Source organism: Syzygium oleosum, unplaced genomic scaffold (assembly GCF_021117445.2).
Source record: "Syzygium oleosum isolate NSW1041296 unplaced genomic scaffold, Sole_v2.1 Sole_v2.13, whole genome shotgun sequence".
In the NCBI taxonomy this organism is placed as follows: Eukaryota; Viridiplantae; Streptophyta; class Magnoliopsida; order Myrtales; family Myrtaceae; genus Syzygium; species Syzygium oleosum.
This window is the reverse complement of record NW_026607497.1, coordinates 7956865-8028953: the sequence shown is the minus strand read 5'-3', so window position 1 is coordinate 8028953 and position 72089 is coordinate 7956865. Positions and strand designations below refer to the sequence as shown.

Here is a 72089-nt window from a genome sequence, read left to right as displayed (position 1 = left end):
TAAGCAATACGAACACTTATCTTTAGAGAAATATTTTTTTAAAATTGCTGAATTTCCACGAAATATATGGAAAATAATTTCTTATGGCGATGTTGTCGCCAGTATCATAACTCAATTATTTAATTTTCTCAATGGGGCGAAACTTTGAGCTCCTTGTTGTGAATATCAGAATATATTTATTGGACCTTGCAGTGCTTCACTTTTTGCAACTTTTTCTTTTTCTGAAAAGAGAAAAGAGCTGGCAATTTTTATGATTATTGATTTTTTTTATTAGGGCAAGTTTTGTTAATGGGGTGTACTAGATGTGTGGAGTGCTTCCGACAAAGAATCTTATATTTCTGCTTACGAATGTGACTCCCACCTTCCATAATGTAGATAAAGACATATGTTTATGTGTGATTGATTGTCTTTAGCTGGAAAATGAATGTCAGTCCTTCAATTAAGACTAATAATAAGACAATCTTACGATCAAATTGAATCAGATTAGGTAGATTTCATAAATCTCTTATCCTTAACATTCAGATTATTTGACCTATGGAATCAATTGATAGCTCCTTGATATCTCTTCTAGCTAAGGAGCAGCTATAATAAGATATTCCACTGTCCAAAAGAACATCGCTTTGTTCACTAGAAACACCGCCATTTCACCTTGTCAATGTGTCCATCGTGACATGTCAGCACGTTGGCCAAATCAAATCTCAATTTAGCTTGCATGGATAGTTACAACCCGAAATACGAGCCTACAATTTACGATAAGAATTTACAAGTTTTAATGCAATCATTTGGCAAGCTCGAAAGTGACAAGAATTTAACATACATAAGTTCTATACATAGTGTTTCCCATTGACATGACTGACACGATTACAAACCCGAATATGGCAAGTGAACACAAATGGCTAGGAGAATTTAAAGATGAATATTTTTATTTCTCAAATAAAAACTCATGCATATATTTTTTTGGGTTTTCTAGAAATTGTTGATATATTTATTCTACACATATAAGTTGTTATATTTTTTTTTTGGGCCATTGGCCAATGGAGGAGAAGTAATTGCATGCAATAATTAAGAATGGTCTCCTGGACCGCCCTCATTCTCGACTCCGTTTCTTTGACTAAGTAATGGGTCCCTTCCTTTTTTTGATTTTTCTACGTCTTTTTACTTCATTTCTTTTTCTCATAAACATCTTTTTACTTAATTATTCGAATTAAAAGGAAACCACGTCCTTTTACTGGTCAAGTCAAATCACCACGACTTTATGCAAACTGATAAGATTAAATTTAAAGAAGCAACCACGCGGGCCATTATTACGTACCTTGGTGAAATTGAAATGAAATGTCCTTTGGCTTGTGAATGTGCATTGGATTATGCAAAAGATCATTCTTGAGGTAAAAAAAAAATCGAAATGGATCGATAATTTCGATTCTTATATTTAGAGGTCGGGATGATAATTCAATTCCAACCCTCCATTCGTTTTATCGAACATTTAGCTTCTTTCGTCATGTCTAAAAAGGTTTCTTGATTATTCTTCCCCAAAATTATTTAAGAAGAAAAAAGGGAAAAAGAAAAGTTATTTAGACTCGAAGCACATAGATGTTCTCGAGAAGCCATCGAAAGATCTCGAGTTCTTTTGTGAGGGAGCATATCATCATTTGACCTACCAACGTGGGATGTGTCAGCTTATGAAGCGATTCTTGTTTTTTCATTTTTCTTTCTCTTCGGATGTTTTGTGTCTTCGATTGAGAAATTGTTTTGAAGTGTTTGATGAAGAATATAAGTATGAAAAAAAAAGAGCTAGTTAAATCGCATTCTTGAACATAAATAAAGACAAACTAGATATGTTTTCCATATAATTGCTTCTAATCCTCTCGGGAAGCCCCATGCATGCATGAGGTTGAGTGAAAAAGAGGGAAGTAGATCTTATTTGGTTCCCCCTTTCTATTTTTTTTTGGATATTAGGGTTAAAATATTTCACATTCTTAACTAGCGTTAATCTGAAAATTGAGTTGGTTCAAGTGAAGTTGAGAGTAAACTACTCTTAATTGTATTGAAACTCTTGATTCGTCATCTCTTGTTCATCATTCACGGGATCAACCGCCAATTAGCATCTTATTTATCACTTCTTTTTTCCTTGTCATTTTTTTATGATAAAAGGGGGTCTCAATGATCTCGTCCTAGGCACTAATCGATGCAATTTTATGTCAAATTAGCTTGGAATAAACAGTATCCGCGCCTATATTTGTAGCCTACCCATCAAAAGCTTTCATAAATGAAGAAAAACACAGCAACATATCATTTCGGCAAATTTAATCTAATTAGGAGTTTTTTAAGCACGAATGAAGGAATACTTCTTAGTGAAATAGGATGTTTGATTCCAATGTGAATTGAGAATGGCCTCGTGATGTAAGGATTTCAGGATAGCGGTACATTATTTATCTCAAATCGTCTTTCATTTTGGAGTCTGTCACTCCTATTATAAGACCACAAGAAGACCACCAATCAACAAAATCCAAACAACTAGCTCAAATAAGGCAAAGAATTTGATTATATGCATATGAACGCTACATCTAAAAATCACTCATCGGTCGAGCAGAAGTGGAAGTCGATGAATGAAAGGGATGGTCAACATAAGAGAAAAGTAAAATCATTGCCTTAACGAAGACCGGGTCAAAGATGGATTCGTGACACAAGAAGCACCAATATCATGTCCCTTTCTTAAAATAACAAAGTTAGAAAGCCAAAGCCATCTCTCTCCGTCTCTCTCGAAAAGCCTCTTGAAAAAGCCAATTTTATCAATGTTCTTTTGGCCTGGGTGCGATCAGAAAGGACAATCGAGAGCATTGTCCAAAAGCGAATGATTCCTTTGGTGATGCTGCGACCTTATCTTTTACAACGTGCGGTGAGATTGCCCCCCACCACCAAGGAAAGATGAGTCGCACGATCGAAACATGTTGCTTTATCTTCATTTTATCTTATTTTATTTGGTTTTTGGTTTTTTCAGGTCCAATTTTGTTAATTTCGGGAAGGAAAATCATTTCCATTGAAGAGATTCGGCAATACATTTTCATGACAAGACCGCATTATAGAGTTTTGTGGCATTAGAAGTGTGTTGAAAAAGGGAATGAGGAAACCACTAATGAAATCAACTTTTAAGCTTTGCTGAGTTTTGGCCGTCGAAGGAAATTTGAATTTGGCTTCTCTGTTCTGCGCTTCTTCGGTCTCTTTACCAAATTCATGTGATAGTGTATTATTGGCTAGCTTTTGTCACGACGATCAGACCAACAAGGCCATATAAAAACAAAAAAAAAACGCACCATTTTATCGTTGTGACAAACTTAACAAGACCCTCGAACGTAAAAAAAAAAAAATTAACTTGTTACCATTTTGATGCTTTTCAAGAAAATACTGTGATCATGGTGTTAGAGTTAAAGAGACACCATTAAGTTGACTTTGAGACGGAAATGAAATGTGTTTAGGGTTGAGAATGTAACGGTACTACCCATTAGGGGTGTATAAAAGAACTGGAAACTGCCCGGATCTTGTAGAATCGGACCGAGCCGGCGGTTCCTGATTCCAATTGTAAGCATTGGTTCGGTTCCTGATTCTGGGTGTGGAACCGCCCACTAGGGGTGAGCAAGATGGACCGTCCAAACCGGGACCGAACCGGACCAGACCGACGGGTTTGGTTCAGTTCTCGAAAATATTGGTCCAGTTCCCTGTTTCTAAAAGTGGAACTAGTTTCCGGATGGTTCGGTTCCCAGTTCTAAAGTGGGAACCGGATCGGACCGGACCGATAAATTATATATTTTTCTAATTTTTTAATATATATTTATTTACTTTTTAAAATTTTTGAAAAAAATAGAAAGCCTAATCTAATTTTCCCAATTTGCTCTTACCTTTACCAATAAGTGATTTGTTCCATTGGAACCGGATTGAACCAATGGTCCGGTCCGGTCCATAGTCCCAAGTCTAGCCGATCCGATCCCCTGTCCTAGAAACTAGGAATCAGTCCTTCCTGTCCGGTTCCCGGTTCTTGGGTTGGATCGGATCGGACCGGGAACCGCTTACCCCTACCGCCCACCCGCCTACTCGAGCCGGACCATAATATATATAATTTTAGCTCTCTCAAAGTTAGACTCCCAAGGCTTTTACAATTTTACTTGCCGGTCCTCAGAAAAGAAAGAAACCTTAATCACTAGTCAGTCCTCCTCCTCATCTTGCCTCATCTTGCTCTCACGCCTTTAACATTCTCGCAGTCGCCTTATCTCACTCTCGATTTGTCGGCCGCCTTGCCTCTCAGCGAGTCAGCTGAGCTGTTAGTCTCACCTTTGGCCCTCTATCACGGCATCACAGCCGCGCCTCGCCCTCGGTCCTCCCTCATAGTCAGCCTCGCCTCCCTCTCGCAATTGAAGTTGTTAACCAGGTAACACCAATTGCTTTGCTCGGTTTTATTCTATTAACATAGTTACCTAAAATGACCTCTTCTCTAACAATAATGAAATCAAGCATGTTTTAAGCTACTCGTCTAATTTCGAATATCCTACATTGATAGAGTTTGAGTCTGGTTGTGAATATGAGTTTGCAATGTCTACAATATGTTCCTTAATTGATCGCATATAACGTGTTTAATAGAATTCCTTTGAGAATACGAATAAATATAGTTTGAGATTTTGTACGATTCGATGATGTGTTGCTTGATTCCAACAAGTGATCCACTAAAATGTCAATGGAACTAGAGAAATCATGTGATGAGATGACTTCGATAATGGAATCAGAATCACCAGAACATGGAGGAGGTGAAGAAGACTTTGAATATAATGAGCAAAAGTAGGGTTTTTTTCCATCTCTTAGCAAACAGAGAGGAAACCAGTTTCATGCGAAATTGTAGTGATTGTAGACCGGTTTCATGGACCAACCCAGGAACCGATCTAGAGTGATGGTCCAGTATCCGGGTGGGTCCATGAAACCAGCTGGCGATTCTCGATTCCCATTTGTGAAACCGATCCTTAGTGGGGGAGTTCTCGGTTCTAGGGTGGGCAGGGTGGTAACCGCTCACCCTAGAACCGATCACCCCTACTAACTATTAGCGCGGTGAGAATCACGTAGATTGACACGTGGCAAGAAAAACAACGAGAATTGACGAAATACTCAAGAATGCTATTTTTGTCACAGCTGTAGAAAATTGTGTTTTTTTTTTAATTGAACTATCGTGTTAAATTTGCGGAAATGATAGACAATGGTGTTCCATTTCAAATGTGAAAAATCGAGTTAAATTTGTTGACTGCTAAAAAGTTGTGTTTTTGTTTAAACATTCGAAAGTTGGTTATAAATTAAATTCGTCGTGGTGGTAAAAGGTTGTACTTTTTTTCGGTACGTGGCCAATGAATAGTCATGCAATGAGTATACAACATTTCGGATGGATTCATCTGTCTAACGATGTGGTGAATTATTTATAAAGAGCGTCTTTCTTTATTTGGTCATGGTTTGAAGATTAGCATCACCATTTGAACATGATAAGCACGAATAGATAAACAATTAGGGTCCGGTAGTCAGCCAGGCAATGACAGCAATTCCGCCAAATTAGGGCAGCAGATCAAGCTCTCTGCTTAAATTAGTACCGGTTGCAATAATTAACTCCTAGGTATATAATCTATTTTTATGTGTTCTAGCTATCTAATCTACCAAATTATAAGCATATTTCATGGACCCAAAATTTAATTATGTAGGAGAACTTTCTCGTTAAACATGTTTAACGTTTTAACGAATTCCAAGAGGTCGGCTGGGTGATAAAACCGATATCTTATTCCTTAATTAAAAAGCGTGAGATCTTCGATTCAAATCTTATTTGAGACTATCATTTCAGATCAGTTTTACGTAAAATTGACACGGAAAAATTAGTCTGGAACATCATTTGAGTGTGACACGAAACAAATTATTATGTTTGATTGCTTTTTATGTCTTGGTCAATGAATAAATCAATAAAGGTAGGAAAAAAAGAAAGAACCGGGAGGGCATCGTAATCAAGAGTTGTTGCTTGGTCAAAGGAAGCTGGTCTTAATTCCAGTGATAATGAAACCAGGCATAATATTATAATTTGGCTTTCCGACGATACATTTCTTTCAAAAGCTTATTAGCTACTGGCTGCTCATAGGGCCATCAAGTTAGATAATTATCGAATTAAAGTTTGATTATTGTGCAATCTAGAAGGGCCAAGTTTGTAGTTTGATCCAATGTGCAGCACATAGATTTACTCTCTTAAATACTTATAATTTCAAAAGACAAAAAGGCTCCTTTCGTGATATCAGCATAGATTATATAGATCTAGTCAGATTTAAAAGATATATCGGTCTTTGATTATATACCCTGATAAAGTCGAACTTGAGAGAGTGTTAGCTCCCGTGCTTGTCACGTGACATTTCCATATGTCCCTGTGACAATCGCATGGCAAACACATGACATAGTTTTTTCACGTGGCTAGCATTGGATCAATCAATATTGATTTTACTGATTTGTCACCATCACATGCGTTTTGTCATAATGTCTGTACAAAGTATCGTAACACAATGGAAATGGAAGAAAAAGTTAGGATGAATGAATGAGAATCACTGACATTTTTATTGAGTGGCCATTCCATCCTATTCGTAGGAATATTCGAAGATTATTACAATAGACGATCGTGTCTCACTCCAGATGCATTGAATTAGCTCGGCATTTTTCATGCGTGCCACAGTAGGTTAGGTAGATGGTCACAACAATGAATGAATCCCTTGGACATCACATCAAAAATGCTACTTTAAGAGGCTATTGCGAATTGACACATTCGCAATTTGTATCACGTGTGCATGTTCTAACTAGGGGTAATCGATTTTAGAGGTGTCAATTCCCATCCTAGACCTAAAATCAGATAGGGCAGAATCAATTCCCGTTTGTGGAACTGGGAACTGACCCACCTGTCCCTAGAACCGGCCTGGACCAAACCGATCTATTCGAGCCAATTCCAAGTTCAACTTGGGAACCGACTATGTTTTCCTTTTTTTTTTCCCCTTCTATTCCCTACAAGAAAATAACTATTTGTACAAGGAAAGTCTAAAGGTGATTCTATAGGAGAGTATGCCAAATAAAATATAAAAAAATAAAATACTTAGGGTCGGTCCTATTTGTGGTACTAGACCGGTTCCCACGGAACCACCCAGAATAGGCCGGTTCCGTCCGATTCCCGATTTAACCCAGGAGCGGCGCTCACCGCTAGTTATAATCCATTTTTAGAAAAAAAAATGAAATAAACATTAGGTCTATGCTTGATAAATGATCATTTGTAGTAAAACCAATTTAGACGCCGCGTACACAATACGCCGAGTCATGTTACATACTTAAGCGCATTTAAACTAAGTTCAACTGGATTTGTAACATAGACAAATCAACGTAAATGCATAGAAACAACAGGTCTATTGTGCGGGTGTTGTTAACCTATTTATAGTACCTAAAGACACATCTAATCTTAAGTGGCTAATACATTTTTTTTTTTGGTCGAAAACAAGATCATTTCATTTCATCAAGATAAGCTTCAGCACATACAAGGTTCCAAAGGGTTGCGGGAGGGTTAAAGACCCAATTATAGGGCAAAGATTTGCACCTTTGAGTCTTAACAATCCAGTCTGCCACCTGATTTTCTTCCCTATTACAGTGGGCTAAAAGAACATTAGGTAAATGGACTAGCAGAAGTTTGCATTCGGTAATAAGTGGAGTGGCTTCCCATGGAGAAATATCTAAGCCTAAAAGGCAATTAACCAAAATCAAGTTGTCAGATTCTAGCAGGTATCTCATTTTGTCTTTTTCCCTTCGTGCATGAAGTAGCTTCAGAGTTTCAAGGCAAGCAAGGATTTCCACATTGAGAGCTGAATTTGCTCTCGCCATTTTAGCGAATCCATCCACAATCTTCCCCGAGAAATCACGGCAAATACCAGCTATGGATCCTTCCGTTGAACCTGGAGTGTAGGATCCGTCAATATTCCACTTGAGAGTCCCTTTCTCCGGTGGTCGCCACGATTTAAGTGAGTGGCTATCCTTTGAGTTGGTGTTCTTCTCCGGTTTAGTCCATCGGCAAATATTCTGGTGCATGGCCATGGCAGAACTCACCAGGTGTTGCGGATTTGGGGATTGACTTCGAAATAAAATGAAGTTGTTCCTCCATTTCCATATATACCAGAGAACCACCGCTAGCAAATCAAAGGAGAAGTGGCTAATACATTACTTGCATGAATTCGGACATGTAGTGATGTATTTAGGGATGTTCGCATGCTTCCAATAACATATCATGTCTAACTTTAGAGTCGTAACATACATAGTAAACGCACGTTCTATTTCTGAACATAAATCGACCCGATGCTACACCATCACATAGCCCCCGCCCCCCCAAACAAAAAAAAAAACAAGAATTGTCGACCCTACATACGCAACATCGTTGTGTTCAACCGTCGCGCAACGTTAGTGAATATCACGTTCGTGCAATCAAATTGCCGTGCAATGCGCAAGCAGATCGAAACGACTGATGCTTGGGTTAACTGCAGTACATCAACGAAGCATCCGAATCCATACTGTTCTTAGTCGTACTCAGAAAACTGGGGACAAAAAACTGATGTCTCTGCAGCCGACGGATTCCTCAGTTTTTCCAGGGTTTCATTCATGTGGATCTTACTTCCCTATCCATCGGATTTGGTCGGTTGGCGTTTTCTCATCATGGGGCTGCTGACCACGTCCTTATGTTCATGTCACGCCTCCGCTGACAAAGATTAAGCACATCAATCACCTCATTAAGCTGTGCCTGATTTATGTTATTCGCCTAGCTCTTCCTAGTTACAAATTTGATCGATCTGATTTGTCATTTATGGACCCAAAAGATTGAAATAGGTACTTTTGTGGACCAACCGTAAGTTATTATTCGACGGAGTAGGAAAAAGCTTAATCCAAGGCACCCCCATTTGAGTATTTTTATGACTTGAGATATGATTTTCAATCTTATTTTGCTTGAAAAAAATTATGCGGCAACGGTGCGATGCGTGTCGTGGGATGCTTGATCATGTGTTGTCGAGCTCCCCGGAACTTCCTTTATTTTATATTTTTTTGTGAATTTTTTTTGTTTCCATTTGATTAGTTTATAAAGTCCTTTGTTTCCATTTGGTCATTTTATTGTTCATAAGGTCTTTGTCCGGGGCTCTTTTGTTTTTATAAGAAAACCAACGATTTGAAAAATATTTTTTTCAAAAAAAGATTATCTGTATAACTTGTATAAATGGATGAACAAAAAAAAAAATTTGAGGCATACACTATTGTTGATAATGAAAGCATATTTTTTCGATTAATTATAAACGATGCGAACGATCAATTTTGGGAAAATATTTTTTTTCAAATCGTTGATTTTTCGTGAGATAAATGGTCCTTTAAGTAATTTCACTGGCAAAAGGAGGAAAAAAGAAAAAAATCAGAAAAAATACTGAAAAATATTAAATTATTAGTAAAAATTATCCACGTTAGCGTTGGTTGGAGTGAGAAAAAAAATTGAACGATGCAAAAACTCTACAGAGAGATAGAAATCAGATGAAATAATGCATTTAAACGCTCAATTACCACGAGGCAAAAAGGGAAGATACATAAAAGAGAAAAAGTTAGGAAACACAAGGAAATAAGATTCCTATTCATATTTCTTCGACGCGGAGACGTGACGCCGGAATATTCGAGAAAAATTACTTATGTATCAATCACACAGCGGATGTGGTGTCATCTAAGTATCTAACTCGAAGTACGACATTATCCCGTAACTCAGTTTTAGCAACAATTGACACAACATCTCTTGCTAATTACAGCTCTTCTACCGACCCAAAAGGAATCAAAGCTCAGCGCTCATCTCCTTTGGGCCTCAAACTGGCAATCTCCCGGGGCATTCCAAGAATTATTGTGGAGATGGACTCGCAAGCGGCAATTGCACTACTTCGTAATCGGGATCTTCCAGAAGGATTGACTACAGTAGGATTGATCACGAGATGGGGAAAGGGTGGCGTTTGTGCACCACGCGATCCCTGTCGGGAGTAGGGGACAAATCCCGCGGCATTATCCACGTGCTCCTTCCATCGTGTGGCTCGCGTTTTAAGTCAACGTCGGCGGCTGGGCGCTCCCATTGCTTCCATTTCTTATCAATTTCATTGGGCCACCATCGCGCTTTTGCTATTGCCACTCTCGATATTTTATTGCGTTGAAAGGAGGCTCTCGTGTCCCTCTCTTTTCAAGGTGCACGCAAATCTCTCGATGCACTTGGTTAGATTCATGAATATGCGCCTTTTTCATCTTTTGCATCCACATTGGGACCTCCAATAAGCGTAGTTCCCAGCACTAAGAAGACCCACTAATCTTAAATTATGATTCGCGGCGGCGTGAGGCACTGGCCACCGTTCGAGTAATAGCTAAGCATAGATTGCTACGCTTAGGACGCCAAGCATGTTGAATTGAATATATGTCCGAAGCAGGAATTCAAAATGCGTAGGTTAGTTTCGCAACATGCTCGATCTGTGAACTTCTCGAGCAAAATCGCACAAAATAGGTGGAGATTAAGAAAAACAAAAGGAAGCATTCTTGTTTATGAGAATAACAAGATTGAGGGAAAGCGCAAGAAGAAGACCCACTATTCTTAAATGATGATTCGAGGCGGTGTGGGGCACTGGCTAGCGCTTGAGCAATAGCTAAGCCTAGATTGCTACGCTTAGGATGCTAAGCATGTTGAATTGAATATATGTCCGAAGCGGGAATTCAGAATGCGTATGTTAGTTTCGTGACATGCTCGATCCGTGAACCTCTCGAGCAAAATCGCACAAATAGGTGGAGATTAAGAAAAACAAAAGGAAGCATTCTTGTTTACGAGAATAACAAGATTGAGGGAAAGCGCAAGAAGAAAAGGAAAAGAAAAGAAAACGAGAAAATGCCACAAATAATCTCAGAACTTTGACTCAATGTGTAATGTAGTCTCCACATTTCAATTTTTTTCAAAGTGATCTCTGAACTGTAATCTAATGTGTAATGTGATCACTAATCTTATAATTTTTTTAATGAGATTTTGGGATTTTGGGTATATATTCAACTTAGTCCATAAATTATATGAAGATATTCAATATTGCGACATTGCACATTGAATTATAGTTCGAGGATTATATTGAATAAATTAATAGTTTAAGAACCATACTGTCTGTTGAGAAAAATTTAGAGATTTTATGTGTAATTATGTCAAAGAACAAAGAAAATAAAAGATGGAATTTTTCTTTGTTTTATAGCTGCATTAGTATCCCTTCATCCAATTTCTTGCATGACAGAAAGGAAAGGCCATACCGAAAAGAAAAAAAGAAAACAATATGTCTTTGTATAAGTCAATGGACCGAGCATTAATTTGACGGATTTGATTGCATTCATTTCCTCCCCCAAAAGTGATGACGTGGGCCATGCCCTCCTTTGGTGTCTCGTGAATCATAAGACAAAAAGCTAACCTCGTGTTGCCTCCGTCGGGCTCCAATAATTTACGTTTTTCTCACCAATTTTTTTTTTAATTTCTCATAATCATTCTGTTCTTAAAAAATAAAAAGAAAATTCCCACAAACCTACAAAAATATGTAATTTCAGGGTCGTATGTAAATTTCAGTTACCAGACCATATTTTTTTTATGCGATCGGCTCGATACAAAAGTTGGTACGACACGAAAAAACAAACACGGGAGCATGGATGTGGCCACTTGCACTCACCCGGAATGGTCACGGTTAAATAATAATTGTAAGAGACGAGACCGGAATTTCCACTGTCTTAATAATTTAAATTGAATTTTGTCCCCTGGAAAATTATAAAATAAAAATGGAAGCATATATTTCCAACCCCAGAGAAGAATGTTGTGGAAAGCCGACGCGTGGACGGTCCTAATGGAGCGGAATCATAGGTGCACTATAGATTGCTGAAGGAAGCTTCCAACAGCGCATGTCTCCCCTATGATCCAATCTCTACAGGACAAGAAACGTTGTTGTCCTAGTCGATTTCGACCTAAGTAGTACGATCTTTTATTACTCGCGCGAACCAACAGCCAAAAGACAAGGAATATGTTATCAAATGCAGCTTGGCAGGGGAATTTTGTAATCGATTTTGTAAACTATGGTTGGATCTCAACATTGAAATGTGGCCTCGGATTGCACAGCCTAACTTGAATTATTAATAATTCGTGGGGAAGGGAATGCTCGATATGTCAGTCCCCATTTATCGATAAATAGCGATGTATGTGGTAAAGTTAATGAATTACAAGTCGAGACATACTTAACCCACGCATTGAGCTAACGAATTCCCGTTATGAGCCAGTTATGGCGCGCGTGGAATCCATTCTGGAGCAGAACTTCTGCTCCAGAATACATTCTAGAATAGAAATGTGTTTGTTAAAAAATTTCCGAAATGCATTCTGGAGCAGTTTTTGCATTCTAGAATAAAAATGTGTTTGTTAAAAATACTTGATTCCAGAATGCATTTTTTATTCCAGAATGAATTTTGGGCAAGAAAAAGAGAAGCTACTTTTTGTAGCTTCTCTCTTCCAGAATGCATTCTCCCTCTTTTCTCTCTTTTTCGTGGCCTTTACAACACATTTTGAGATCTCACTAATTTTTTTCAAAAATGCATAAAAATTGAAAAATTTCAGAAAAATTCATAAAAATTTCCAGAAAATAAAAAAAAGTCAGATTTCGGGAAAATAGGAAATTTGGTGAATTTTTTTCAAAAAATATAAAAAAAATCAAAAATTTCGAAACTTCACAGAATGGCTTAGAAGCCACCCTTGAGTGAAATTTAAATTTTTTTAGGTGTCCAAAAAAATCAAAAAATCAAAAAATTCAAAACTTCACAGAATGACTTAGAATACTTTTGGCCACCCACTTTCAGTGAAATTTAAATTTTTTGAGGTGCCAAAAAAAAATCAAAAATTTCAAAACTTCACATAATGGCTTAAGAATACATGTGGCCACCCATTTTGAGTGAAATTTAATTTTTTTGAGGTGCCCAAAAAAATCAAAAATTTCAAAACTTCACAAAATGGCTTAGAATACCTTTGGCCACCCACTTTGAGTGAAATTTAAATTTTTTGAGGTGCCCAAAAAAATCAAAAAATAAAAAATTTTAAAACTTCACAGAATGGCTTAGAATGCCTGTGGCCACCCACTTTGAGTGAAATTTAAATTTTTTTAGGTGCAAAAAAAATCAACAAATCAAAACAGATTTCTGTTCCAGAAATCAATTTCTGGAGCAGAATTAGTCATATTTTATCAAACAGATTTATCCTCCATAAATCAATTTATGGCAAGAATTCCAGAAATCAATTTCTGGCAAAAATTTGATTTCTGGAGCAAAATGGTTACTATTCGCGCCCTTAGGAGGCTTTTTGAGAGAGAGATGACGTCATAAAGTGCCCGCTTTCCTAACTTTTTCTTTATCTCGCATGCATTTTCAAGAAAGAATAGGACATGATGTTGGTGCTTCTCGCGTCACAAATCCATCATTGACCGGTCTTCCCGTTGACCATCCGTTTCATCAACCTCCCTTTTCCACTTGACTGACGAATAATTGATAGATATGTTACTAACGTGCATTTTCAATCGAATCGATTCTTGCATTATTCGAAGGGCTTGGATCTTGTTGATTGTTGTTCTCTGTGGTAATTTATCATAGGAGCAACAAGCTCCTACACAAAGGCATATTGAAACGAGTACGGTACTGTTATTCCGCAATCTCTTACATCACATGGCCACTTTCGACTTATTTTCAGAATCGACATCTTATTTCATGGGGAAGTATTCCTCCGTTCGAAAGCTTAAAAAATTCCTCCTAATGAGATTATTGCGGAAATGATATTTGGTCATGTTTTCTCCTGTTTATGAAAGCTTTTGATTGGTAGATTGATAAATATAAACAAGGAGCTCAAAGTTTCGCCCCATTGACAAAGTTAAATTATTGAGTTGTCATATTGGCGATAGCATCGCCATAGGAAATTCTTTCCATATATTTCGTGGAAATTCAGCGATTTAAAAAAATTATGCCTCTAAAGATAATTGTCCGTATCACTTAGATAGATTAGTTGATGGGAAATGTTCTCATCGACAACAAAATAATATGCACTTTAGTATTTTTCCTTCATTCATTTTGAAAGCGATACAAATAATTATTTAAAAAAAAACAATTTTTCGAATAGTTAATCTTCTACTAAACATATGCACCCGTGACTACATTCCCGCACGAAAATCCTCATGAACAATGAAATGACCCATAATCAAAGGAAAACAAAATTTAAGAAAATTAATAGGAAAAGAAAGTTAGCAGTAGCTCAACAACACAGGATGAAGTATCCTACAGCACGCATCGCACTGTTGCCGGAAAAATTATTCGGCTTATAATATTTTAAAATATAATTAAAAATGAAAAAAGAATAGAAAAACACATAATATTTTAAAATAAAAACGATATGATATGAGATGAAAAGACAACAAAATATATTCTTTATTTCTCTTAAATAAAATTGAAAGCATAAGATAGGAATAATAAATTATATAAATTAAGAATAAATTTAAATAAAAATATGAAAATAATAAATTTTAAAAAAATATGACTAAAAAATATAAAAGTGGCCCCAAAAACTGAAAAGCAAATCGCAAGTCAATATTCCAAGAGTGGTCCCTTAAACTAAGCTTTCTTCCACTCGGTTAAATAATAAATTAATGTCCGACCAAAAAATAATAATAAATTAATGTTGGTCGCCACATTATTAATTTTTTGGGTCCATATAGGACAAATTAAATCGAAGTTGTAACTTGGGGATGATTGATTGCCAAGATGATTGATGGGGCTTAATTTTTGTCAAACATAAATATAATAACATGGTCAGCAACTCTATGATGGGAAAATGCCAACCGACCAAACCCGGTTATTTCCCCTTTGATAAGGATGTAGGATCCACAATAAAACCCTAGAGAATTTCTTAAGTATGTTCAAGAACAGTTCGGATTTGGATGCTTCGAAGATCTCCAATCGAACCCGAGAATGGATACAACTTGGCGCAACACGACATCAGTCATTTCAATCCGTTTGCACATCACATGACAGTTCAGTCAAATGAAGGCGATGTCATGATGTTCGAATGCACCGGTGTTGGATGTGTAGAGTTCAACTATTGATCTATGTTCAACATCGAAGGCGCATATACCATCCATGTCACGACTGTAAAATCGAAACAATAATATGTTACATGTATATGAATGTGCCTAAGTATATCTATATCGGAAGGTACTCTTGATAGGCTAGCTTTTGCACGATTAGTGATGCATGAATAAGATTGAATTGATTGATCGAAATCAAGTTAAGCTTAATTTAAGCACGCTTAATTATGTAGCATGGCTCGGCGTACCGTGTACGTGCCCCTTGATAGGTATTGCCAAAAATTATCACGTGTCATCGAAGGCTTATTTCGTCTTCTATTGAACCGAGTGATGACATGCATGCTTGATATGGACCGCCCTATAGCCTTCGAAACCAGCATTTCTGATGTGATATGTCCATGGGATACCCTCTTTTCCACAAGTCGGATGACATGGTCCCCCCACAATAAAAAGGGTGAATTTTTCAATTCTCAAAGTTCATTACGATACTTTATGTGAAAAGTACAGACAAATGCATTTAGATCACGACGAAATCACGATGAGAAATCCGTTGCTCGGGGACTGTAGAAGGCCCCCTAATTGATTCCGACCCATCATCGTTGGGCCAAGTGGGCCTTGTGGACCGATGGTAATTCGAGATATATTTGTTCTATTTTTTTCACGAAAAATAATAATTAATTTTTTTTTAAATGATCGCCGATATTACTTGAAATAATTAGCCAATGAATAAAATTTATTATCGACAAAAATTTATGTCTAAACATTTTAGCGAACGATGAAAAAGTTTTGCGTTCACTCACTTTTGTAAGAGACATAAGTGATCATCTTTTGGAAAAAAGTTTTCTAAATTGATCATTTTTAGCGAAACAAATAGAACCTTTTATCTTCTATCTACTTTCTTCAAATCTAGTCAAAAGAGATGAAGTTTCAAGATATATATATATATATATATATATATATATATATATATATATATATATATACTTTATCGATATATTTCACGATACTTTATATATTTAAATCAATATATTACACGATACTTTATCTCTATTTGCTTTTTTTAATCAACTATAGAATTAATGAGAGATAAAAGGTTACTTTTGTTCGAGGTTCTGGATTCGAATTTCCGATCGGTTCCGTAATTTAAGTGGGGAATCCTGGCGGTGGGTTGCTGGGCTAGTCTCCCCCGAGGTATAGACGCTCCGATTACCTGTGCGGGCTCGTCCCCGGGGAATGGTGGCAGATCCTTAGTTATCAAAAAAAAAAGGTTACTTTTGTTCAAAAATTAGAGTTAGAAGTTGAAAGAGACAAGTGTTTGAGGATGACGAATCGAAGAGCCAATGCTAATCGATTCAATGTGAGCCACGTGGAAAAATCGTGCCATGCGGCAATCGTACAAAACAAAGTAAAGTGCCACGTGGCAAAGCACAATGCAATCTCGTACAAAACAAAGTAAAGCTTGCGGATTCTGTCCAAGCAGAGATCCACGATCTCCTTTCCAACCGGCAAAGCACAATGCGAAATCGGCGATCATTAATTACTATACAAGTAAATGCAGGGCCTCATTATAATAAGTCCACGATCCAGAAAGCCTGATGATTTGAAGTTAATGGATATATTACTTGTATAATGACCACGGGCGAAGTTGTTGATCATTACGTCATTTTCTATGATTAGCTTTAGCTTTAGCATCATCTGTCACCCTAAAGCCTTCAACTGCGATTGCAAAAAAAATACACTCCTAATGAACTATTTTTGAGTGGCTGAACTATTTTAAGAACAATTTCTATCGCAAATGCGTGATTCGTTCTATACTTAATTCTGTACATCGTCAAGTCAGCATGGACCCACCAAAACCAGATACGGGCGGTGTAACTTGGCGGCATCTTCTTTGCCACTGATGAGCTGCTCAGGTTGGAAAAGCTGGCGGTGAGCGCCGGTCCTCACTTCATCGATGACGGTAGGCTCCAGATCCACAAACACAGCACGGGGGGACGTGCTTGCCAGCACCGGTCTCGCTGCAGAAGGTGTTGAAAGCATCATCGCCTCCGCCAACCGTCTTGTCACCCGGCATCTGACCATCAGGCTATGGAGCCACAGACATCATGTTAACAACTAATTATAATGATAAAAAAAAACAATTTAAGACCTCAAAAAAATAAAAAAAACTTCTAAAACGAGCACAATTGCAAAATTTAATTTTGGGATATATGCGTGCTATGAAAGATAGAACCCGAAGCCCTATTCATTCCGTCGAAATTCTGCTTGAACACGATAAACCGACGACGGATCAAAGCCGAAATCCCATTACTGAGACGTCGAAATTCAACTCGCCAGACTGACCAGGTCCTAGCTTCCGAATGCAAGCAAGCTGCTATAGTTACTCTAACTAAAGGATTCTACTGCATGATTATGACATCTCTCGTGACTTGAATCCGCAGTGCAAGCATGGAAATGCCCAGATCCAATCATCCACAGAAAAACCAATCCAACTCAGGATACAACTCCTCATTAAACAACAATGCCGTGGAGTACAACGTCTAGCTGACCATGAAAATGGCCAAAAATCGACTCGTCTAAGCTCGACGTCATCCAAATACCACACAAAACACAAAGATCCACGCAACCAGAGGTCCGGAAAGCATGATTGCAACATAGATCCAGCAAAAACCAAGCAGCATTCCCCGGGAACGGACGGATCTAACTAAACCGACCAATGGATTCTCAAAGCAAAGCACGGAAACCTCGAAGGAATACACGGAGCCCAGTTCGAATCTGGCGGCGAGAAGCGTACGCGTTGCCTGAATGCCGTGCTCGAGACAGTAGAGCTCCCAGCAGGCGTTGCTGACCTGAATGCCGGCCTGGCCGATGTGGATCGAGATGCACTCCCTCATCTTCGACGGTCCGGAGAAGGGACGAGGACGGCGGCGGACGGAGGAGGAAGGAGGAGGAGTACGGCGGCGTTTATCAAGACGCCGGCGGAATGCGATGAGGGAGATGCAGGGGAAATGCGGAGGTTATATATAGTGTGGGAAGCGGGAGCAGCTAGGCTAAAACGATCGGGTGGTTTAACCAGGTTTAGTTAGGTTGACCCTCGTTGTCGTTTATCTATTCGTGCTTATCGTGTTCAAATGGTGATGCTAATCTTCAAACCATGACCAAAAAAAGAAAGACATTCTTTATAAATAATTCCCCACATCCTTAGACAAATGAATCCATCCGAAATGTTGTATACTCATTGCATGACTATTCATTGGCCACATACCGAAAAAAAGTACAACCTTTTACCAGCACGACGAATTTAATTTATAACCAACTTTCGAATGTTTAAACAAAAAACACAACTTTTTAGCATTCGACAAATTTAACTCGATTTTTCACATTTGAAATGGATCACCATTGTCTATCATTTCTGCAAATTTAACACGATAGTTCAATTAAAAAAAAAAAACACAATTTTCTACGGTTGTGACAAAACTAGCATTCTTGAGTATTTCGTGAATTCTCGTTGTTTTTCTTGCGACATGTCAATCTACGTGATTCTCACCACGCTAACAGTTAGTAGGGATGATCGGTTCTAGGGTGAGCAGTTACCACCCCGCCCACCCTAGAACCGAGAACTCCCCCACTAAGGATTGGTTTCACAAATGGGAATTGGAAATCGCCGGCTTGTTCTATGGACTCACCCGGATACTGGACCATCACTCTAGATCGGTTCCTGGGTGGGTCCATGAAACCGGTCTACAATCACTACAATTTCGCATGAAACTGGTTTCCTCTCTATTTGCTAAGAGACGGAAAAAAACTCTACTTCCGCTCATTATGTTCAAAGTCTTCTTCACCTCCTCCATGTTCTGGTGATTCTAATTCCGTTATCAGAGTCATCTCATCATAGGATTTCTCTAGTTCTATTGACATTTTAGTGGATCACCTGTTCGAATCAAGGAACACATCATCGAATCGTACAAAATCTCAAACTATTTTTATTTGTATTCTCAAAGGAATTCTATTAAACACGTTATATGCGATCGATTAAGGAACATATTGTAGACATTGCAAGCTCAGATTCACAACTAGACTCAAACTCTATCAATGTAGGGTATTCGAAATTAGACGAGCAGCTTAAAACATGCTTGATTTCATTATTATCAGAGAAGAGGTCATTCTAGGTAACTATGTTAATAGAATAAAACCGAGCAAAGCAATTGGTGTTACCTGTTTAACAGCTGCGATTGCGAGAGGGAGGCGAGGCTGATTACGAGGGAGGAGCGAGGGCGAGGCGCGGCTGTGATGCCATGATAGAGGGCCAAAGGTGAGACTGACAGCTCAGCTGACTCGCTGAAAGGCAAGGCGGCCGACAGATCGAGAGCGAGATAAGGCGACTACTAGAGTGTTAAAGGAGTGAGAGCAAGATGAGGCAAGACGAGGAGGAGGACTGACTAGTGACTAGGGTTTCTTTCTTTTCTGGGGACCAGCAAGTAAAATTGCAAAAGCCTTGGGAGTCTGACCCTGAGAGAGCTGAAATTATATATATTCTAGTCCGGCTTGAGTAGGTGGGTGGGCGGTTCCACACCCAAAATCAAGAACCGGACTAGTGCTTACAATTGGAATCGGGAACCACCGGCTCGGTCCGATTCTGCGAGGTTTGGGCGGTTTCCGGTTCTTTTATACACCCCTAATGGGTAGTACCATTACATTCTCAACCCTAAACACAGTTCATTTTCAGCTCAAAGTCGACTTAATCGTGTCTCTTTAACTCTAACACCAAGATCACATTATTTTCTTGAAAAGCATCAAAATGGTAACAAGTTAATTTTATTTTTTTTACGTTCGAGGGTCTTGCTAAGTTTGTCACAACGATAAAATGGTGCGCTTTTTTTTTGTTTTTATATGGCCTCGTTGGTCTGATCGTCGTGACAAAAGCTAGCCAATAATACACTATCACATGAATTTGGTAAAGAGACCGAAGAAGCGCAGAAGAGAGAAGCCAAATTCAAATTTCCTTCGACGGCCAAAACTCAGCAAAACTTAAAAATCTTCAGTTCTTGGTTGATTTCATTAGTGGTTTCCTCATTCCCTTTTTCAACATACTTCTAACGCCACAAAACTCTATAATGCGGTCTTGTCATGAAAATGGATTGCCGAATCTCTTCAATGGAAATGATTTTCCTTCCCGAAATTAACAAAATTGGACCTGAGAAAACCAAATAAAATAAGATAAAATGAAGATAAAATCAACATGATTTGATCGTGCCACTGATCTTTCCTTGGTGGTGGAGGGCAATCTCACCGCACGTTGTAAAAGATAAGGTCGCAGTATCACCAAAGGAATCATTCGCTTTTGGACAATGCTCTCGATTGTCCTTTTTGATCGCACCCGAGCCGAAAGAACAGTGATAAAATTGGCTTTTTCAAGAGGCTTTTCGAGAGAGATAGAGAGAGATGGCTTTGGCTTTAAGGCTGCGAATGGTAACCATTCTGTTTCTTTATTTTTGTTCTAAAAATAAGTTTGGAACAGAAATCCGTTTGGTAACGCAATTTCAATTTCTATTTCTGGAACAAATTTTTGTTCCAGAAATAGGTTTGGAACAGCAATAAGAAGTTAAAATTTTTTGCTTCTTTATTTCTGGAACAGAAATGAGAAACACAATTTTTTTGTTCTTCTCATCGCTTTCGCTCGCTACTAGCCGGTCGCCCACCCGCCGCCCATTGTCGGCCCCCGCCACGCGCCGGCCGCTGCCACCCGCCGCCGCCACTGCGCGTCGATCGCCGGCCGTCATGGGCCGCCGTCCACCGGCCACCGTCTCCTGCCGCCCGCCGCCCTCCTCTTGCCCTGCCGCTCGCCCCGCCGCGGCCACCGTCTCCTCCGCCCGCCCTCCCTCCCTCGTGGGCAGACCTTTCGGCCGCCACCCACCACCGCCCACCGTCTCCCGCCGCCACCCGCCTCCCACCCCGGCCTACCTCCTCCCGCTACTGCCGCCCGCCTACGGCCGCCGCCCACCTCCCACCGTCGGTCCCCGTGGGCCGCCGCCTGCCGTCCACCGGCCATTGTCTCCCGCCGGCCGCCGTGGGCCGCCGCTCGCCATCCACCGGCCACTGTCTCCCGCAACCGGTCGCCACCCACCTCTCATCGCCGGCCGCTGTGGGCTGCCGCCCGCCATCCACCGACCACTGTCTCCCGCCGGCCCCCGTGTGCCGCCGCCCGCCGTCCCCTGGCCACTGTCTCCTGCTGCCGACCGCCCTCCTTCGGCCTCCACCCACCTTCCACCGCCGGCCGCCGTGGGCCACCGCCCGCCATCCACCGGCCACCGCTCCCGCCTCAGGCCGTTGCCGCTCGCCGTCCACTGGCCACCATCTCCCACCATCGGCCGCCCTCCTCCCGCCGCCGACTGCCCTCCTCCCACCACCATCCGCCACCCGCCAGCCACCCGAGAAGGAGAAATTTTGTGCCGTTATCAAACAAAATTTTGTTTCTGGAATAGAAATTTTGTGTCGTTATCAAACGTGTTTTTTTGCTTAGAAACTCCTCCATGAATAGAAATAGAAAAATCAATTTCTTGCCAGAAATTGATTTCTGAAACAGAATGGTTACCATTCGCAGCCTAAGGTAGCGAATGATAACCATTCTGTTCCGGAATGAGTTCCTGAACCAGAAATAGATTTTTCTATTTCGTTCTAGATGAGTTTCGAGAAAAAACCCGTTTGATAATGACAAAAATTTCTATTTCTAGAAAATCCCGTTTGATAACAGCACAAAATTTCTATTTCCTGAAATAAAAACCCGTTTGATAAACAACAGAAAAATCTATTTCCATGAATAAAAATCCATTTTTTTAGAAATGGAATAAAAATAATAAAAAAATCCGAAAAATTCATAAAAATCTTTAAAAAAATTCAGAAAATCCCAAAAAATTGAAAAATTCCAGAAAAAATCATCAAAATGTCGAGAAAATAAAAAAAATTTAGATTTCGGGAAAATAGGAAATTTGTTGAATTTTTTCAAAAAAAATCAAGAAATCAAAAATTTCAAAACTTCACAGAATTGCTTAGAATACCTGTGGCCACCCACTTTTAGTGAAATTTAAATTTTTTTAGGTGCCAAAAAAAATCAAAAAATCAAAAATTTCAAAACTTCACAAAATAGTTTAGAATACATGTGGCCACCCACTTTGAGTGAAATTTAAATTTTTTAAGGTGCCCAAAAAAATTCAAAAACTCAAAAATTTCAAAACTTTACAGAATGGCTTAGAATACCTGTGACCACCCACTTTGAGTGCAATTTAAATTTTTTTAGGTGAAAAAAACATAAAAAATCAAAAATTTCAAAACTTCACAGAATGACTTACAATACTTTTAGCCACCCACTTTGAGTAAAATTTAATTTTTTTTAGATGCCCAAATGGTATTTTTTATTTATTTTTTATTTTTTTTGGTTCCTAAAGAAAATTAAATTTCACTCAAAGTGGATGGCCACATGTATTCTAAGCCACTCTGTGAAGTTTTGAAAATTTTTCTTTTTTGCTTATTTTTATTTTTTTTTCGACACCTAAAAAAAATTAAATTTCACTCAAAGTGGGTGGCCACAGGTATTTTAAGCCATTCTGTAAAGTTTTGAAATTTTTACTTTTTTGCTTATTTTTATTTTTTTTGGCATATAAAAAAATTTAAATTTCACTCAAAGTGGGTGGCCACAGGTATTTTAAGCTATTCTGTGAAGTTTTGAAATTTTTTATTTTTTTCGGCACCTAAAAAATTTAAATTTCACTCAAAGTGCATGGCCACAAGTATTCTAAGCCATTCTATGAAGTTTTGAAATTTTTGATTTTTTGCTTTTTTTTATTTTTTTTGGCACCTAAAAAAATAAAATTTCGCTCAAATTGGGTGGCCACAGGTATTCTAAGATATTCTGTGAAGTTTTTAAATTTTAGAATTTTTTATTTTTTTTTTGCAACTGAAAAAATTAAAATTTGCTCAAAGTGGGTGGCCATAGGTTTTCTAAGCCATTTTGTGAAATTTTGAAATTTTTTATTTTATTTATTTTTTTCGGTACCTAAAAAAATTTAAATTTCACTGAAAGTGGGTAGCCACAGATTCTAAACCATTCTGTTAAGTTTTGAAATTTTTGATTTTTTGCTTTTTTTTCTCACCTCAAATATCATGACTTCCATATGAATATGTGTGTTGAAGAAAATGAATTCCTCAGAAATGGTTCTCACTTTTGTTCCAGAAATGAAAAATCAACTTTTTTTTTGTTCTCATTTCTGGTTTCAGAATCAGTTTTGGAAGCAAACTTGTCCCGGAAATAGAAAAATGAAATTGCGTTACCAAACGGGTTTCTGGTCCAAAACTGATTCTGGGAACAAAAAACCAGTTCTGGACAGAACCAGAATGGTTTTCATGCAGCACCTAAGGGCGCGTTTGGTAACGCTTCTGTTTCTCTATTTTTCTATTCTTCTGTTCCCTGGAATAAAAAAAGAACAGAAATCCGTTTGGTAACGCATTTTATTTTTCTATTTCCTGGAATAGAAAAGTGGCCAAGAAATAGATTTGGAGCAGAAATAAGAAGTAGAAAAAATCTACTTCTTTGTTCCTAGAAATAGAAATAGAAATAGAAAGGTCCGGTCCTCAAGCCACAACCTCAGCTCCTACTCCATCCTCCGTCGTCTGCAAACCGTCTCAAAGCATCGGTCCGGTCCATTCTCGGCGGAAATAATAAATAAATTAATTAAATTAATTAAATTAAAAAATTCCAAAAATTCATAAAAATCAGAAAAATTCTCAGAAAATCCATAAAAATCAGAAAAACTCTGAAAACCCATAAAAATTTGCAAAATTCCGAAATTGAAAAAATTTTAAAAAATTCATAAAAAGCTTTCTGGAAAATAAAAAGAGACAGATTTCGGGAAAGTAAAAAGTTTTAATAAAATTTTCCCCAAAAAAATAAAAAATAAAAAATTCACATAATGGCTTAGAATAAATTAAAAAATTCCAAAAATTCATAAAAATTAGAAAAATTAGAAAAATTTCAGAAAAAACCCATAAAAAATTAAAAAATTAAAAAATTCCCAAAATTCATATAAATCAGAAAAATTCTCAGAAAATCCATAAAAATCAGAAAAACTCAGAAAACCCTTAAATATTTGCAAAATTTCGAAATTGAAAAAATTTAAAAAATTTCATAAAAAATTTTCGGAAAAATAAAAAGAAACAGATTTAAGGAAAGTAAAAAATTTTAATAAATTTTACCTCAAAAAAATATAAAAAATTTCACATAATGGCTTAGAATACCTGTGGTCACCCACTTTGAGTGAAATTTAAATTTTTGAGGTGCCCAAGTGGTATTTTTGAAGATTCCTTAGTTTAGGGATTAAAAGGGGTTTTAAACCCCTAAAAAGGATTAGACAAACCAATAAACCTTGCTTATTGATTTTTTTCACTTATAACTTGTACTTATAGTTAAATAAAAAATATAGATTTGAATGCAAAAAATTGGGAATAGAAATTTTGTGCAGTTACCACACGCATTTCTGTTCTTTTTCTATTCCAGGAATAGAAATTTTGTGCAGTTACCAAACGCATTATTTTGCTCAGAAACTCTTCCAGGAAATAGAAATAGAAAAAACTATTTCTGAAAAGAAATTGTTCCCAGAAATAGAAATGTTACCAAACGCGCCCTAAGTCTCTCCACAGGGGCCAAAAAAGATGACACCATAAAGCGACCCACTTTCCTAACTTTGTTATTTTTTAAGAAAGGGACATGATGTTGGTGCTTCTTGTGTCACAAATCCATCTTTGACCCGGTCTTCGTTATGCCAATGATTTTGCTTTTCTCTTTCATGTTGACCACCCCTTTCATTCATCGACTGCCACTTCTGCTCGACCGATGAGTGATTTATAGATGTAGCGTTCATATGCATATAATCAAATTCTTTGCCTTATTTGAGCTAGGTGTTTGGATTTTGTTGATTGGTGGTCTTCTTGTGGTGCTTATAATAGGAGTGACAGACTCCAAAATGAAAGACGATGTGAGATAAATAAGGTACTGCTATCCTGCAATCCTTTCATCATGAGGCCATTCTCGATTCACATTGAAATCAAACATCCTATTTCATTAAGAAGTATTCCTTCGTTCGTGCTTAAAAAACTCCTAATTAGATTAAATTTTCCGAAATGATATTTCGCTGTGTTTTCCTTCATTTATGAAAGCTTTGATGGGTAGGCTACAAATATAGGCATGGATACTGTTTATTCTAAGCTAATTTGACATAAAATTGCATCCATTAGTGCCTTAAAAAAGATCATCGAGACCCTCTTATATCATAAAAAAATGACCGGGAAAAAAGAAGTGATAAATAAGATGCTAATTGGCGGTTGATCCCGTGAATGATGAACAAGAGATGACGAATCACGAGTTTCAATACAATTAAGAGTAGTTTACTCTCAATTTCACTTGAACCAACTCAATTTTCAGATTAACGCTAGTTAAGAATGTTAAATATTTTGACCCTAATATCCAAAAAAAATAGAAAGGGGGAACCAAATAAGATCTACTTCCCTCTTTTTCACTCAGCCTCATGCATGCATGGGGCTTCCCGAGAGGATTAGAAGCAATTATATGCTAAACATATCTAGTTAGTCTTTATTTATATATATTCAAAAATGCGATTTAGCTAGCTCTTTTTTTTTTTCCTACTTATATTCTTTATCAAACACTTCAAAACAATTTCTCACTCGAAGACACAAAACATCCGAAGAGAAAGAAAAATGGAAAAACAAGAATCGCTTCATAAACCGGCACATCCTACGTTGGTAGGTCAAATGATGATATGCTCCCTCACAAAAGAACTCGAGATCGTTTGATGGCTTCTCAAGAATATCATATGTGCTTCGAGCCTAAATATCTTTTCTTTTTTCTTTTTTTCTTCTTAAATAATTTTGAGGAAGAATAATCAAGAAACCTTTTTAGACATGACGAAAGAAGCTAAATGTTCGATAAAAGGAATGGAGGGTTGGAATTGAATTACCATCCCGACTTCTAAATATAAGAACCGAAATTCTCAATCCATTTCGATTTTTTCTTTTCTTGAGAATGATCGTTTGCATAATCCAATGCACATTCACAAGCCACAGGACATTTCATTTCAATTTCACCAGGTACGTAATAATGGCCCGATTGGTTGCTTCTTTAAATTTAATCTTATCAGTTTGCATAAAGTCCTGGTGATTTGACTTGACCAGTAAAAAGACGCGGTTTCTTTTTAATTCGAATAATTAAGTAAAAAGACGTTTATGAGAAAAAGAAATGAAGTAAAAAGAGGTAGAAAAATCAAAAAAAGGAAGGGACCCATTACTTAGTCAAAGAAACAGAGTGGAGAATGAGGGCGGTCCAGGAGACCATTCTCAATTATTGCATGCAATTATTTTGATGCAGATGTACATTGGAATCGCGATCAATTGGGTGGTTGAGATTCTTAAGCACCCGACTAGTCCTCATCGGGTATGGCATTCTCTTTATTCCACACACACCAAGTAATTACTAGAGATACACAAGTCTGTACTCCTAGAGTGGCTCCAAGAGAATGAACAAGTGTGATGATTCGAACACAAGCCATGAGCAAAAAGGATGTACACGCTTACCATTTGTGTAATCTATTAGAGTTAACAATTGCTAAAATCTAACTAAAATTAAAATGGAAAATTTTTGCCTACTAGATATTGAGTCGAAATTGTGGCTAGGAAAAATTATACTTTTTTCTTAAGACTAGTCCTAGATATGTGTATATGGATTTGAACTGGAACACACAAGCCCAAACTCGTGTGGATGACTTAATCTTGAAATTGTTTGCACTTGATCGTGAAGCAGATTGAACCTGCATCATGCGCCTAATCCACACACGATGACACGGATGTCAGAACCTTAACCATTAATTCAATTTCACGAGGTTGTGCGAACTTCTTACACTCAACTAATTTGTGCAAAAGGTAAGCAGGCTTTATGCAGTATGACCTAGTGATCGTGATTATCACTCATATACACTAAAGTTATTGCTAGTAACATATTGATATATATGTATGCATATATATATATATATATATTGTTGAGAGAAAGAATAATTTCTACTACTTTGAAAAGAGAAAGAGATACAATATATATAGGGAAGAGATGGACCTCATCCCTAAGACAACTAGATAAATAAACTAGGCCCAACTAATTAGGCCCAATAATATTAACAATAAACATAAAGAGGCTTTAACACTTCGTTGTCTCTAAGGATCAGCTTGCTGACATCTTCACCAAAGGCTTGAACGGGCGCACGTTTCATACCATTCTCTGCAAGTTTTGGGCCTAATAACATTAACAATAAATATAAAGAGGCTTTAACACTTCCCCTCAAGTTGGATCATAGATATTGGACATGCCCAACTTGCAGAGAATGGTATGAAACGTGCGCCCGTTCAAGCCTTTGGTGAAGATGTCAGCAAGCTTATCCTTAGAGACAACGAAGGACAAGTTGATGAGGTTGTTGTCCAATTTTTCCTTTATAAAATGACGATCAATCTCCACGTGCTTGGTGCGATCATGTTGTACCGGATTATGAGCAATGCTTATAGCAGACTTGCTGTCACAATAAAGTCGCATTGGCTGTGGAACAGCAACTCCGAGATCAGCGAGAAGGTCTTAAGCCAAAGTAGTTCACAAACTCCTTGAGCCATGGCACGAAATTCTGCCTCGGCACTTGAGCGGGAAACCACAGCTTGCTTTTTACTGCGCCAGGTGACTAGGTTACCTCCAACAAGATTACAGTAACCGGAAGTAGATCGTCTATCATCCAAAGATCCAGCCCAATCAGCATCCGTATAAGACTCCACAGAAAGATGACCATGGCGTGCAAATAAAATCCCTTTCCCTGGAGCAGATTTCAAATAACGAAGAATCCTATGAACCCCCTCAAGGTGCGAGGAGTATGGATCGTGCATGTATTGACTCACCAAGCTCACTGCATATGCTATATCAGGTCGAGTATGGGAGAGATAAATTAGGCGACCTACCAATCGTTGGTAACTTCCTTTATCAACGGGCTTTCTCTCTTTAGACTGCAAGTGGCCATTGGCCTCAATAGGGGTTTCAGCCGGCTTGCATCCAAGCATCCCAACCTCAGCCAAAAGATCCAGAATATACTTCAATTGGGAGAGAAATACTTCTTTTTCAGATCGAGCGACTTCAATACCTAGAAAATACCGAAGAGCGCCTAGGTCTTTAATTTCGAATTCTCTCCCCAGATATTGTTTAAGACGAGAAATTTCGACTGCATCATTCCCTATCACTACAATGTCATCGACGTATACAATGAGAACAACAACCTGAGTACCTGATCGTTTGATGAATAAGGTATGATTAGCATTACTCTGAGTATAACCAAAAACAATCATGGCCCTTTGAAATCGCTCAAACCAGGCTCTAGGGGACTGTTTTAAGCCATATAATGCCTTCTTGAGTTTACACACTCGACCTTTTGTCTCCGGGCCAGAATAACCTGGGGGAATGTCCATATACACCTCTTCTTCAAGTTTCCCGTGAAGGAATGCATTCTTCACATCCAGCTGTTGTAAGTCCCATCCAAGATTGACAGCACATGAGATAAGAACTCTAATGTCTCAGTATAATCAAGGCCATAGGTTTGGGTGTGACACCCCAGAACGTCACGCGCAACACGTACCAATTAATATTATTAAAAAAAAGGCCAGCGAAAGTCAAAGTCTGAACAAGTTTTGTCAAAAATACTATTGCTTCTCATTAACAACACTTGTGAGAATTACAAGTGCAGACAATACATCATCAAATCATAAAGAACAAACATCTGGGTAGGTCGAGGTTGCCTATCTCCATGCTACAATTTACTCCAAAGACGGCCCGCACAAAAGTAGACTTTACAACAAGTTGTAGATGTCGTCGCCTTCATATCAACCAAAATCCCGCATCTACCCATATAGTAGATATACATCTAGTACAAACTATATCCGCCCTCGGGACAAGCATATCAACGTCCTGGCATTCATAGTATTTAGGGAAAAACCAGCAAACATTGGTAGTAGGTTGTCCATTCCTACATGTCTGAAAAATAATGGGATGAGCCGAAGCCCAGTAAATGAAATCTCTAGTTTTAAGTTAGGAAAATCAGCTTACCACTTCACCTGGCATAAACGCATATGCATGCATAGCAAACGATATGCATAGAACTTGAATACAAGTTATACCTTTTCCGTGTGGATGTGCCGCAAAATTTGAATAATGCAACATATCATAATATTTTCACTCAGACGCAAGCATGATGTAAAACATTTATGCTCATGCGATTAGGTTCATTACTTCATCCTCCCGAACACTCCCGGGGCATCCTGACCAACGGGGTATCCCAACTCCGAGGCATCCTGGCACACACCCGGGGCATCCCGACCTACGGGGCATCTCGACTCCCGAGGCATCCCGAAACACTCCCCGGGGCATCCCGACACACGGGGCATCGTCACACACCACTAAATGGGCGACAGAATTAATATTATTCTCATGCAAGTCATGACAACCAAGTATTTGCATGCATAAATCCTCTTTGGCCCGTCCCATACCGAGCCATCACGGTTTTTGTACTTTAAAGCCATGAAATGCATCATCCGAGCAATTAAATATGAAGCAATACATTTCAAACTCAGAAGCAAACTCAGCTCATAAGCAAATTCGGGTTCAGAAGCAAATTCAGTCATCAAAAGAAACTGCGAGTCATCAGAAGCAAGTTCAGACTCAGAACGAAGTTCAGAAGCAAAATCAGTTCGGTCATCAGAAGCAAAATCAGATTCAGAAGCGGGTTCAGATTCAGAAGCGAATTCAGACTCAGAAGCGGGTTCAGACTCACAAGGCTAAAGTCTGAAGGTAAAGTCTGAGCAGTAAAGTCTGGGCAGTAAACTCTGAAGTAAAGTCTGAGCGGTAAAGTACGAAGGTAAAGTCTAAGCGTAAGGTCTGAAGGTAAAGTCTGAACAGTTTAAAAAGTATACAGAATCAGATTTTTGACAGTAAAGTCTGAGCAGTTTCAAAGGTACACAAAATCAGATTTTAATAGTAAAGTCTAAGCAGTTTAAAAAATACACAAAACCAGATTTTGACAGTAAAGTCTAAGCAGTTTCAAAGATACACAAAACCAGATTTTGATAGTAAAGTCTAAGCAGTTTCAAAGACATACAGAATTATCATCCATACTCACATAATATACTCCACTCTCAGTAAAACGATTTTCTACCCTTTTTAAACATACATAAACCAATAAGAAGAATCCAACAATCACCTCAAAGATAACACTTACACGATCAGATTTAATCGTTTCACTTGCCGATTTTCACCATACTTTAAGGAAACAAATCACATCCATTTGAACATGCACAGAACTAGCAAAACAGATTCAACCATCATCACAACCTCACTATTGCACATTAAAATAACCTTTCTCAAGCAACCAAGTTAAAAGTGTCAGTAGATTTACTTAGCTTAAACCTAGAGTTTTCATTTACCTTGTGCAGAATCTGAACACCCCAAAGGTTAAAACTCTTCCACAGATTTTTGGATCGGTGGTGGTGAGAGTAGAAAATGAAGGAGAGAGTGTAGGTTTGTGTGAAATTGTCTTCAGTAATTACCCAGATGAAGATGAAAACTGAGAAGTATACGAAGGGGTGGATAATTACAATGCACTCACAGGTGGCATCTTCTCTTTCTATCATGGCCAGGTGTAAGAAATCAGGAAAGGACGTTTAAAATTTTAATTACGACGAGCTCGGGGCGATTACGTTTCCGAATCCGCGCTTCGCGATTTACAATCCAATAACAATTTTTACGCGTCCGCACGAATAATACTTAGCTTTATAATCCAAATATTATCTTCGAACATAGAAAATTCCCAACGTCAATTACTTATTGTTACGAAATTTTCGGATGTCACATTGGGTGTACCCTTTGGCCACCAAACGAGCTTTGTAGCGGTCAATGGTTCCATCGGCCTTTTGTTTGACAACAAATACCCACTTGCATCCAACGGTACTTTTTTTTCGGGGAAGATGAACTAACTCCAAAGTACCATTTTTCTTAAGAGCTCTCAACTCTTCTAACAGAGCCTCCTTCCACTTTTCGTTAGCTAGGGCCTCTTGCCATGTTCTGGGGATAGCTGTGGACAACAAAGATAAAGAAAAGGCACGGTAGGTTGAAGACAATCTATCATATGACACAGCATTGGATATGAGATGCTGCATACATGAACGTTTGCCTTTCCTAAGTGCAATTGGTAAGTCATTAGTTGTATCATCATTATCAATAATCTAAGAGGAGGTGCCATTACCCGGAACTGCGGTTATAGGACTAGCAGGAGGAGATTGGTCGAAGAGTAGAGTAGTGATAGAGGGGGCTTCACGAAAATTCTGTCGGTGGAACACAATCGGGTACCGAAACTGTTCCTGAATCAGAGGGGCTTCTGCTAAATTTTCTGCATTGACAGAATCAGGATTTTTAGCACTAGCTAAGTCTACTGGAGCTGCTGGTGGGGCTGTGTTTTCTATATTGGCAGTAGCTATAGCATCTGATTTTTTACCAGAAATGTTAGAAATTAACTCCCCCTGCAAGGGTATCACATCCAAACTGGAGGACACATCTTCACCATGAGTAGACTCTCCCTGAAGAGGTGTCCGCGAGTAAAACGGCTGAGACTCATGAATGATAACATCCATGGAAATAAAATAACGCCGAGTGGAAGGGCAATAGCACTTGTAGCCTTTCTGCGTGGGAGAATAGCCCAAAAAAATACACCTGATACTGCGAGGGGCAAGCTTACTGGCCGGGTGAGCAATACGAGCAAAACATTCACACCTAAACACCTTCGGAGGGACCAAAAACTTATGGGAACCGGTAAGAGCCTCAATGGGAGAGCGGTATTGGAGAATGTGTGATGGGAGGCGATTGATCAAATAAGCTGCACTCAAAATAACATCACTCCAATATTGAGCTGGAACATTCATGGCAAACATGAGGGAACGAGCCACCTCCAAGAGGTGGCGATTCTTGCGTTCCGCCACACCATTCTGTGCAGGAGTATTAACACAGCTCGTCTGATGGAGAATACCACGGTCATGTAAAAAAGCCTGAAAAGCTGATTTGGTGTACTCCGTCCCATTGTCACTTCGAAGAATACGAAGCTTGCCATCAAATTGTGTCTGAATCATTGCCAAAAACTGTTGAAAGTATTGGAAAACATCACTCTTCTGTTGCAGTAAATAAACTCAAGTAGTGCGGGTACAACAATCAATAAATGTCACAAACCAACGGTGACCTGAAATGGAGGAAACACGAGCAGGGCCCCAAACATCCGAATGCACAAGAGCAAAAGGTGCATCACTTTTATTATTAATAGAAGAATAAGTGACACGAGTTTGTTTTGCTAGAACACAAGAATCACAAAAGAAATTTTGACTACTGCATTTGTCAACTAAATCTAGAAAAATCTTTATTAAAGTTCCAAGCGGTGGATGTCCCAAACGGCGATGCCAAACATGGAGCTCAGATAGGGTAGCTGAGGAAGTTAGAGTGACAAGATGAGATGATGGTGGTGAATTGAACACATATAAGCCCCCCTATACTCTACCACGACCAATCTCCCGACCCGTTGCCAAGTCCTGAGCAATACAATAAGATGGGAAAAAAACCACTTGGCACTTCAGATCACGAGTCAGGGAACCAATTGATAGGAGATTAGTGTAAACCGTAGGAACATGTAAAACAGATGATAGAGTAATATCACGGGTAATAGACACCGGGCCCTGGCCGGCGATAGGGGCTAAAGAACCATCAACAACAGTAACACAATCAGGTTTAGGAGGACGAGAATAATCAGCAAAAAATGTAATATCTCCGGTCATATGATGCGTGGCACCCGAATCAAGGATCCACGGCCGAGAAGATTTACATAAACCACCGAAAAAACTACCTGACTGTGCAAAATTAGAGGTCAAAGTGCCCGAGGCCAATGATGTGGAGGTGCCAGGGTTGTATACGTTGCGTGCTAAGAGGAGGCGCAAACTAGTCAACTCAGCAGCAGATAAAGAGTCTGATGGAGCAGCTGGTTGCTGACCTGGGGCCTCACTTAAGTGCACCTGAGGCCCGGTACGACCCTGTCCGCGGCCACGGCCAGCATTGGAAGGGCGTCCATGAAGTTTGTAACAAGTTTCACGGGTGTGACGATCTTTTCCACAGTAATCACACTTCACAATCTGTTTGTCATTGCGTAACGATCATGCGAGATTCGCTTCCCAAAGAATAGTATAAAGGGCGGAGTGCTCGGGACAACGGGTTGATGCATCGCGCTCCGACGCTTCTCCTCTAGATGGATCACGGCATAGGATTGTTCCAAGGTCGGGAAAGGCACACGACACAAGATCTGGGCCCTAATCTGATCGTACTCCATATTAAGACTTGCTAGGAACTCAAAAACACGAAATTTGTCCACCCTTTTCCTAAAGGCAGCAACATCAAGAGGGTTGGTAGGATGAAAATCATCATAAAAATCCAGTTCATGCCATAGACTACGTAACTCAGAATAATATTGAGATAAGGACAGCTCCCTTTGCTTGGTTTCATGAATTTTTTGCTGGAGTTCATAGATTTGGGCATCATTGCCCACTTGAGAATAAGTGTCCTTAGCAGCCTCCCAAATCTTGGCTGCTGTGTCCAAAAATAAGTAGCCACGGGCGATAGAGTCAGTCATTGAATTGACAATGTAAGCCATAACCAAGGCATTCTCGGAGATCCACTTGCGGATAGCATCATCTCCGGTAGTAGGTTGCACGCTCTCTCCGGTAAGGTAGCTGGTAAGACCACGTGAAACAATGGTAAGGTAGTAGGGAGGCTCTCGGAAAGCATTGGACAGGGCATGGAGAGGTCTAGGCTATCACTACACGATGCATGAAGGCTACCGACAGCAATGGGAGGAAGAAGGGGCTACCAACAGCAACAGTAGGGAGAAAAGTAGCAGCTGACAGGTACCGGAGGTCACTGGAGATGGAGAGGCTACAGGGTGAGAGCAAAGAGGAGGAAGGTAGGGACGCAGGTTGGGATGCAGGTTGCTGGGAAGAAGAAGATGGCAGCAGGTTTCAAAGGAAGGGGTGCTAGGTTACGGCTTCACGCTCTGATACCATGTTGAGAGAAAGAATAATTTCTACTACTTTGAAAAGAGAAAGAGATACAATATATATAGAGAAGAGATAGACCTCAACCCTAAGATAACTAGATAAATAAACTAGGCCCAACTAATTAGGCCCAATAACATTAACAATAAATATAAAGAGGCTTTAACACACACACACACACACACACACACACACACACACACACACATATATATATATATATATATATATATATATAAAATAACGAGCTTTTCTCTAAACATTGTCTTTAAGGTTAACACATAGCACTTTAGTCTTTAAATAGTAAGGGATCTATCATTTTCCTCACAAGAAATACTTTTCTTACAATTTCTACTCATTTTATCACCTATTTATTACTCGTGTTCCCATTGTTCCCCTCTGTCTTTATTATCTCATTATTCTAATTGCAACTCCTTCGAATCAAAGAAGTTTCCTACCTTGATATTAGCATGATTTTCTATATTGGTACACAAGTCCGCTTACTAAAATGCAAATACATACATTACTTCTGCCCGAGACACAGTAAAGCTCAAACAACGAGGCAGATTATGAGGGGTTGGATACCCTTGGATACGCCGGTTTCCTTCGAGCATCGCTGGAAGTAGGTGATCGTGGAGCTGCAGAGGCCAGGGTTGCCGGAGAAGCTGCCGTTGGAAGCTTCGATTGACAGAGACTGCGGAATCTGACCGGTTAACCGGTTGTTAGCCATTGTCAAGGTCGCGGAGCTTGTCACATGAGCCTAACGAATCCGGTATGGAGCCAGAGAACATATTGTTCTCCACGTGAAGGCTGCTCGGCTGTTTCAGGTCACCGATTTTCGACGGAATTTTCCCCGAGAATTGATTGTAGCTCAAATCGATCGCGACCAAAGATTCGGCCTTGGAGATTTCCTCCGGCAATTCTCCCGATAGGCGGTTTTTGGAAACGAACAACTGCCCCGGAGACTTTGCATTTTCGATGTCGGATGTGATAGGACCCTCGAGCTGATTCATGGCGATGTCAATAATGTTCAAATTGGGCAAGCCCCAGATGCCACCAGGCACGGCCCCGGAGAGCAAGTTGTTGCTAACTCGGAACCGAGTCAGTGTCGAGCAATTCGCATGAGTCGCGGGGATTTCCCCACTCAGCCTGTTCTGGAGCACGAGGATCTCCGTCATGGTCCCCCCGCTTGCACATATCCGGCGGAATCGGCCCCGTCAAGAAATTCTCCGACACGCCGATGAAATCGAACTCCGACCACGAGCCTAGCTTTTCGGGCAGGGGGCCACTCAATCTATTCGTGTAGAGCGACAAGGTCACAAGCCGCTCAAACTCGCCAAACTCAACTGGGACTTGGCCTGAAAAATCATTCATGAACAGCTGCAGAGTCACCAAGTTCCTCAAGAACCTCGAGAACTTCCTCAAGCTCTGCAGGTACGTAACTGCCCTGTTTGATTGCTGCTGCTTCTTCTTCTTCTTCTTCTTCTGATCTCTTTCGTCCGTGAGGTAGTATCCCATCAATTTCGGACACATTCGCTGTCCCGAGGTTGTTCCCGCGATCAATCTCCTTTGGCCGTTGTAAAGCCCGCCCATTTTGCCTTCGAATTTTGCTGAGGTTGATAGTAGCGTACTATATCTTGTTCGGGAAGCAGGGTGTGCGTGATTGGCGGTTTTTCATGTTTTGGTGGACGAGTTTAAAATTAATCGGGAGGTGAACCCACTCTTGAGAACAATTACCAATCACCTGCACCATCTGTTTGCTGAAGAGTAGAGGCTCCTGAGGATTGTTCTGGCCTTTTTGGGATGCATTTTTTTAGCACCTAATTAACCCTTTCCCCCCTCCCTTTTGCTATCTAACTGGTGCAGGATCAAGTACTACAATGGGTGTCTGTTCCACAATGTACAGAAGGATTTCACTGCACAGACAGGCGACCCCACTGGGACCGGAACAGGCGGCGATTCCGTTTGTAAGTTAGTGACAATTGCATTGTCATCTTTTTGCCACGATTGTTCAGTTTCTGATCTTTCGTACACTTCTATGATCCAAACTTGAAAAATTCGTATTGCATCTCCTATTTCATTTTCTGATGGGAACAAAAGGAGTCTAGTTCTTCACCTTTATAGCGTGTGTAGTAGACAAGCATTAAAGAAAAAAAATGTTCTTCTTTGAGCGCATTTGGTAAATATGTGTTGTCCCACGTTTCAGTTCAATGATAAATACCTAAAACACTGAATTTTATTGTTTTGTGCAATTAAGACTGTCAATGAAGAGCAGGAAGGACTTCTTACCTATTCTTTTAGTTCAATGATTATTTTTATGAGCAATAAAGACTGTCAATGAAGCTCAGGAAGCACTTCTTACGTTTTCTTTTCATAGCAACGGATATGTTTTTGAATGAATCACCCGAGTAACTGGCACAAATTGTTCTGTTTCAGATTTCTCTATGGTGATCAGGCCCGCTTTTTCATGGACGAGATTCATCTTGATCTAAAACACTCCAAGACGGGAACGGTTGCCATGGCAAGTGCTGGAGAAAATCTCAATGCTTCTCAGGTAACTTTATTGTGCCGTTGAATTTTATTTTGTTAATGAGATGTACCGGATATGAAGGAGGCAGCTGGTTGCACTTTTCGATGCAGTTGCTTTATCTACGTTTTTCAATTCTAAGTCATTTTCTGTACATCTCATCAGCACTGTATGAGCACTCACAAGCTCAGAGAATGACTACTTATTGTTAATTTAAGTTGAAGTGTTGTTTCACTCTTCATCCGTGTACCCGAAATGCTGCTTTTGCTAACCCTGTGCTTTTACAGTTCTATTTCACTTTGCGGGATGATTTGGATTATCTTGATGGAAAGCACACGGTGAGATTCTGATTTGATTTTTCTGGTCATCCTTGATCATCATTCATGAGTTCCATGAGAATTATTCTTTTCATATCATTTCATTTCCAGCTTCATGATTTCTGATCTTTGTTATGATTCTGACTTCTTTTTAATTCATTCTTTGATGTTTACAGCAGCGATAAATTTACACCCAAATATGTGGAAGAGCTTTTACTCCTTATAGCTTGAACGAATTTTTTTGTTTGGTGGTTAAGGGGGGGTGGGGTTGGAGAGACATTAGAATGGTTTTATGCTATGCCTTTAATTGTTTTAGTCGCAAAATTGCAGATATATAGTTTTTATCCTGTTTGAGATGGGGGGTGATGAGATGGCTTTTTTTTCCACCGTTGATCGTACCGCTTAAATTTAGTTGTTCATGTTCTTTATGGAGCCTGAGTTATTATCTTGGTCTTCTCTACTTGCTCCATAATGGTCACTTCTAAGAGGTATAAATAAGGATGTACAAACTTCAGTCGGTAGCTATGTAGAAAGATCTTTCGATTGGAAATCGCAGCTGGTAATTGACATTTTTTAGGACCCAAAACAATCAGTATTTTACTTAGAGGACTATAGTGAGGCCAGTTGTAGTATGTGAAATGTGACCAATTAAGGTTAGGCAAGAAGAATGTTGTATTGCTTTGGCTAGAGGAGTGAGAAACAGGATTAGAAATGAAGTAGATGCGGGGACTTTGCAGTTGGCTGCATTAAGGATATATTGTGGTAGACAAATTGGAGAAGCTTAGGACCATTTGGGATAATGTTGGACTCCCAAATTCTTTTAATAGAAAGCAGGTAATTAGCTGCCTTGGATATTAGGCTGTGAAAAGGAAGGTTTTGGGCTCAAAGGGTTCTAAAATAATCTTTTCAAGCATCAAGACTTTCATTCAAAGGATTTTGCAAGTCCGAAGCTGTTTTTTGAGTTTCCTGAATTCGCCCTTAGTCGTTCATGGAGCTGTCTTGTATATGTGCTGGTGAGAAGGATTGGGCTGATGTTGGACTAAAATAAACAATGGTAGACCAATTGCCCAGTAAAGAAAGGAATGGTAGATTAGTTATGCATTGATAATGGAAAGAGAAGATGGTTGATCTGAAACCTGATGACCTAAGTGCGAAACAAAGAGTCCATGTGGTATGAAGGTGGTAATTTCGTTGACTCATTGTGCTGTAACAGGTTTTCATTGTGTTGAGTTGATTGAATTGCTTTTTAATACGTTTCTTGCGAACTATGTAACACGAGTCTATGAGGTTCTTTTACAAATTGCAGTGTTCCAAATGGAAATTTTTAGGGTTAACTTTTCCCTGGCTTTCCTCTTCAGGGACCATGTTCTCCTCGAACCACTCATTTGGACATTTAAGACAGATTACTAGAATAGTTAGAATTAAGTGGAGCAGCAGTTAGATTGGGTTTTGCAACAACTAAAATTTTGATCAGGCTTCTTTATCACCTGGAAGTGTCTTTTTGATTACATCTTCATGGACTATAGACACGAGCAATTTCAGTTAGTAAACACCCATTTGGAATCTAGTTCATCCTGGAGTCTCTACCTATTGGTTCAATCAATTCTATTGAATACATGTAGGGGAGTCTTGTCAAGTCATTTCATGGTTGAATGTACCCACTACTTTTGTGCATTATGGGCATTTATATGTGGTTATAAATGTGGAATGGTGTATATGGCTGGGGACTTTGTTCTATTGATGTTTCTTTTGGTGTGCCGTAAGTGTACTTAGCTGTTGCTTATCAATTTTAGATTGATTTCTTCATTTTAGTGAAAAAACTTGTAAATATAAAAAAAAGAAAACTGGAATAGCATATAAGTGATATCGTATCTGCATAATAAGCTTCCTATTTGTTGAGTTGCCTATTTTGGCTGTCAGCGTCATTGATCATTTTACGCTTGGTATTCAACAAATTATTCATCATTGTTAGGTGTTTGGTGAAGTTGCAGAAGGAATTGAGACATTGACTAGGATTAATGAAGCCTATGTGGATGAGAAGGGGAGACCCTATAAAAACATCAGGTTCATTCTCATTCCACTCTCTCGCTCATTGAATTACTATATGTCACTCTTTTGTTTATTTGCAGTATGGTTCCTATTGTTTTGAGCAGGATCAGGCACACATATATACTGGATGATCCTTTTGATGACCCTCCCCAGCTAGCTGAGTTGATTTCTGATGCTTCGCCTGAAGGAAAGCCGAAAGATGAGGTATTGACTGCTTAAAGATTTTATTATCAGTTAGCCTTCGAAGCAAATACGATCGCAAATACTCTCGGTCATTTTAAATGCTCGAATAATACATTAGTATATGTATTGTCACCAACTGCTTTGCACAATTGGCATCTCTTTAATCACGTCGATAGAGATTGAAGTTGGACAAGAATGCTCTGAATATGCTGCCAAAATTCATACTTAATGAGTAAATATATGATAAAATGCAAGGAGTGGCTTATCTCTATGACAGCTAGAGTTAAGGTAAATCAATTGTGTTTTTCAGTTCCAAGTTTCCTAAAAGAAACGCTGGCATGAAATTAATGCGTCTCCTCTGCCCTTTCTTTTCCCTTCCTAGAAGTTTATCTAGAATGATTCATGTTTATTTCACAGCATATGGTTTGTTTATGTATGTCGGAAGCAGATGGTTGATGAAGTGCGACTTGAAGATGACTGGGTACCTTTGGATGAGCAACTAGGCCCGGCTCAGCTTGAGGAGGCTATCCGTGTTAAGGGAGCACGCTCTAGTGAAGTTGTGCTTGAGAGTGTAAGTAAATCTGAGATGTTTTTCTCATGCTGCTGTATCCAGATGTTCTCTTCATCTTCTTCACAAAGAATCCTCTTCTGTCTCATCTACATTACAGATTGGGGATATTCCTGATGCTGAGATAAAGCCTCCAGACAATGTGCTCTTTGTTTGTAAACTGAATCCAGTTACTGAAGTGAGTTTGCTAATTGCCTAGTAGGGGGTGATTTCTGAAAGTCGTTTTGAATTTTTTTTTTACTACACATTATTATTGACTGATGGATGGATTTTTCTTTTTCCTTTTCTTTATGGTTGTTGCTTATCACTACACCTTACGTCTGAATTCTCTGTCAAATCTTTTACTTTTGATGCAGGATGAGGACTTGCATACAATCTTTTCACGATTTGGAATTGTGGTATCGTAAGTACACCTTTGCTTTCCTGTTCTACTATTATTGCTCATCGCTTCTTGCAGTTGCTTTGGACAGCTGATTCTTATTGCAAAGCTAATGATGATGACCTTGACAGGGCTGACATCATCCGTGATTTTAAGACTGGAGATAGTTTATGCTATGCATTCATAGGTAAGTTTATTCTGTTCTGGAATTGTCTTTCTTCAATTGACTTTCTACGCTGAGAAAAATTAATTAACTTTCTGAAGAATAGCACGAATTAGATGGTAGATAACCTGTTGATATGAGAAAGTATGATAAAGAAACAAAGTTTGCGAATGAACAATATGAGAAATGGGTCATAATATTAAGTTCTTTATTGATCGATGTTAGTTATGAGGAGTTTTCACAAGATTTCAGCTATCTCGCAATATACAATTGCTTTTCAAATGTATCGACCATAAAACAGATTGCATATGACAAAAGAACTAAGCCTTATCTTACTAAATTGGTCTGCTATATAAATCCTTCTACTTATTGTGATTTATGTTGTATGAAGTCATATTCTTCATCTTTTTTCATCATGTCCTTCCATATCTTTTTCATACTTTCCCTAACTCTTTCAACCCAAATCTTGGTCCTATAGTAACATCTCATTGGAGCATCCAAAGTCTTTTGTCTTATGTGTTGAAATTATCGTGACAAGTTTCTCTCATTTTATCCTTTGTTGGGTTTATAACCACTTCTTTCCCCAATATTCTGAATAAAAGGGACTGCGTATAAAAAAATTCTAGCTGCTTCATCCTCTAATTTCATTTCCATTTCCAATTATGCTCAAAATAGATAATATATGGTTCGTATGTACAAGAATGGTAAATTGCATCGGTGATTAGTAAAGTTTTGTCACAATCAAGTCACAAACTTTGACCTTTTGCAATTAAAGTACTTTGATCGGAATCTATTTCTTTTTTTGTTTTTTTTTTGCAAAATGTGCATTTCAGTGACCATAGATGAAATTTATCTTGTTTAAGAAAATCTGATAGTTATGTGAAATTCGATATTAAGTTTGTCCACGATGAAAATTTTAGAGGATATAACGATGTCTTATAAAGACTTTTAATCTCTCTCATAAGCCAAAGATCCCATTATTTGGTTCTCGTCTTGTTTTACTGGTCTTGTGTCACATGACGATTCTGACAAAGGAAAAAGTTGAACATACAGTAATCATGTTAATGTTCTTTTGCCAGAGTTCGAGAACAAGGATTCATGTGAGCAGGCATATTTTAAGTTACATTGATTTAAACACTTGTTCAACTTTCCGTATTTCCATCCTATATGTTCCCTTTGTTTAACTTTTGTTTTTTATTTGGGGGTTTTCATGCAATTGTGAATTTTATTTCTCTGCATGTGGCTGTCGTTTTCCTGAATATGTTGGTTTCCTTATTCTTATTATATTAAGGCAGTGTTGTTCCTCTCTTTGATTTATTTGTGATATCACAAGAGAGTTGATGAGAATGTTTCCTTATCATTTCTAGTTTCTACTTCCACTCATTTCATTTCCTCCCTAGAAATACCAAGCAAAGGGAGCTTAAAATTTAAATCTGTGGGCATCTCATCCCGAGAAGGGTGACCATGATGAGGGTCTATGGATCTGCTTCAATTCCGTATGGAAACATCGCTGCTAGCATGTGTGTCCTTCAGAGTTGAGATACTATTTATGGTCATTCCAAAAGAAGCCTTTCCAGGTGAAAGAAGAGTCATTGTTGTGTGAACTCAAACTTTGCCTAATGGCTTTCCAGGACGACATCCCTGTGTGGGAATATTACCAAATTGTGCAGGACAAAGCTCTCTGGCTGAATGAATTCCATCTTAGCATAATCTATATCATAACAAAATATATAGCTACATTCTTCCAAATTCTGTCGGATTCCAAGAGAAATGGAGCTGATCCTTCATGGTAATTGTTGAAAGAGACCCTAGAATCGGTTATTCAGAAGCCCAGTAGATCACCACCCATCTTGTTAGAAAATTTAAACGTATCATTGGTCGATTGAGAGATTATATTGACAACTGTTCTAAAAGCTTAAGCTATTAGATGAAGGTGTAGTTTAATATTTAATTACTCTAACACTCCCCTCATGCTTAGTCTAGTCTTTTTGCCTAGTACTAAGCGTGGACATATTTAATTGGGGAGGCAAATGGGGTCTGGAAAGATTCGAACTCAGGACCTCCAGCTCTGATACCATATAAGATTTTGGTGAGACCACTGCCAACTGTTCTAAGAGCTTAAGCTGTTAGAGAAAGGCGTGGTTTTATATTTAAATACTCTAACACCTCTGACAGCCAAAGTGTCTCCTTCCTCTCCATTTTACATCAGTCCATGCTTCACTACACAATATTTATAAATCAGAAACCATATTGAGAAGTTGTTCTTATATCATTGGAGCCTTCAGCCACTAGAGCTTTGTTCAAATACACCTTAATATGATCTTGCAGCATCTCTGTGCTTCAAACGTTTCACCACTTCCGTTGTTGACTTGGTGGAATTCAGAAAACTAATTTCAGTTTCCCTAAAGTAGAGAGATATGAGGTTCATGGGAAGTCGTGATACATTCTTGGCATGTGTACTCTTTAAAGAATTGGAGTTTCGCTATTCATCTGCAGATTAATGCCTCTCTTTACAAGGACAGAGTATGAGAACAACCCTGACACTTCTTGAGTATTCAAAATCTATGCAGACACCTCCTAAAAGCTTCTCAATCCATGCTATATTTGTCCTCATCAAAGCTGTCTGGCCAATAGTTGTCTATAAAAAATTGAGGTGATCCTATGCGATATCACTTACTTTCCTTGTCGCAACGGGGTCAGATTCCTCAATGGTTGTGATTCCACTTTAGCATATTTAACTGTTCGGTCTCATACAATTTTAAAGCGGGCATACCACATTAGAACTTTAAAGAGCTTAGGATTTACACTAGCCCCAGAAGAAAATTGGGTCATTGGCTAGGACTATGCGAATGATGTTTTCTTTGCTTTCTCTTCTTCTTATATCAAAGGCATTTGAGACTTTTGTTCTTTGTCTTGGTGAAGTCATTGCTTGAAGTGCCAGTTTCAAGAGCAACAAGAGGAATGAGATGAAGTGGATGAGAGGTTGAGGATACTTATTTTAGGGTGGGTTTGTTTCGCGGAAAACTGCTTATTGGAGAAAAATGTTTTTAGTGAAAATTATTTTCAAGGAAAATGATTAGTTTTCAGTTGTTTGGAGAACTGAAAACTGTGGGTAACTTTCTTTATGTTTTTATACAAATGTGAAACCTACTAGTTGGTTTTCCTGTTTTTTTGTTCACTAATCTTTTCATGGTTTTCACTTCATTTTGGAGATGCCTCTTGCAACAATCGACTGCTATCATAGAAAAAACAGATATACATGCTTTATAACTCATATACGAAGAAAGTATTTAATATATAAAAATGGCTCATTCTGGAAGAGCAAATGAAGGGGAAAGAGGATATTATGGAGATCCCCTAAGAAAAGCATGAACTTAAAATTTGTTTATCCTGATCTTGGGATGGGCGACTTGGCTCATTACATTCTTAATTTTGATTGTTTTTAATTCTAACTAAAAGTGGTGGCATCATTTATCCTCTATGATTTAAATAGTCCTCCCTAATTTCTCAAATAAGTTATTGTTGCCTGTGACGCAGCTGTTTTGTTTGTCTGATTTTTCATGGCAGATGGACAATGCCTTGATTGATGACAGGAGGATAAAGGTGGATTTTAGCCAGAGTGTTGCAAAACTTTGGTCCCAGTACAAATGTAAAGATAGCCAAGCGGCTAAAGGTAAGGATGCACTCAAACTCTGGAGTTTCTCGCTGCTTTCGGGTGAAAATTTTCTTGAATGGTGAAAATATTTATGTCCAACTTTGTGTGCTGGAGGACGAATTGATGCATTTCCTCTATAAGTGGCCATGGTAGAGGAAAACACTTGTACGTGTTCTCTGTGGGTAAGGTTGGTAGTTTATCATATGCAACTTTAGGAGTTGTCAGCAGTGGCAAGGTCTTAAGACCGTTGTGTTTCACTGAGTTAAATGTGTCTAAGGCAGAATTTCTGGAGAAAATAGGACAGTGTGTAATCATTGTAGTGCATGAAAAATTGCAAATAGCCTTTTAGTGGTCAAACAAGCACGTGCCGTAAGGAATATTTGAGGTTCTAAATTAAGTTCCATGCTGAGCTGCTTCAAAAATGTGTCAGCTTGGATCTGTTAATTAGCAAATGCAGTTTATGCGGGCCTTAAATTGAGCCTTGTTTTATGATGATCTAGTCAAACATGTCGTTTTGCATGTTCTTTGTTCCCTCCAACGAAATATGCGACTCAGTAGTCAGATTGGCAATTTGCTTGTGTTTGCTTATGGAAGCTTTTACTTTTTTTGCTTTTCATTCAAGCACTATGTTTGCCTGCACGAGATCTAGATTATATGGGGACTATGCTTAACGTTGGTTGTATTCTATGCTTAATGTGGATGTATGATAATTAACGTCGCTGTTGTTTTGATTATTTCTTATAATAAAGTACTCTTTGATTATTGACTGTAGGAAAAGGTTGCTTTAACTGTGGGGCTCCTGATCACATGGCCAGGGAATGTACTGGAAGCTCCACTAGACAGCCACCTTCAAAGTACATTCTGAAGAAGGACAACACACAGAGGGGTGGAGATGACTCTAGGTTTGTTCCTGGCAGTGCCTCTCTCTCTCTCTCTCTCTCTCTCTCTCTCTCTCTCAGTGTGTGTGTGTGTGGATTTGTGTGCATGGCCGGCATGCATTTGTGTGCCTCTGCATGTGGGATTCTGACAGTCTAATTCCTCTTTAGGTATGAAATGGTCTTTGATGAATATGCACCAAAAAGTCCAAGTCATGGAAGAAAAGGCAAGGACGAGATGACTGGGATGATAGCCATAAGATGAGCAGGCAAAGTGCTGAAGAAACAAAATTCAGTGATAAAGAGAGAAGGTACTCTGTTGATAAGCATAAGCAGAGCGAAAGAAGTAAGCATAGAGAGGATGAAATGAGTCGAGATGGTAAAGCTAGTGAAGCTGGTAGCAGAAGAATTGACGGGGATTATCCGGAAGAGCAAAGAGACCGAGAGAAATATGTGGAGTCTCGGAGACAGAGATGGTAAGAGAGGTGATTATCGAGATTATAAAAAGGGAAGAGCAGATTTTGAGAATCACAAAGATAGGAGAGGTGATGAAAACTATAGTAGAAAGAGTGCTGCTTATGATGATGGCCATGAAGGTGGCAGAAATGCTAAGAGAAAAGATCCCGACGATGATCACCATGCAGATAGGAGAGGGTATGGAGATTCTAGGAAGGGAACTAGAGATGAAGATGGCGATGGGTGAGGAAGGAGGGATGAACCTAGTTATAGGAGAAACAATGGACGCAAAGATAGCTGCAATGGTGGAAGGGAAGAGCAGAAGTATAGAAGTCGAGACACAGATGGCAAGAGTCATCGGGAGAGAAGCCATCAAGGCGATAGCAGGAGATGAAGGGCTGGCCAGGGTACAAAGACTTTTCTGATGATGAACAGGTCAATGACAATTCTTCTACTTGAGAACTCCCTGGTAGGGATAATGCTCTACGCGAAGCAATGTAGGATGGGATGCCTATTGCTATCTATCAGCGTGCTGCATGACTTTAAATAGCAGATGTTGACCATATCCCAAAATTCTGGTTTTGATTGGATTATTTTGCACTCATCAATCTCTCTTTGATTATGTCTCGTGGTAAAGGTTTCGGAAAATGATCATAGATCACATTTACATCATCCTTTCTACTCCAAAGGGTTCGTAATAGAGAGAAACAGAACTTAAACAAATCCACCATTGGGATCACTCTTGGGTTAATAGAACGTAAAAAGATCCTTCATCTCCAGTTCGATTGGGAAACGTCCTTGATGTCAATACAAGTCGAGCAAAAGAAGCAAGCAAGAAAGTTATACACTAGGCAATGAGCATGCTCCTCTTCGCGCTCATGTTCTGCATGACATTGAGAAGCCCTTTGATCTCTTCACAATCTGTCATCACATTTTAAGACTGCTAGTTTAATTAGTACTTGGTGATAAATGTGAGAATTTTCACGCTCTATTGGATCGTCATCCATTTTGAGGCATTAGTTTTGATCACCTGTTATCTAATGCAGACATACTCCTTGCAAGAATTGTTTTGGAATTACAAATAAACTGTTAGCATCGGTTACAGAATTACTTGTGGGTCTCTTCTCTTCCCTCCTAACGACAGCAAAAACCTAAATTAGGTTAAAGAATGTGGAGTATTTTCTTCAGGAACAATAATCTAGAAGAATTAGATTTACCTTGGTATCTCTTTATCGAATGAGCATATGTGGGGATCAGCTTGGTCCTCTATTCAGCTCTCAGACACACAGCATCGCCTGGATTGAAATGTTGTCGTGCGATGCTTCATATGGAGTTTTTTCCGTACACAACACAAATTGCCGTTTGAGGGGAACAAGAATCATCATGGATTACCAAGGCAGTGGCATTTGGTTTGTGACACGTTCCTATCAGACCAACATGGTTTCCCTCAAAACGACGAAGTCATGTTTTTTTCTCTCGTCCCCCTTGACAGAAAAACGACGAAGGACAACGTCCACATAATAATTTTCTAGTAATGTACGAACTGATGCACATAATTTATTCGCATAGGTAAGAGCTTTCAACAAGAAAAATACTCGTCTTCACTGAATCTCTAGTCTGTTCACCCCAAAAAAAGACCATAAAAAGAATCTGTGCATACCTGCACCAAAACGAGCTGAAACTTCCATTAGCTTGTAGATGCAAGAAAATGAAAAGAAACACATTGTAAAGTTTAAGTAGTGATCTAAATGGCCATTGCTACTCTTTAATATGTGAACTGACCACATAGGAACGTCTGTCTTTGTTTTTTCGTCAGAGAATTGAGTGGCGGTTGAGGTTGTCAAGGGTCTCGCATTGTTTTAACATGAAGTTTTTAAAAGTCCTTAAATATATGTAAAATTCTGGTTGAGAATATCTAACCGAGGTAACTTCAAGTAGCCTGAAGTTAAATTCTGAAAGACACTGCCATCATCAGATTCTCGTGGCATTCTGTGCTCATGTTAAGTGTTATAGATCTCAGCAAATTCGAGTTTATATGCCTTTTCTTTTTGTCCTCTTCTCTTAGGATTTACAGTCTCTGTAAATATCCAAAACTATGTTTTTAGACTTCCTGTCTTCACAATTGCTGTCATCTAGTATCTATCTTTTGAAAAAAGAGAGAGAAAGAAAGAGGGAAAGAGAGTATTTTACATTGAATTTTCGTCTCACTTTGGGTGGCAGTACCAATCTCCAATGAAGGATCTTTTTTCAGAAAGACAATGTTAGAGGTGCAACAGTTGCCGACCAAACCCAAGAGCTTTATTGATCAAGGGATTTTATGCGATAGTAACAGCAGGTGCTCATCCAAACTGCAGGAGCAACGCAAGATGACACTCAGCCCAAACTCTGCGTCCAAGGAATCTCGACTTGTGTGTGCCTTTCTTGTCGAGCTCTTTTAGAGGAATATTTCCCTGTTTTTCCTTGGTTTTATGGGTATGGGAATTTAACTACTAGCTCACTCTTTCCTATTAGTGAAGTTGGTTTCGTTATATTAAGTGACTCCACATTATCCTTGTTGGCTGCGCATTATGATAGGACTTCACTGATTCTGGTGTTCTCCATGCACTTTGCAATTTATTGTCGTCAACATGCTTTTCGCCGCACCAACTTTATGGAGCTCAGAATGTTCCTTTCTTCCAATAATCTGACGGTTAATTTTGCTTATCTATCCTCTCCTCTCATTCATGACGTTAGTAAAATGATACCTTTCATACTTGCAAACTTCAACAGAAGTTCTACACGACAACCCTCCGTCTTGCTTACCAGAGTTTTGGAGTAATATACGGAGATTTGAGCACATCCCCGATATATGTCTACAGAAACACGTTCTCTGGTAGCTTGAGAGACCACAAAGAAGATCACGAGATCTTTGGGATACTTTCTTTGGTAATCTGGACTTTGACTATCATTCCCATCTGCAAGTACATGATATTTGTCTTAGCAGCGGATGACAACGGTGAAGGTGCTCACTCTGGCTCACCACTATTTAAGCACTACAAAGTTTGTCATTGCTATGGCTTTTCATTGCATTGTTACAGTACAACGTTGTTTTGTTACAGGTGGTACGTTTGCTTTATACTCATTATTATGTCGGCACTCAAAGATGGGACTGTTGAGCAATTCATATGCTGCATATCAGTGCATATCATCTTACAGTCCTGAAGCCTCATTAACAAGGGAGACAACAGCCAGCTTGCTTATCAGTGAACTCTTCGAGAAGCATCAGAGCTCTCGGAAATTACTGCTGCTGATTGTACTTTTTGGAACTAGCATGGCTATTGGTGATGGAGTTCTTACTCCAACAATGTCAGGTACCGGTTCATCTTCTCTCTCTTCTTTTAATTTATTTTCACGTTGGTGGCATATTGCTCATACTGTTTTCAAGTCTAACTTATTCTGATGCAATTCATTCCGAATGTGATATCCTGTCCTTTCTGCGGTCCAAGGAGTCAAAATCAAGATTAAGCATCTAAATGAAAGTAAGTGCTATCAGTGTATAAAGTGTTTTGCCCTTACCACAACTGTTGTCTTTCAAGATTCCTTTTTTTTTCCGAGATTGTATGTCTATCAATTTTTAGTTATCTTGTTACATCCTTTGGTCGTAGAGTAAAACTGGAAAGCAATTTCTCGTCTTCTGGTCAAACAGTTCGAAATTATATAGAATGGTCCAGCTCTAGGAGCTTTAGATATGGCTGGGAAGATAACACTGAGGAAAACCTCTCCTTTCTACATTAAGGGATTGGAGAGGCCTTAGCATGGTCAAGCTTCATGGATGTTGTAGTTCTCTAAACTAAATGGATATGACATGTCTCAGATTACACCATGCTATTAGCGTGTATTATCTTGGTGGGCCTTTTTTTTTTTTTGATAATCGAGGTTTCCGCGCGGCCGGCAAGCTAGGGCTCAAACCAGCGGTGATGCCCGACTAGTCCTCGAGGGAGCTAGCGCAACATCCCACCGCCACGACCCCCCACTTAAATCACCGATGGGCAAGTTTGAACCCAGGACCTCTCGTGAAAGAAACTGAGCACAAACCAACGCGGCCACCGATGGGTGGGTCTTGGTGGGCCTTTTTGCTCTCCAGCATAATGGGACACACAGAGTCGGCTTCCTTTTGGCTCCTCTGGTGATGGCTTGGCTGTTATGCATCGGTGGAGGGGGGATCTACAACATACTTAATTGGAATCCTCGAGTTATTTGCGCTGTGTCGCCATACTACATCTATGAATTTTTCACGAAAGCTGGAAAGCCAGGATGGAGCTCATTGAGGGGTGTTGTTCTTTGCGTCACAAGTTGGTTAGGGGTGCTCAGGTGCAGAAGCTATGTTCACGGATCTTGGTCACTTCTCCAAACTGTCAATCAGGGTAATGATTAGTTAAGGAAGCTTCCCTAGGTTTTGACTTCTCTAGTCTAACTAATGCTGATTAAAATGCACAACTTTGATTGACCATTTTGTTTTTAAATTTAACTGCATCAATAATTTTTTCATTCTGCTTCGAGGTGCATATATCCAGTATCTGTCAGTCCAGGAAATATAATTCTTGATCTTGCACATGCTTATCAGGTTGGGTTTGCAGCTTTTTTTCCTTGCTTAGTTTTGGCATACATGGGTGAAGCTGCTTACCTATCTAAACACGGAGACGACCTTCAGCATAGCTTCTACAAGGCAATCCCCCGGTAAAGCCTAATTAGCATATCTGCTTATCCTACTTTTTGTTTTTTGTTTTCCTTTGACAGTTATTTGCATTTTACTGATACTGACCAAGTAGCTCTACTTATTCTGTTCATGGCACTTTCTTATTCATGTTTCTATCAAGTTTTTCATGGAAAAAGAATGTGTTTTGGTTTTGCCTATAGAATGGGAGTAGCGAGTTTGAAACTCAAGTACTTTACATAGCGGGACTGATCTTTGCTGCTTCCACATCTCTACTTCCATGTTATTCTATCCCTACAGAGCAAATATTCTGGCCAGTGTTTGTTATTGTTACGCTTGCGACAGTGGCGGGAAGTCGAGTGATAATTTCAGCAATCTTCTCAATCATTAGTCAGTGCAGGGCCCTAAGAAGCTTCCCTTGAGTGAAGATAATACACAACGAACAAATGTCTCGGGGGGTTCGGGGGCGTAGCCTCCGAGGAATTTTTTTTTGGGGAGCCCTATTTATACCGCGGCTAGGTTTTCTCATTAATACAGAGAGAGAATTTTGTTTTCGGAGAGTTTTTTGTGAGCCGTGAGCTTTTGTCGTTGTTTCGACTTCTGAAAACTGTACGCTCTTTGATTATAGTGGAATCTTGTCTTGCCTCGCCCGTAGACGTAGATCACACGTAAATCCCTGTGTTCTGTATTTGTTTTTCCACATCTGTTTACAACATTCTATTTCTCCGCACGTCTTGCCAGAGTGCGTAGAGGTGGTTGGCTTCCTCTCACCTTCTCTTTTTCCTTCTTGTTCCTGATGTCTATATGGCACTGTGTAACTATTCAGAAGCATGCCTATGAGCTTCAGAACAAGGTGTGCTCGTACAGCCTTTTGAGTCTTGGGCCAAGCCTCAGTCTAACCCGGGTTCCAGGGATCGGCCTTGTACACTCGTCGGACATAGCCTCTGGAGTTCCCCCAATGTTTGCCCACTTTGTCTTAAATTTCCCTGCTTTCCAACAAATGCTCATCTTTGTTACTATCCAGTTCTTGATGGTACAGAGAGTGCAGGATGAAGAGCGATTCCTCATTGGCAGGGTTGGCCCACCAGGAGTGTGCATTTATCGGCGCATTGTAAGGTAAACTAGTGGTGACTCTATATGGATCAAATCGTTATCCTGAAACTAAAGTTTATGGTTTGGAATTATATGTTTTCAACAGGTATGGATATAGGGATGCAAGGGACAGCTACAGCTTTGAGATGCGGCTCATGAGAGAAGTGATGGAGTTCTTGATATCTGACTATGAATGCCACGAGGAAAGAATTGGAGGTGGTGGCGATTGAGGTGGTGGAACTAGAAGTAGGAAGAGAGTAGTAGGATCAAGAAAAGGCCGGGGCGATGAAGGAGCTGATGGAGGCTGATGAATCTGGTGGTGTAGTTTACATGATGGCAACATGTTAGAGTTAAATTTAGCGGAAGATTGAAGATTCCGATTATTCATGTATAAACAATAACCATGCATAATCAGAATCGAGTGCGGAAACGTGGAAAAATCTGTATTAACCTTCAGCCATTGATGAAATCGAGAACTTGATATGTGGAGTTTTGAAGATCGTCAATAGATACTTCTAGCCAATTGCCTTCTCAACGTTAATGGTGTGTTTTTTGATACCTCAGATATTCAGCTTAAGAGAGGGTTTGGCTTAGATGACATATTTATATCCCCAAGCATATCCTTATAGATAACTTCTTCCATCAAGATAGTTATCTTAATATTGGGCGATCATAGTTATCATGTATTTTAATGTGCTCAATAAACATTGACGGAATTAATTAATGTGGGCAATAATAAACTGAATGTGGGATCACATTATAGATAATATAATTATAACATTCTCCCACTTGATCCTAACGTTTCATCAAACGAAATATTGAACCAAATCCACAAAAACTTCATGCTGAAAATAAAACACATAAATTCATGGCAATAAGTCCTCTTACAACAAGTATTATCTTTCATGTATCACAATGCGTCTTATTAGCCCATATGTGATAGCATAACTTAATGAATAAATCTTATGTTTATTCTAGGTCAAAAACGATTGTTATTCTCAAAATAACCCAATGTGTACACCATAATTGAGAATAACATCACAATTGAGTAAGAGTTTCACAAATTCGTCCATATGCCAATTCCCATCATAACCACATGATCATTCTAACTCATTAGTGGCATGCCTTTAGTTAAAGGATCATCTAACATCAATTTAATGCTAACGTGTTCTATGACCATTTTATTCTCTTTAACACGCTCCCTTGGGGCTAAATACTTAATGACAATGCGCTTAATTTGACTATCACTTTTGTTGTTTTTAGCCATGAAAACCGCAGCTGAATTGTCACAAAATATCCTAATGGCTTAGCAATGGAATCCACAATTCTAAACCTTGATATGAAACTCTTCAACCACACCATGTGAAGTGGCCTCATAAGCATGTAATATTTTGTACCTTAAAGGTACCTCATCACCTTCTTTGCAATCCAGTGGTCTATACCTGGATTACTCTGATATCTTCACAACATTCCCACTATAAAAGTAATGTCAAATCAAGTGCAAATCTGAGCATACATCAAGCTTTTGACAGCAAAAGCACAAGCAAATGCAGATTTCCTTTCAACTTAGTGAAGTTGATTCTCGATGTTCGGGGTTGTAACTTTAATTTAAGCTTTACATATTGACTTTTTTAGTTTCTGAAGTTGTATTGCAATTTTTCATCGATAAAAATATTTCTCAAAAAGGAAAAACAGGCGTAGATCCAAGAAGAATCAACAATCACCAAGTACCAATCGACGATGTTTGATGGTCGAATGGTTTAGATCAAGACCAACACTGGTGATCTCACAGAATGAGCGGCGGCTACAGGATCAATTGACGGTAGTTCTGGACCAAATACTGTTCAGTGGTGATCGAAGACTAACCAGCAACCACCGGGGAACGACCAACAACGACCCAAAACCAATTCGCTGTAACCAAGGCTAGATCAATGCTGACTTAGGTTCGCAAGAAAGAGAGTCCAATCGAGGCTGATTATGACAAACTGAGCACTTGGAATCAAACAAAGGCAACTTAAGATCAACCCAACAACCTGAGACTGAACAACCGGGACCTGCAGCCGAACGACACCGACTTGTGGATTGGTGACTAGTCGTGGAGATTCAATTATGAACTGGAGCTCAAGATTGGGCCATTAGGCCATCTTGAATTGGTCAGTTCTAGAGGCACAGTGACGAGGAGTTCAAGGTCCGTCGGCTCTTCTAGTGTTTTTACCTTGTCCAGGGGAAAAAAGTAGCGGGAGATCAAAATCCTAATGCCGACTAAGCAAAAGCGTTAGGATTTGAAGGAAATTGCAGAGTCCGCAGTACCTCAGAGCATGTCATGATAGGCCATCTCGTCTAAGGCATAAAACCTGTCAAATTCTCAGGCATCCATCCATCTATAGAGAGAGAGAGAGAGAGAGAGTGGGACTTCTCATTTATTTCCAATGATGCGAATTCCTCTACATACAGAATTTTACAACTTTGCTCATTACCGAGCTCGTATACTTTCCTAACAAGAAGCTACGACAATATACAAACAAATAAGTGATCTGCTGTAGGTAAATGAGCAGTCTGTGAGAAGCTCCCTCAACCTAGACAATTGATTTACCACAGATATAACTAATTCAAAATGTCTCAACCTGCCGCAATTCAAAATTTGTACTTGCTCTTCTTAGTCATGCACAGACAGGTATCTCTCCACTGATGAGAGCAAGATTCAAGGGCTTCATGTACTCTTAAGTAATGCATTTCTATTCATGGAAATCTTCGTAGGGAGAGGATCCGCTGGAGGAGTCGCTCTCAACGCTGTAGTCTCACTTGGAGAAGACGGAAGGGATTCTCTTGCTTGTGACGATGAAGCTGACAAAGCGCAGCAATATATAAGTACCAACATCAACTTTAAAGCATTCAGATCATGGCAAGTGAGTGGACCAACGCTCTTAAACTAGTTAAACATGCGTAATGTAGTAACTGCAAAAAGTAACAAGAGAGAGAGAGAGAGAGAGAGAGAGAGAGAGAGAATCCAGGATGAGAGAAAAAAAGAATTCCAGAACCAGCATCCTAAGCAGTGTTTTCCGCCTTTCTGAAAGGGATTTTGAACCTTTGGTTGTTTACCATTACCAGCTAGGCACAGAATTTCTAGGAGATAAAACCTCAATCCCACCAGCAGTATCACGTGGCAGAAGTCCAAAAGCTATGAAAGATAAGCCAATAAACTTCTAGCTCACTGACAATAGGTTGGTCATGATCTCTCTCTCTCTCTCTCGCCCTGGACGTGAATGAGGACATCAATGCGCTCATACAGTTTTAAGAGTTCGAAGTGGAGGAGCTAGATTCACTGACAGTTCCACAAAACCTTGTTCCTTTCTGGTCCTCTTTCGACTTCTCAGCCAGAGGGGAATAGAGGGCCAAAGGTATAATCATTGACAAATTTGAGAAAGAAAAACCACAAACCTTTCTGCCCTCTGCTGCGGAACTTCTTCGTGTCACCTAATGAGCCTCTTTGCTTTAGTTATGGTGAGCTGCCTTAGCAAATGGAGAGGACTCCAAATCACTTTCACTCCATTCACCGTCATTTTCTGCTTCACCCCGCATTGTCCGTAGAACAAACTTCTTCGCCTTGCGACGTTGGGTGTTGAAAAGGCCTCTTATGGAAGAAACAAAACCATCACCTGCTCCGTCACTGGTACGCTTAGGCCGGGATATAGGATACTGTTCATTCTTCTCGGCCAGACCTCCTTCATCGTCACTAAAATTTAGATCGCTGTCAGGAACACCAGTCCCATTGTGCTCACTCTGGCTATGTGCTTTGTCTTTGAATTTTTTACCCCGCACAATATGTAGGGAAAGAAATATAAAGACGAAAATAATGGAAAAGGCTTAGCACCTGATACTTGAGAAGAACTCAAATGGTGAGATTCCCAACACACTTTTAACTTGAATTCTTCTCAACTTATCAAAGTTAATATCACTACAAACAAATCCTGCATTGCTTGTTGGGGAAAAGCATGGTCAACCATGTTGAAGTCTAAAAGCTTCAGCATGAGTCCCAACCGAAGGAAAAATATCACAATTTAGTCGTGTAGGTTGCAATTAAAGGCCACTCAATTTGGATCATTGTTTATCATGACTCTTCAATAACTGCATTCCGATCACGGACTTCAGGACTCCCCAGATAATGTGCTTCCTCACTCGCAAGAAGAGTCGTCTCCATGTGCCAGTAAACTCCACACGGTGAAATGTATCCATGAGCAACTTAAGATCATTCACAACAAATCTCGATCCTTAATAAGTTACCAACAGCTCCACCTATGCCAGAGAAAAATAAGACTTCAGACGAGATGAGGTTGCTGCAGTTCTATTGCAACAACATTATTATGCATGGACAAGAGCAACCTGACTGATCTTGATATTGTGAAACTCCATTAGCTTTCGCGGTCTAAATCTTTTCTCATTGTGTGACTATACTAATTTCTTCTCTTCATGAGATGACCAACCAGATTTGTCGGGTCTTGAATCCTTGAGTTTGTTTCGAGAAGATTCATCTTGTTGCTCGGCAAAACCAAGTGGCCCACTCTTCGAGGAAGAAGTGGCTGAAGAGTGAAGCTGTAAAACTAGTTCATTGGCAACAGATTCTGCAACATTTTCTTCCCATGATCTGTCAAAAGAGGAAGTCCTTCTCAATTCCGGGGTAGTACCACAGACGAGGTTTGCTTTAAAGTTCTGCACTTTAGACGGCTTCAACCAGTTCGAGAGTCATTAAAAAATAAAGAGAGTCAGTTAATAAGTTCTGATTTCGATACTAGTGCTACATAATGAAAAAAGTTCATCAATATGATAAACACAGCAAAATTGGTCTGCATCACATGGGTAGCTGATAGGAAGGACAAACAAACATCCAGTGCAAAAAAAATACCAGTTACTAGAATTAATACACTGATTACCCAAGCTGTACTTCTGCAGATTTCCACTAATGCCATGATAAGGTAAATACAGGAGACCAGAAAAGAGCAACAATCAAGTACTAATTGGCCAAATAAAACTCGGTAGAAGCAATCATGTACTAGTTGCCTGAATAATAATGATTTATAGGCTCCACATCAATGACACGAACTCACTTACAATGTGTCTGCTGGAGAGGACTGACTATTTGAGGAAACTGTAGGGATAGTAGATTTATAAGGAACTTAAGATTCTCTTGTTGAGGAAACATTTGATGTTGACGCATCCTGAGAGGAGCCTTTCTTCACCCGTTTGGAGCTGACAGTAGTTGAAACCTTCCAGACTTCCTGCATTGTTGTTAACTATCAATTCCCAGCATTGAAAAGGTTTACTGAAAACTATCAAAAGGACTGCTCTAAGGAGAATTGTCACAAATGTAGAAGAGCACAGAGTGTAATCTAACCTGTCGTCGTTGAGTATCCTGTTCCTCTTCAGGGAAAAAATATTCCCACATCATTCTGTACATTGTCTCAGTCAAATGGATCCTGAGGGGGTAAATATCTACCTACAGTGTCGGAAAATTGGTGGAACAAAACAAACTGTCATGATGAAATTTCAAGTTTCTATAGTATGTGCAAGTTTCAATTTTCTGGATATGCAATTCAAGCCCAACGTCTCTACACGATTTAAAAGCATATGCTCCTGCAGCTACTATTTTGTAAATGGATGTGGCTATAGAAATAAACTGCATTACCTGGAAAAGTTCAAGAGGAGAATTCCCGTCCTTGGGAGCTCCTTGTTTTGCATCATCCCGAAGCATGACCTTTCTGAAGACGGAAAAAGTGAAATATTCAACAATTCTTCAAATATAGCAAGAGAATTTTCATAAGGCATTTGTCTGATCTACCAGGAGAAAGATTACACAGCACTTAACAATGCAAAAGAATGATATCTGAAAATATAAAAGCAGAGACAAAGCAAGATAGAATAAGTTAATTCGAAGGAGATTCTCAGAATCGTGAAGTAGGATAACATTCAGAAAGCCAGAAAGACAAACCAAAGACGTAACGCAATAGCAATAAATGTCATCATTGGACAAAATATCACATTTAAGCTTTGCAACTATAGAAATGCAGAGACCGACATATCAACAAGCAATACTTAAAACATAACATGACTAAGCATTGGCAGTAAAAGTACTTACTTTCCCCATTAAGGTGGAGGATTCCATGAAGATAAAAGCATATCGGACTTAGCATCGGGCAGGCAGTTCCTAACAACAACGTACTTAGTTGTAAAACGAGTAACGCCAACGTCCTTGTAGTCCTGGTCAAAATCATAAATCTGCCTGAATAATTACATTGAGATACATACTCCATTATCATATGAATAACTCAGATAGTAAACAAGTAGCTTCAGTCTGCCAAAAGCAAATTTTAGACAGGTGGTAACCTCTAACCTAAATAAGTGAAAGTATGAGAACAAGCTCATCTACAACTTTTCAGGTAGTATTCTTTGACTACTAGTTCAACAAATCCAGAAAGAAAAGGAAACAGAACCAACAAAAACGAGTATCAAATGGAATATTTCATCTTCAGAACCATGACCAATTTTAGACATCAACAAGTGCAATAGCTGACCACGAACTAGAACACTTTGATGTGACAAGATGCAATTCCATCATGGGTGAAAGCTAAACTTGACTATAATTATAGGAAACAAAACCCACGCGTTATTCTATGACGTACTCACCATGTCATTTATCTCAACCTCGGCCAAAGATTTACCATCTACAAGCATGCTCCAAACCACTTTGTTGATTTGTAAAGATATACGCATAGCATATGATGGACTTTTATTCTTCTCCTTCTCCATTAGTCGTAACTGGGCGGCTTTCTGTAGGGCCGCCCTAAGTGCTAAAGATGCTGCCTTCCTCGATTTTTGTGAATCTAAAAGCTCTCTCTGAAGTCTTGGAACCTGCAGAAATGAAGCTTGTATGCTTTGTGATGCAATACCACAAAAGAAAAAAAAATGCCATAATATCAATAGCAATTTGTTACGTTACTTGAGTGTTTTTATTTTTATTTTCTGGGTTTTATTTCTTTTTATCTACATAAGGGTATTTTGGTCATATACAATTTACATTCAATATAAGCGATAGGAGTAGGGCTTCAGCAACATAAGCCGTCAATCCCTTGTTGGCTTTTACGATATGTTTCTTCCACTTTTCTTCTCCTCTCTATTTCTTCTCTCTTGTCTATTTACTAGCTTTGTCACATGGTATCAGAGCAGATTTGACTACTCGATTCCTTGATCCTACTGCTGGTTTGAGAGTCCTCTAATAACACTTTTCTTCTCTGGTGCACAGCCACCCAAAGCTGTAAGTTCTACCTATTTTTCTCTTCTAGTCTTGATACACATAAGACCAGGAGAAATCAGATCCACCAAGTTCAGTTTGCGACTATGGAATACAACACTTACTGATCAGCGAATTCAAGGATCAGAATTTTTCGTTATGATCGGTGTTGCAGGATTTCCATTGAAAATATAATTAATTTAATGGGATTTTTTTTTTCTGGTGAGATATTTTTCTTCTATACAGCAGCCTATATTTTTGAGATTTAAGCATCCCCTTTGTGAAATCGATGGAGCCAATTGCTTCTGATCATATGTCGGTATTGATTATGTCACGCCCTGAACCCCGCTATGGTCGTTATGATGCGACGACCCAGGACTCGTCGCCAACCCTTTTCTTTTTATCTTTTAATTACGCATGCGGAAACGATCACAACAATCCCCGGACAACAACAATAAACAGGGATAGTTAGGAAAACAATTCACAACAGTCAAACCACACTATTTTGATTTTCACTTGATTAACCCCTGGGAACATTCTTACAAGCCCACATCGGGCGCTACCACAAAAGCCAGCAAAAAGAGTAAAGGCTAGGGTTAATCTACTCCATCAACAAGTCGATCCCAAAAAGCCAGCTTCCAGACGCCCTGAACCAAACTGGGTGCAACAACATGCTAGGGGCCTGAAAAGTGGTTAACAACAACAAATGAGACAAAAGTTTCAATAAGTTAACAGCCTAAGCCCCGTTTAGGAGGCTAACTCGCACGGGGGTCCCTAACCAGGCAATACAGCATCAACAGCACATCATTAAACAGTCACAGGCATCCTTACCTCGCCTTGGGACACTCGTTGATGAAATGCATATGTCGCAAACTCGAAGCATCTAGATCAATTACTCATGCATCGATGCATCACAAGCGGGCGTGTCCCGATTATAAGATAGAATCCACTTGAGCACGTCCAATACCATGCCTAGCAGTTTCTACCACATAATCAGGCACTATGCATCACACGTATTCCAGTTATTACGCCCCCTCGGGGCCACCACACATCAAGCGATACGCAGCAAGATGGCGGTCTACCGGTAAAAACCGGGCTCCGTCCCGCCCCGTCGAGCACGGCTACGTCAAACAATCTACAGTAAGACGGCATTCCAATACGGCAACATCAAACGATCTACAGTAAGATGGTATCCCGTAAGGAGCATCGAGTCCGGCCTCGGGCCGCGACAAGGCATCCGGGGTATCGGCACTCCAGATAATCCCCAGGCATCCGATAAATCGGGCATCGTCAAGCGATACACAGCAAGACGGCTCCAACATGTGACCACACGAGCAAACAAGCATTCCGGCCAATTATTATCTTCTCAATTAGCCCATGCATACATGAATCGTGCTCTCCTCGATGTCATACAATAATACCAAGTGGCCACACATGCAAACAGTCAACCAATTCTTGCAAGCTTCGATATCAAACACGAATATCAACTACCAAGTATCAATAACATTACTTGGCATAACAGAATAAAATAATTTAATTCCAAAAGTCTCATAAATTTTCCACAGAAACTTTCGATCAAATAATTTGCCATAAAATCAATTTAATACGACAATACGCGGCAAAATCGCCAACATTCAAGCTAGAAATCATAATTTGAAATTACAAATTTTCCGAAATAACAATAAATTAAATTCGGAATTAATTAATTACTAATATCCGAAAATAATTTAATTTTTCAAAATGTCAAAATATTTCCTCGAATCGAAATCATTCAAATCATTTCCTAAATACGCCAACTTATACGGCGAAAACCAACATTGGCATCACAATTTGACGCTAGAAATTTTCCGAAAATAATAACATTTAATTTTCGGAAATTAATTATTTAATAATAAAATATTAATATTTAATCCGAATTTATCATTTAATAAAATAATATTTAATTCCAAAATAAATTCATTTAATAAAATAATCAACAATAATAAAATAATTAATAACCTATCATCAAAGATCATCTAATAATCCAAGATTAACTTAATCTAAACCTTAATTAAACTACCCTAAGCAAGTTTAACACCCTAAACACGGGATTAGGGGTTAACTTACTCGGCTAACACCGGCGATGACGCGAGGACGACGGCAGCGACGAGGGCGATCCGCGGTGGTTTCCGGCTCGGCCCGGCGAGTGACAGACGGGCGACGAACGAGCGCAGCTGCTGTGGGGGCTGCTCCGGCGTGGCTTGGCTGTTCCCGACGACTGGGACAGCAGCGGCGACGGTCGGAGGTGGACGGCGGAGTCGGTCCCGGCAGCGAACGGAGCTGGGTAGGGCGAGCTCGGTCCGGCGAACGTCCGGGACGGCGGTGGTTCACGGCAGGGAGGAGCGGCGCTCGGCGGTGGAGGAAGAAAAGCGGGCGGACCGGCGAGGACACGACCCGAGCGTGGCTCGGCGGTCCGACAATGAGCGGTTTTGGGGTGATAGCGGCAGCGCGGCTCAACTTAGGGCGGAGCCATGGTGGCGCGATGAGCACGGAATGCGGGGGTTTAAGTTGGCCCGTTTGTTGTGGGATCAGAGGAGTTTCGGATAGGCTTAGGTTTTGGGGTCATTTTAGGGCATATATATTGTGCTCCTTTTTTTTATAGATCATTGTAACGAATTGTAAGGCGCTTAATGATAATTCATTAAGTTCAAGCCCCCTCTTTCTCTCTTTTTTTCCCCAAATTTGATTACAATTTACATTTTAATTACAATTTATATTGAATAATTCATTATTTCATAATTTCATAATTCATAATTTTTTTATTTCATAATTTATTTTTAAAATTTTTAAATTATGAACCGAAACCGGCCCGAAACCGGAAGGAATCGGAACCGGCCGGTTCTGAACCGTGGTCATGCCTACTATCGCTTATATCGAATGTAAATTGTATATGACCAAAATACCCTTATGTAGATAAAAAGAAATAAAACCCAGAAAATAAAAATAAAAACACTCAAGTAACGTAACACTCTCCCTCAAGCTGGAGCATATAGGTCACCCATGCCTAGCTTGGAACAACCAGCAACAAAGGCAGAACGAAACAACGTTTTAGTGAACATATCAGCAAACTGATCTCTAGAGGCAACGTAAGGAGTAGAGACCAACTTTCACTTCACAGCATCACAAATAAAGTGACAGTCAACTTCTATATGCTTGGTTCGCTCATGACAAACAGGATTCTCAGCGATATAAATAGCTGCTTGATTATCACACATCATATCAGTAGGTTGGTTAATAGAAAATCCAAGCTCCTGGAGAAGGGATTTCAACCACAACAATTCAGCCATAGTATGTGCCATAGCACGATATTCAGCTTCTGCACTAGACCTGGCAATGGTAGTCTGTTTCTTGCTTCTCCAAGTAACCAAATTACCACCAAGAAAAGTGCAATACCCAGTCGTAGACCGCCGATCACACGCTGACCTAGCCCAATCAGTATCAGAGTAGCCAACCGGACTGGAAGAACCATTCGGTCTATAAATCAATCCCTTACCAGGAGAGCCTTTAAGGCACCGAAGAATCCGACAAACAGCATCCCAATGAGCCTTCTTGGGTGACTCCATAAACTGACTCACTACACCAACAACAAAGGAAATATCGGATCGTGTAACAGTAAGATAAATTAGTTTCCCAACTAGACTCCGATATCGATGCTTATCTTCAATATCATCTCCATCATCAACTCCAAACTTCTGATTTGGATCCATAGGAGTATCAATAGGCTTGGAAGCTAGTTTACCAGTGTCAGATAAAAGGTCAAGAACATGCTTTCGCTGAGACAAATTAATACCTTTCCTACTTTGTAAAACTTCAATACCTAGAAAATATCTAAGAGCTTCCAAATCTTTAATCTGAAACTGCTGTTGAAGAAAAGACTTGACTTCAGAAATGTCGGTCACATTACTGCCAGAGACAATTATATCATCCACATATACAACAAGAACGACCACTCTCGACTCCTTCTTCCGAACAAAAATAGAATAATCAGAATAACACTGGTGGAAACCACACTTGGAAATCACTGAACTGAATTTCTCAAACCATGCTCTTGGAGACTGTTTCAACCCATAAATGGCCGTATGTAGCCGGCATACTTTACTACGATTCTCCCCCTAAGCAACATACCTAGAAGGTTGCTCCATACATACTTCTTCAGATAAATCACCATAAAGAAACGCATTCTTCACATCCAATTCATATAATGGCCAATCAAAATTCACAGCAAGAGAAATAATTACACGAACAGAATTGAGACGCGCCACAGGGGAAAATGTCTCAAAATAGTCTGCTCCATAAGTTTGAGTAAAACCTTTAGCAACAAGTCGGGCCTTAAGACGTTCAACTGAGCCATCCGGGTTGTACTTGACGGTGTACACCCATCGACACTTCACCACATCTTTCCCGGGAAGAAGATCAACCAAAGACCATATTTAGCAGGATACCAGAGCTTCCATTTCCACATCCATAGCTCTCTTCCCCTCAAGATGAGACAAGGCCTCAGTGGTAGAGGTAGGAATTGTGTGAGTATGTAATGATAAAGCAAAGTCACGTAATGGGGAAGGAAGCTGTGAAAGAGACACGTAGCGCTCGATAGGGTAAGCAAAAGAGGATTTTTGTGTACAAGAACGAGTACCTTTGCGAAGGGCAATCGGAAGATTGTTCGGACCAGGAGACGAGGGAGATTGGACGGAGGGCATGGAAGAGCTGGAGATTGGTGGTGCCGTAGACTGCTTTCGCCGCTGATACACCTGCCAGGGAGGAGACACGGGAGAGGACTAACAGAGTCTAAGGGGATAAGTTGTGGGATAGGAGGATCGGCCACAATGTCAGTTGAAAACTCTTTACCCTCGGCAGAATAATATGGTGTGTCCTCGAAAAAAGTAACATCAGCATTGATATATTGGGTACAAGTCATAGGATCATAACACCGATATCCTTTTGAGTTCGTGAATACTCGAGAAAAACACATTTGATGGCACGAGGGGATAGTTTATCAATACCGGAACATAAGTTATGGACAAAACAAACACACCCAAAGACACGAGGGGTAAGAGGGAATATTGGCTTGTTAGGAAAAACAACACTAATCGGTGATTGATTATTGAGAACAGTGGAAGGCATACGATTTATGAGGTAATAGGCAGTAAGGACAACATCACTCCAAAATGATTTTGGGACATGCATATGAAACAAGAGTGAACGAGCAACTTCTAGAAGATGACGATTCTTTCTCTCGGCCACACCATTCTGCTGAGGGGTATAAGTACAACTTGTTTGATGTATAATGCCAAGATTAGAACAAAACAAAGAAATTGATTTCTGTGAGTATTCTAGAGCATTATCAGTTCGCAAAATTTTAAGGGATGTATTAAACTGATTAGTAACTTCACGATGAAATAATTTAAAAACAGATAAAAATTCAGAACGGTCATGAAGCATATAAAGCCATGTTAGACAGGAATAATTATCCACAAAAGTAACAAAGTACTTAAAACCATTTCTACTATCAATATGCAAAGGTCCCCATATGTCTGAATGAACAAGTTCAAGTAAAGTAGATGCACGAGAATCACTACGACTAGGAAAAGAACTACGATGATGTTTCCCAAGTTCGCACGCCTCACACTCAAGAGTAGAAACTGATTTACACTCGGGAATTATTTGTTGTAACTTAAATAAAGATAAATGTCCTAAATGGGAATGCCATAATAGGGGGGTAGTCAAACTAGCAGCTAGACCATTGGCGTCAGCAGTAGAGACACCATCCAGATAGTAGAGTCCATCACGTTCATGCCCTCCACCAATCGTCTTCTTTGTCTGAAGGTCCTGAAAGATGCAAGAAGAGGGGTAAAATGTAACAGAACAATCAAGAGCTTTAGTTAATTGACTAACAGACAACAAATTCAAAGGAAGTTGGGGAACATGTAAGACAGAGGACAAAGATAAGGAAGGTGTGAGTGAAACATCCCCTGATCCAACCACCTGAGTAGAGCTAAAATAACTTCAGATGAAGAACTATGGTGGGAAGAGAATAGTTCTTGCTTACCTGTCATATGACTGGAAGCTCCTGAGTCAATGACCCAGGTGCTAGGAGACAATGTAGAGAAAAAGGCCATGTTACCTGTACGTCCAAGAGTTGCAGTGGATGAGGAATTGGAAGCCTCTAGTTGCTGGACACGCTTGATAAGTTGTGAAATCATATCATCCCGAGCCATAGACTCTGAAGAATTAACCCCAGTTGGGATAGATGAATATGTGTCACCGGAAGAGATATTTCCAGCACTCCCTTCAGACATAACAGCATTTGCAATAACTAATCGTTGAGCCCACTCAGGCTTGCCATGCTTGGCCCAACAAGTGTCAACATTATGACCAGATTTGCCATAGGTATATACATTGACGGCTGTCTCGATCAGAATTATATCCACTACGTCCACCACCACGGTCACGGCCACGGCCTCCCCCTGAACCATGACCTCTATTAGAAAATTCACCACGACCACAACCACCACTACTAGCCAAAAGTGCTGAATTGTTTTTAGATGATGTAGAAGCTGAATGAACAATGCGCTGAATTCGACAAAATGCTTCATTCATAGAGGGAACTTTCTCTCCAGCAAGAAGCTGGCTCTTCACAGGTTGCAAGTCGGTATTCAACCCAGATAAAAACTTGGCCACTTGAAATTTAGCCCGTTGTGTCTTTAGTCTCTCAAGATCAGTAGTGATGGGCTGATAAAGATTGAGTTCTTCCCACATGCCTTTCAAAACACTGTAATACTCTCCAAGAGACTTGTCCCCCTGTTTAAATTAAATATCTTCTCATATAATTTGTAGACTCTAGACATATTATTGTCTTGTGAGTAGCTCTCCATAAGATCATCCCACACTCCCTTGGCAGTTGTGTGGAACATAACATTAGCAACAATATGTGGTTCCATGCTGTTCCATAACCACACCAAAAGTGTATCATTCTCTCTCATCCAGTCACCATAATCTTTAGAATCTACAGTAGGGAGGTCTGTTGTAAGATACCTAAGTTTCCCTTTGACATTAATATAGACCTTAACAGCTTGAGCCCATAACAAGTAATTAGAGGCCCCATTTAATTTAATGGTGGTAATCTGAACATTGACATTGTCTGTAGAACCCCTAGTATCACTCATGGTGATAATCTTAATATAAATATATCTACCACAAATCAAGAAGACTGAAACTTCAGTGCAAGAAATAAAACAGCCCTTGGCTCCATATAATCTGTGACATTCCGAATTTCGACCCCTTTTTGGGATTTATAAAACGTGTAATTCGTCGGTGTGCTTATAGTAAAATCTCGCCCGGGAACTGATCACTCCCGGTTATTGTTTTAAAATTGAGATTTCGCTAGAATCGCATTCGATCGAATTTGGCCATTATTTAGAGCCCAAACTTTGGTGTCGAATTTCTCGGAATTCCAGAACGAATTTAATTGGACGATGTCGATATTAGTGTGGCCAATCTCGATATTAACCAGGATACGTGAAAAATGAATTTTTGATCGGGTGCGAATTTGGACTGGTAGACCACCCTCGCAGTGTGTTTTTATTAACACCATTTTGGCCAAATCCTAAAAATATTAATTAGGATTTTTCGGGGACCGTCGGATCATTTTTCGGGTTTAAACCGTGGCCGTCGGATCGCACTTGAGTATTTATATGTTTTCTAGAGAAAATTATTACACTCCTACATTCGGAGTCAGACTCACTAACGAGGAAGCTATTGCACTTAAGTGTAAGTCCTTTTTGCTTTTGTATTTTTTTTGCTTCTCTTTTCGGAAATTGTGAAAATTTTGTTCATGTGTTCTTTTTTATTAAACAGATCTACCTATGATTCAAAATGTACGTGAGGACTTGCGTGTGGGTAATGACGGATATTGCCATAAGTCCTCTCATCTTCGGTTTTTAATTTTGACGTAGCTACTGTTCAATGGGATATACCAAATTCGTTAGGAACAGTAACTTCGGAAATGAGTTTCTTTTATTTTTGGCTAGTTTTTGGGTTGGCTAAGTTAAGGGTTTTGTAGTATGTCGAAAGGGCTTTCTATGGACTATAAATTTGCTTGAAATAAAATATGGTGGAGAAAGTTACGGCTCGAACAAGTTCGTTGCACGAGCTGCGTATTGCGGACAGCAATGGGCAAGCTTGCTGTTGGTGCGTAGGTGTCATTTTATCAACAAATAAGCATAATTTTGTTGAATAATTCGCTAGAATATTAGTTTACTCGATTTTTTATACCGTTTTTCGATTAATTATTAGGTATTTGAGTGCGTCAGCTCGAATAACCATCAAAGGTTGGTTTTTCAGCTTTCCCAGGTGAGTGGTACTATTTCTTCTTTGAATTTATAAACTCATACTTCGAAAATGATATGTTATAGATATATTATGATATAAGAAATAGCATCTTGGTTGCATAAAAATGGATCGAACATTTACATCCGTTTTGTTTATTTGAAATGGAAAGTTATCTTTTGATTTTGGTTTGAACTTATTGTATGTAAATGGGTTTGCGAAACATTTTGGGAAAAACTCATGAGAAGTCCTTAACTTTAAATATGATTCATGAAATGGATTCTGAACTGATTTGGGAAATGTATTATAATATATGTAATGGTTTAGGGATTTGGCTTTGTGGATTGTGGAGGATGTTATTGTACAAATGGTATGTCCAATGGAAGGTTCCTTGTGAAGAAAATAAAAGGCAAGAAAAAAAAGAAGATTCACTAGAAATATCTACTGACGGGATTAAGATGCATATTCTAGTGATCTTTCTGATGAGAGAGATTCTATTCAGAACTTACATTGGTTTCTTCCGAGTGTCGAATAAGCCACGGCTCAATAACATTCACCATAAAATGCTGGGTGTCCTCATAATTGATTGTTTAGGAAGTACATGGAAGGTGAATGATTTGGTTATTTTTTATGCATGATTATTCAACAACTCCATATTCTATTGACACGCGTGCGTACACATGGACTTGCGGCAGAGATATGTATTGATGCTGGTTTGACCAAGATAGGCACTTAAAGGGGAGTGAATGAGAGATCGCATAGAATTACTTTCCCTCGTAACTTAAAGGCATTTATATAAATGGGCGATAAATAGAAAATGTAAAATGCCGCATTTGCAACTTCGGGGATTTTTGATTTAATAGCCATAAATCCCTCGAAGGCCCTCATTTCTCTTTCTCGGTAGTTTCTTTCTGCTCCACCTTGGGATTTTTTGTTCAACCTAAACCCTAACAACGGCGCTCTTCGCTCGCTCCCTCCTCTCCAATCGTCAACAAGCCATTGCCTTCCTGTCTCGCTACCTCTCTTTTTCCTCCGCTCCCGCCTCCCCTCTCTCCCTCCCCTCCCTCCTCTGCCATCGCTTCGGCCCCCTTTCCGCTGCCTCGGATGCCCCGTTTTCCTCCTCTCGTGCGACGGGCTATCACACCATGTAACATCCTGAATTTTGACCCGTTACCGGGACCAATGAAGTGTATGTTAATGCTCGTTTGATTTTAGTAAGTCGCGCTCTAAACACAATTTTGGACTTCGGGTATCGACGGGCGATTTTGGGCGAAATCTGTATAAAGTTAGGTGCGGAATTGTATGATTTGGTAGTGAAAATTTTATGGCGGGCCTTGGGATTTAATTCGGGCATTAATTATTGGAAATTAGAAAATAACAGTGGCTGTGATCTATTGTTCATGGGGTCGTGATGGGCTGATCGGGACGCAAGTTGGGTTTTTAGAACCGGTATTTTATGGCGAGAAAGTTCCGTGAAGGATCGGAATTAATCCGACGCCGTTTGGTGGGAGAAAAATGAAAATTTACGGTTTTACCCCTCAAAATTTCCGGACTGATTTTCGAGGGCTTAAAGAATGATTTTTTTAAGGATCCGACACCATATTATGCTGGCCATGCATATATAGGACCGGTATGGACAAAAATTGGAATTTCGGTTCGGGATCGAAAAATTACGAAAATGCCCCTAGGGCCATTTTGGCTAATTCCGAATTTTAATCAATTTTGGGGGTTAACCAAGGTTAAATGGAATTAAACCAGGTCTGGTCAGCCATGGTTAAGGACAAATGACCAATGGGTCCCTAAATTATTGGATTAGATCAAATATGGGCCATTAGATTATGGGCAAAGTTGTCCAATTGGCTTAGATGTTAACACTTAGATCCTACTCACACCAATTTGACCCATATTTGACCTCTCTTTCTCTCCCATTTCTGATCAGCCGAGACATTTCCCCCCATTTCCCCTTCTTTCTCGCCATTTCTTCCTTGGACGTTATCACCGCCGGGAGGCCACCCACGCCGGATCGCCGTGCCGGAGCCGCCACCGCCGAGCCAGCCACCGCCTCAGCCACCATCAACCTCCTCTCCTCCGGTCGCCCACCCACAAGCTCAAGCTTTGCAAATTAAACAGAGAAGACCACCACTAATCGTCACCACCGTCGCCGCCGTGACCGCCGGCTTGCCCCCGGAACGCCGCCGTCGATTTTTACCGTGTGCTGGTGATCGACCGCTCGTTCCCATCGTCCCGAGTTAATATTAGGCGAGTATAAACTTCTAAACCCTTAATTAGTCTAATTGTACTTTTAGAGGGTAATTAGGAAGTTAATTAAGCTTAATCATGGCATAATCGTGTCTAATGTTGTGTGGGGTGATTAGGGGACCTAATTAGTGCTTAATGATGTGGTTTAGAGGTGGATTAGGGCCTAAATAGCTGCTGCCCTGGTATCTTTCACCAAGACCGAAATTGCTTAAATTGCCTAAGTGTTGCACCAATTGGATTCATGGATTAAAGGTTTGAAATTAGGCAATTTAGGGGCTTAATTGGGCTTAGTTAAGGCTTAATTAAATGTATTTGGTGGTTGGATGGTTAGGGTAGGTGATTAGGCCCTAATGAGATTGTTTAAGTGTGGTTTAGTGTCTAAATAGTATCCTGTTCGAGTCTGTTCACACGAACCGAGATTGTGCAATTTGCCTAAGTTGGGACTTATTTAGTCCATTGATTAATGACTTGGTGTTAGACAATTGGATGACTATTGAGAGCTTGTATAAACCCTATTGGAGAAATCCGTGATGGTGAGGTTGTCTAATGAAATCGTTGTGTCCAAAGCGGACCTTAGGTGTATTAAATTGCCTTGGAATGATCGAGCGGAATGAGTGCCGAATTGATTGATTTAGAATGGGAATTAATTGGATTTATCGAGAGTGTGTCCAATTCGTTGAATTGATGGACATTAGTATTTGATAATTTGGCTTTGGTAATTGGCATGAATTCCCGGGCATGTGAAATGCATATCGTGTTGTTAAATAACCGGATTGAATGCATCATTATAAATGCCTATCGATTTATCAGACTGTTGGCCTTCGGGTCGGGCCTACGGGTCGATTTATCAAACTGTTGGCCTTCGGGTCGGGCCTACGGGTCGATTTATCAAACTGTTGGCCTTCGGGTCGGGCCTACGAGCCGTTTTATTAAATTGTGCGCCTTCAGGTCGGGCCTACGGGTCGCTATATTCAATTGTGGGCCTTCGGGTCGTTATAATTGTGCATGATTCACATTGAATTCAAATGCCTAACTTGTAGGGCTGAGATAATGAATTGGGCTGTGAGCCCGGGCAAAGTTATAATGATTTACTGGTTCATGAATTCATTGTGTCGATTTACCTATCTGGAGGTGCACGTTAGCCTAGTTTAGGATTAGGGATTTTGTACTTGCTGAGAAGTGTTCTCACGGTTGTTTCAACCGATAATTTCAGAACCCCGACAGGAACCATGAATCCTCCACCGTAGCCACCAGAGCGTTTTGGGGTACCCGTGCACTCCGAGTTGGACGTTGCAGAGTTTCCAATGGGAGATGGGATAACCTGGATTAGACATACTACTACCGTTTTCGTAGAAATAGGCTTGCCCCTGTGGGAGGAACAGAAGTATACTGCCTGGTTCTTCCGGGATGCTGACGGGGATGAGTTCGGGCCCGTTAAGGGTTTCGATGTTCCCTTTGATTTAGTTGGGGATTGGGACCCGACGGCCGTACCCTCGATAGACGGAGAGTTGACTAGTGTGGATACTAGTTTAGCTCAGTCGGGTTTGCATTCAGCGGCCGCAGCTCAGGGATCTTCAGAGGCTGAGCATGAACCCGAGCCCGAAGCGTCGCAAGCTGAAGACGATCTGATGGACATCGATTTGGAACCGATCCCCGAGGAAGAACCAGAGGAAGCGGAGGCCGAGGTAGAACCTGAGGTGGAACCCGAAGTGGAACCCGAGGACGAACCTGGCGAGTCTGAAGAGCCTGTAGGAGACCCGGAGTATATACTCCCTTTTGAGGAATACATGGATCCCAATTACGTGCCTGAGTATAATTTCTTCGATTTCTTGGCTGAGGAGTATTAGAACGCAGCTCCAGCTGAGTCGGGCGACATCAATCACCCGATTGTGATCGAAGCAGAGTCAGAGCCCTCAGAGGAGTAGTCTGCTCAGGAGAGTTCGGAGTCGGAAGATGAGGAGTCAGACTCGGAATGGACGCCTAGCAAGGGGCGTTAGGGGTTAGTTCAATGGTTCTTAATAGGTTTTTGGAAAGGAACATTTTTGGGATAGAAAGTCAGGTCATCGATCTTTTTGGTATATCGATGGTTTGTAACACGGGGTGCGAGTATACGCGATGGTGGTAAAGTCTGGTGGTTGTAAGTTGTGAATATTTTATAAGTTGGTAATGTAAAGAAATATGTGTATTCTCCCTATTTTCCCCAGTTTTATTTGTCAGGGATTAATTGTGAATTCCGTTGTGGCTTTAAATCTCTAATGGTCATTTGAGGTCGGCGACATTCCTGGGATGTCGCGCAAATCGACCAGGTAAGGGTGTCGCGTGCCCGATGGGGTTCGGGGCATGACACACCATCCCCCACCTCCTCTGCTACGGTTTATCTCTTGACCCACATCGATTCGGTTACTGAATTGTTACTATTTACAATGCTGTGGATCATATTGGTCGAAAGCGGCTTGGCGATGTATTTGTGGATAGGCTCGCGCAAGTGGTGGGCAGTCAAGACAAGACAATGGGGAGGATTTATATGTTTTCTAGAGGAAATTATTACACCCCTACATTCGGAGTCAGACTCACTAACGAGGAAGCTATTGCACTTAAGTGTAAGTCCTTTTTGCTTTTGTATTTTTTTTGCTTCTCTTTTCAGAAATTGTGAAAATTTTGTTCATGTGTTCTTTTTTATTAAACAAATCTACATATGATTCCAAATGTTCGTGAGGACTTACGCGTGGGTAATGACGGATATTGCCGTAAGTCCTCTCATCTTCGATTTTTAATTTTGACGTAACTACTGTTTAATGGGATATACCAA

General features: G+C 39.7%; 1 protein-coding gene, 1 long non-coding RNA gene and 2 pseudogenes across 3 annotated transcripts; 2 read left to right on the top strand and 2 right to left on the bottom strand.

The window, feature by feature from the left end:
* Positions 1–16875: 16875 nt before the first annotated feature.
* LOC115667080 (tubulin alpha chain-like) lies at positions 16876–18294 on the bottom strand (annotated as a pseudogene).
* Positions 18295–35790: 17496 nt separating this feature from the next.
* On the top strand, positions 35791–45399 carry LOC115675854 (peptidyl-prolyl cis-trans isomerase CYP59-like). Its single transcript, XM_056317489.1, has 13 exons — positions 35791–35852; positions 36855–36972; positions 37233–37283; positions 39235–39326; positions 39416–39515; positions 39943–40065; positions 40163–40240; positions 40419–40460; positions 40520–40628; positions 41684–41712; positions 44172–44277; positions 45032–45161; positions 45306–45399. The coding sequence occupies exons 1-13, from the start codon at positions 35791–35793 to the stop codon at positions 45397–45399; spliced, it is 1134 nt and encodes a 377-aa protein (XP_056173464.1).
* Positions 45400–45871: 472 nt separating this feature from the next.
* Positions 45872–51723, top strand: LOC115675699 (probable potassium transporter 13; annotated as a pseudogene).
* A 2050-nt stretch (positions 51724–53773) lies between these two features.
* On the bottom strand, positions 53774–57149 carry LOC115675855 (uncharacterized). Of its 2 annotated transcripts, XR_008817830.1 has the most exons (7): positions 57056–57149; positions 56765–56866; positions 56478–56648; positions 55756–56097; positions 55247–55668; positions 54814–55108; positions 53774–54219 (listed from the first exon to the last, which is right to left on the bottom strand). It is a non-coding gene; the product is annotated as an uncharacterized LOC115675855 (long non-coding RNA). The 2 variants fall into 2 exon arrangements; XR_004005082.2 differs by having other exon boundaries at positions 54814–55668.
* Between the last annotated feature and the right edge of the window lie 14940 nt (positions 57150–72089).

Coding starts and splice junctions, on each gene's coding strand:
- LOC115675854 (XM_056317489.1), top strand. CDS start 35,791: ATGAACAGCTGCAGAGTCACCAAGTTCCTCAAGAACCTCGAGAACTTC. Junction 36,973..37,232: donor AAAATCTCAATGCTTCTCAG/GTAACTTTATTG, acceptor GTGCTTTTACAG/TTCTATTTCACTTTGCGGGA. Junction 44,278..45,031: donor AGATAGCCAAGCGGCTAAAG/GTAAGGATGCAC, acceptor TATTGACTGTAG/GAAAAGGTTGCTTTAACTGT.